Consider the following 72,089-nt stretch of genomic DNA (forward strand, 5'->3'; position numbering starts at 1 on the left):
CACCAATCACATGAAGGAGGAAAGAAAGGTGAGGGTAAGGGATGCTGGGGTGGAATGCACAGGCCTCAGTGTCCCATGAGTGTGTGACGCAGTCTGCTGAATCTAGAGCTACCATTTGTTATATGTGTAGTATGTACCTGCCAAACTCTTATATGAAGCCTTCAGTTAGGTAGGGAGCTTGGGAAGTCAACAACAGAAACCTACTCTGGCCAACAAGCAAAAATGGGTGATACTGGAAGACTCCAGGGGGAGCTCCCAGAACAAGAGGAAGAGGGGATGAAGCAAGCCTCCCAGTGGAAATCAGATCAGCTGCTGGGCTGTTGGCAGACGATCAAATCACAGCCTCTTCAGCTCCAGTGTTTCCTGTCTTCTCATCACAAAAGTTTCAGGCAGGCTACGGCACAACTGGGTTTGGGGTACGCCATCAGCAAGGGGCGGTCAGGGTGCTCTGAGTGGCAACACAAGACTGCACACAGTAGGGACATACCCCAGAGGGAAATCAAGGTGTTGCTTCTAGAACAAGGGATAGCAATTGGTGATAGCTCAGACAAAACAGATGTTCAAACAGCACTTTAAATCCAAACAGATTCTCGCAAGCATGACATGGATGGGCATCACCACTCCCTCTGCCACACAAGGGGAAGCTGAGCACCTTGAGCCTCGGGGATGCCCCAATATCTTCAGCAGGTAAGTGCCAAAGGCCTAACTCTGTAGGACCCTAGGACCTGTGCGTTTACCACTGTGATCTGCTGTCCCACACAGATCTGGTGGCTTTTCTGTTGCCCTTTTACAAGGTCATGAAAATGGGAAGGAATTTGAAATGGCCACACTACTACTGTGTGCAACCATTACATCCATAGAACACTTAATAGTCTACAAAGTGTTTTCACATATACGGTCCTCCTTAAACAGTGTGAGTAGGGCAGACCTCTATCACCCATCCCACTTATTAGATAAAAACATGGGGCTCAGATCAAATGATTGGCTGAAATCTGGTGGGTGATGGAGGGGACAGCCTCTCTAGGTCTTATTTTCCAGTTAGAGATGCTGACCTGGCTGGGGCTTCCCTGGCATGTATGGGACTCATTTTGCCAGCCTGCAGTGTGGGGCTGGCAGGCTGTGATCAGCTCTGGAGCCGGAGGGCAGAATGGTGCTTGGGACTGACTAGGCACATGAGATGCATGGGAACCCTGAGCATCTAAAGAGAGAGCCTGGTATCTCGGCCTCACCTGGGGGGCCTCTCAGGAGGAGTTCTCTGTTGCTGAGTGTGCGCAGGTTTTACTTAAAGGTATTAATGGAACCAAGGACACTTCCTCGGGAAGGTCCTGCAAGGAAGTTCAGCTTTCTGTGTCCCTTTTCAGCTAAACCTGAAAGCAAATCTTCATAGCGTCAGGGATATCTACAGAAATAAGTTAAAAATAAAAGAATTGAGGGATGCCTGGGTGGCTCAGTCCATTAAGGGTCTGACTTCGTCTCAGGTCATGATCTTGGGGTCCTGGGATCGAGCCCCACATAAGGCTCCCTGCTCAGTAGTGTCTGCTTGTCCCTCTGCCCCTCCCCCAGCTCATGCTCACTCGCTGTCTTGCTCTCTCTCTCCCTCAAATAAATAACATGTTTTTTTTAAATAAATAATAAAAAAATAAAAGAATGAAGCAGCTTTGGAATTGGAGCTTCTCTGTCACTTGCCCTCAGCTTCCTGCCTAGATGTGACCAGCCACTGCTGCTTCTCCAAAGATTGATGGGAGTACAATGTGGTTGTTGAGTATGACCATGTGTCTCTGGTGTCCCACTGTCTGGATTCAAACCCCAGTATCACTGCTTGCTGCTCTGTGATTCTGAGTCAATTATTCATTTCTCTAAGCCCACCTCCCTATTAAACGTGCCCGCATTGTGGACAGGAAGATAAAGTGAGCTAGTCCACAGAAAGCACCTAGAACAGCACACAGAAAACATTCAAAGACATTCAATAAATAGTAAGTCAGAGAGAATGAGTGACTTGTCCAAAGGTACATAGCTAGGGGAGTAGAGGGGAGTGGGGGTCAGGATCCAGATCCATATCAGAGTCCGGATTCTGAATGATTCTTCCCACCAAATCATGCCACTTCTCAAAGAAGTAAAAAAGGATAAATTAGTGTTTCACTTTACTTCCCACTAAAGCTCTCCGAGGATCTGTCACATCCACATTCAACAGACTTCTTACCTCGGTGAGGAGAAAGCATAATCCTTAGTCTGGATCTTTTTGTTAAATTCACCTAGCCTTGCGGTTAATTTTAATTACCCCTCCCCTGACTCCTTAAAGGGAGCTTTGTAGGCTTGGAATAATGTGGAGAATAGTGTTTTCATACAGCACATGCTCACATACATAAAGGAGAAAATTCTTCCATGGAGAGTCCTCTAGCTTGACCCTGAGGCAAACTGATTTGAACAGTCAGAAGATATACTATCTCTTGTAATAGGGCATTGAGTGACAATATGGGCTTCAGGTATGGTATGATCAGGGCTCTAGCTGAACTTCTCTATGGGTTTCTGGGCTTGGCCCTCCTCCACATGTTGATCGCACCTCGAGCTGGCTTCCTTCATGGTAGCCTGCAGCAAATTAACTTGTTCACTTGTTATATATCAGGGGAGACAGAGAGGATGCCATACTTCACTCAAGCTTTGGCTATATGCCCATCCTGATCCAGTAACTATTGCTGGGGCAAGGCCACATGATCACTGGCTCAAATCCAAATCCCTGAATCAATCATTGGGAATTAGCCTAGGTCAAATGGGCCCTCGAGATAGGAGTGAGCTCCAATTTTCCTCCAGGGAGAAGTGGAAACCAGAAAACCAGTTCTGTTGCAGTGGAGAAAGGAGGAATAAATGCTGGGTACTCAGCCGACAAGAACTACCATGAGACACAAAGACAGTGAAGGCCAGTGGCAGCACAGAAAGATACCACTTACTTAGGAATCTAGGGGACAATCTCACAAAATGTCCTATCTCTTAAGTCAAAACTGTAAAATGAGATCACATGTAATTCAGGAGGAAAGTACCATAATAGTTCTTATTTACTGAACATGGATGTGGGTACTTTATATTATGTCCTTCACTAACTTAATCCTCACAGCAACCCTTAGGATTTGGAACCATCACTCCTATTTTGCACATGAGGAAACAAGGCTCTGAGCAGTATGGTGACTTCCTCAAAGGCACACAGCTGAGAGGGACACAGTGGGAAAACAAACTTGGATCTCTGTGTGGAAAAAGCCCCAGCACACCAATTTGCTTGGTATACTTCAAGAAACAAAAGTAGGATGTGTGAGTTAATTTCATATGAATCTAATACTATTGTTGGAAAGCAGGAAATAAATGACCTTCAGCCTCTGGATCCATGGGAAAACACACACACAAAAAAAAACATTGTTAAAATTTAAAAATAAAGTGCAAAATGGGATGAGGAGAATTGGGGGAATTCTGAGGAAGCCACCATGCATTATTCTCCCTAAATACATAAAATCCTACTTAGATTTAGGGCAGGAAGATGGAACCCCCCACCCACCCACCCACCCACCTCAGCCAGGGTCAGCTCGTCATGTTTGGACATCACTGTGGGAGTGATTTAAAATGTCATATTTTTTCACTAACAGGATCTTTGGAAAGGAGCTATTTTTTGGTCCAGCTTGTCCATCACCCAGATGGGCATCTACATCATTAAGATGGGCCTATGTACTCAAGTGAGTTTTCCTTGTGAGGAGCACTTGACTACACAGGTTATTTGATGAGGTGAGGGCGGGGATGGGGGTGGGAGCTTGGCTCATGGGATAATGGCCATCTGGGGGTCTCAGTTGAGAAGGTGGTCCTGTGGTTGTCCCCATGGGTGCTAAGAGATGCACCTACTTCTCCGCCCCTGAAGAGGTAGATTAGCTTCCTCTTACTGCTATAACAAAGCGCCACAAACTCAGTGGCTTAACACAATGCAAATTTCTTATCTGGAAATTCTGGAAGTCAGAACTCCAAAATGAGTCTTTATGTGACTAACATCTTGATTTTAGTCAAAATCAAGTCTGTCTTTCTTCTCGAGGCTCTAGAGGAAAATCTGTTTGCTTGTCTTTTCCAGCTTCTAGAGGCTCCCTACAACTCTTGGTTAATAGCCATTTCTTCCACCCTCAAAGCCCATTCCAGCAACATCTGTTTCCACCATCACATCTTCTATCTGCCTTTGACCCTCACCTCCCTCTTATAAGATTCTTGTGTTTATCCTGGACTGGCCAGGATAACCCTCTCATCTCAAGATTCTCAATCATATCTGCAAAGTCATTTTGGCCATGTGATGTAACATAGTCACAGGTTTGGGGGGATCAGGACGTGGACATTTGCATGGGGGCATTACCACATGAAAGATAATAAAAAAAGGCATCACCTTATAAAGCCACCATCACCCACCATGAAGGACTAAGATAGACACTGTCTGTTACGGATCAGCTTAAAATGGGAAACTAGCCAAAGACTATTTTGAACACCATTGCCCTCATTTGAAGTTTCCTATTTTAGTTTGATAACCTTTAACAGAGAATTCTGAGGCTATATACGCATATGTGTGCACAGTGCCCGGGCAAATGAGGAAACTAGCTGGATGACTCAGGATCCTGATATTTGTGAGGACTGATATTTCCAGATAACTTCCCCTCCCACCCTCAGTTTGAACTCCAATGGCCATTTCCCTCTCCACGAGCAGAGCTCAGTTGAATCTCTGTCCTGTTATCTCCTACCTGTAACTTCTAGAGGCTGGTCACAGGTGACTCTGCAAGCAGACAGGGAGTTGGGGGAAGGTGAGAAATATGGGAGGAGGGATGACTGGGGTGAAGACATGGAGAGAATAGCTATCAAATATGATTAAGAATGAAGAGGTATTTAATAATTACCAAGATGAAATATATCCATCTGCCACCTAAAATACTCTGATTTGTTGTCCATGTCAGACTTCTCAAACTTTGTCCATCCAAATTGCCTGGGGGTCCTGTTAAAATTCAGATTCTAATTCAGTCCAGTCTGGGGTGAGGTGTGAAAATGCTGCATTTTTTTTTAATGCTGCATTTTTTTTAATGCTGCATTTTTAAGCAAAAAAAAAAAAAAAACGGTAACTAACAGTTCAGCAGACTGTATCCGACACTCACAGGACCCTGAGGCCTGTGGCCTGTTCATTCCACTTTTGCTTTGCCCACACTCCCCCTTTCCTCCTGCCTCCACAGGATGGGTGCCTTATTTATTCCCCCTCTACATTCTATTCCCCCCTCCATCAAAGACAAGACTGGAACTTACCTACCACGGACATCATGAGTGCTGTTCACCAAATATTTCCAGCTCTCCTCCTCAAACTCATAGTATGAGTGTACTTTCTGGTCCCCCTATGGTTGGGAAGAGTGTGGTTCTGACTCATGAATTGAGTGAAAGTGACACATGCCATTTAATTTCTCTTTTCCCACCTGGGATGGTGACTGACGATAATGGAGATGATAGCTGCTCTAGCAGCCTGGGTACCCTCGCCAGCCCACAGTGGACATGTAGCATGAGAAAGACATAAACCTTTATTGTTAAAAGCTGCTGGGATTTAGGGATTCTTTGTTACTACAGCAGAACTTACCATAACCTGACTGATACATACCTTTACCCTTCACCACTTTGCATGACAGAAGCACTTGGCGTTTTGTCAAACTGCTAATTTTTTAAGATTTTATTTACTTGAGAAAGAGAGAAAGCATAGGAGAAAGAGCACAAATGGGGCGGGGAAGGGGCAAAGGAAGAGGGAGAAGCAGACTCCCCACTGAGCAGGGAGCCTAAGTCAGGGATCCAGTCAGGGATCGGTCTCACAACCCTGGGATCACGACCTGAGCCAAAGGCAGATGCTTCACTGACTGAGCCACCCAGGCACTCCATCAAATTGCTTACTCTCCTCCCAAACCTACAACAACCATTTTTCGCCATGTTTAGTGGCACAGAATCCGGTAAGACAGAAAGAAGAGAAAGCCCCATCATGTTCCCCTGCTTCTTACTGAGCACATGTGAGAGCTGAAGTGGGACCCACACAGCAGTTCTCCTAACCCTCTTCAAAAGCTTAGACTTTTCCCTGCTGGCTCTGGTTCCCAGTCACTTCCTCCTATGCAGTTTCACTCCAAAGGTACTGTACGAACCTGCCGAGTATGGTAGGGAAGCATGATCCACCCTTCCACGGAACAAATGCTTTCTTAGAAAACTGACTGGCTGACATGTGCTGGGTTCCATCAGTAGAGATGGCAATTTCTTCCACATGTGATAACATCACCTTTCATTAGACTACAAATCCAGAAGCTCTGCAGATTGAACATGTGACTCTGGGGAAAGCACCCGGGTGTAGTGGGGATTGCAGTGAACTAGGACCAAGAAGTACACACTTTAGTCTAAATCCTTCCCTCCTATTTGTCCACCAGCCTCTTATGAAGGCCAGTGAAAGAAATCCAAATCACACAACTGATGTGAAAAATAGAAACAAAAACCTCTCCAAGTTCCCAAAAAATGTCAAAAAGAAACCAGCTCCCTCTGTGACAGCATGTTGCTTTTTGTTGGCTCTGTTCTCAGATCTGCTTTCCCCTGGTGACAGCAAAGTGGTCACAGTACATCCAGCCTTATACTCCAGCAGCTCAGGAACCTCAGGAGAAAGGAACATCCTCTTTTCCAAGGGCTCCATCAAAAGCCACTGAGTAGGATTTCGCTGGCCTGCTTTCAATCATGTGTCCATCCCTGAACCATTCAACAGGCCAATGTCAGTGCTCTTCCCTGGGCAGGCCCAGGGCACATCCCCACCCCTGGGGTTGGAGGTGGGGAGCAGCCTCAGTCAAACTGTATGGGCTGAGAGCTGGAAGAGATTAAGTCTCCCCATGAAAATCAGGGTGCTATTTCCAAAAAGGGGGAAATGGTTACCAGAGAGACAAAAGCCAACTGTAAGCCACTCCAGCTGCCAACATTCTCCCATCTTCCCAATCTTATCAATTCTTTGTCAGTGTCCCAAGGGAAACTGCAAAGGCTCTCCAATGCCACATGATTTCATCGCCAACAGTTTGCAAAGTGACAACGACAAAGATGCAAGAAGTCACAAATTCCAGAAGAGTGATGGTGGAGAGCTGCTTAAACCAAAGGCAGGCCTGTTGGCAAAGGAGGATCTGGCCAAAGCTAGCCCGGTTATAACTCAAAAGGAAAAATCTGCAGGGACGATGCTAAAATAAGAATTTTTTAAAAGAATGGTTTAAACATCAGAACTTGATGTCCTCAAATATTTTTGTCAACATCGATCCCTGTTATAAAATGACTCTTAGGAACTAGTGCTATATTACAATTTTTTAATTATACATCTTATGTTCTTAAAAACATAATATCCCAAAAAATCAACATTTTACCCTTACTTTGCTTGTTCTAAGATTTAGTACACAGTTCACTTATAAACTAAATTTGGTTAAGGGTATAGTACATTTTTCTCAGTTAAATGGGCATGATGGGGGAATCTCATTGAGATCTTGATCTGAATTTCCCTGACCCTAACCATACGAGCAAGAATTCATAAACGTGTTAACTTTTTGGGCTCCCTCTTCTGAAAAATATCTGTTCATGTCTTTTGCCCACATTTCTATTTTCTGTTCTTGTTGATTTGAAAGCATTCTTTTTACATTCTTCATACTACTCTTTGGTCATGTATACGGCAAAATATACTTGAAAGGTTGTTTCCCAGTACCAATTATCTTCATATATGAGGAATGTCTGCAGTCCAAAATTAAACTGTTTCCTTCAAGTCAGTGCAAAATGCTGATATATCTTCACTTTTTTTTTTCTTTCAACATTCCTAATCAGAACCAAGAAATAACCCAATATCTGTCCTTGGGATGGTCCAGATTAGATATACTTAGCAGGGCTGGTGTTTCCCTTACATGATATGGTTTGTCTTAAAACTGATAACTTCTGGCAAAGATCTTCACGTTACTTTAAGCTCTTTGTTGGGAAATAGCAAACACTCCAGGAACAGTAGTATCACCCGTAAAAAGCATCCATCAGGTCAGCCATTTTCTAAGAAGGTATCAATGAGAAACCAGTCTTATCATATCAGTTTCCAGTGTAGAAAATAACATACTATCTTTATGAAAATTCTATAAGCACATTGGATTTCACTCATACTATGCACTCAAAAAATGTCATTCTCCATCTAGAAAAAAAAATAAAAAACCCTCACTTCATACCATATAAAGAAATGAATTCCTGTTGGAGTAAGGTTCTAAATGAAAGATAAAACAACATCAGAAGAACCTTTTCATAAAAACTATAGGAGACAAAAAAAAAAAAAAACTATAGGAGACCTTCCTAGTAAACAGACATGAAAGTTAGAAATCCCAAAGAAAGTCGGCAGATCCAACAACATAACATTTCTAATTATTTAGCATGCAGGTTTTTAAATCAACCCAATTAAAAGTAAATAAGCAAAAAAGACATTTAACCACACACACACACACACACACACACACACACACACACACACAGTAGGATAGATCTTGGATTAGTTAATTTGGTTTTCAATATGTCATTGAGAACCCACACTCTATTTTCACCCTGTGATCTTCACCTTTGACTTTTGGTCTTGGCTGGTCCTAAGATGCTACAGCTTTTGCAAGCACCATCCTCCTTCAGCAAAGTCCAGAGGCAAAAGATGGAAAGACAGCACTCCCTGGGCTCCTTTTGAAGACTGTGAAACCATCCCTCAGACCTACCTTCTCAGAAACCTCCAGAAGACTTCCATTGTGGGGAAAGTCTGCATTTCCCCATATCTCCTTGGCCACAATCCCATCACAAGCCTATGTCTAAACCACAGAACTAGTAGTAGGAGGAAATAACCACAATTAGCTTGAACTAAGCAAAGTTCACCCTCTGGAGGCTGGGGAGAAGTCCATCTGCCACCCCTAAAGTCCATGGATGCCCCTGTTAGCAAAGAAGAGGGAATGGCTATTGGGTAAACAACCCCTGTACCTGCCATGGAAAATATAAAATCTCCTCCTCAAAACAAATAAATAATTACTGAGTTTAGAATCTGTGCCAAGTCACCCTCTTCTAGCTCATATTCTAGCACAAGAATTGGCAACCATTTTCTGTAAAAGGAAAGGTGATAAATGTTTGGGGCTTTGAAGGTCATTTGTTCTCTTAATCACTCAACTCTGCCATCATAGCTCAAAAGCAAACATAGATGATATATAAATAAATGGGCATGGCTGCACTCTACTAAAACTTTATTTACAAAAACAAGTGGCAGGCCAGATTTGACTCAAGGGCTGTAGTTTGTGAACCCCTGGTGTACAGGAAAGATAAACATGTAAACCAAGATCTCACACTGGCCTTCAGACATGTCTTGTTTGGCCAACCCCATGTTTAAGCAAGACATTCACTTTCTTATTGACCATGCCCCCCACTATTCCCTATTACCCTAATACCATGCCACTTTCATATTTACTGTTATGATTCCTGTGTAAAGGTAAAGGCTGTTTCACCCACAGTTCGAGGAAACACCTACTTTCTCATTCATGGCATCTTTAGAGACAAAAATTTCTGTACATAAATTTCATTAACAAATACCACATAATGAAACCATTTGTTCCACTGTGATCCTTGGTTTACTTTGGGACCACAGACACACACACAACTTAACTAAATTATTTGGGCACTGATTTTTCTAGGCATACAGTCCAGAGGAGCTCCATGATAATCCTTTCTCGGGAGTGATCAGCAGCCCTGAGTGGTCCCTGTTGACAAGCTCCGTGGTAACCCAATCTCTGCATTCTGCTGACGAGCCACACTCCCGTGGTTTATGAGCTCAGTGGAATCCCTCAATAGAATTATACCCTTTTATTGAGTCCCGAACCATATATTATCATGAATACTAAACTGGTTAAAATGGTCCATCCCCTCTGCCTTCATATTAGACAAAGCCTTCAACAATTACCCTTCTCTTCAAAGAATGTGTTTTCTTCGGCACTGACCCCTACTAAGACGTGATGCACCCAGGCCTTCTGCACTTCACCCCCAGGCTCAGGGCGAGGCTGTTCCTTTCCCACACTGCTGTCTGGGGTTGTTTGGACAAAGACTGCTGGGAAACTGTCTCCCTTTCCATACAGAAAGGATCATCAAGGAAAAGTACAAGTGGGCTCAAGTTCAGAGGGAATGGTTCTACCTCTTGAAGCCCTTAGCTGCAGCCCTTTGTCCCCTGATGTAAACAGGTGATGTCAAGCACTTGAGAAGTACACCTTCCACCTTCTAAGGGTGAGTTCTCCAAGAAGGTGGTGCTTTCAACAATTCTTTTTTGGGCAGCCCGGGTGGCTCAGCGGTTTAGCACCGCCTTTGGCCCAGGGTCTGATCCAGGAGACCTGGAATCGAGTCCTATGTCAGGCTCCCTGCATGGAGCCTGCTTGTTCCTCTGCCTCTCTCTCTCTCTCTCTCTCTCTCTCTCCATCTCTCTCTGTCTCTCTCATGAATAAATAAATAAAATCTTTTATTCATGAGAGACACAGAGGGAGAGGCAGAGACACAGGCAGAGGGAGAAACAGGATCCATGCAGGGAGCCCGATGTGGGACTCGACCCGTGTCCCCAGGATCACACCCTGGGCTGAAGGCAGCACTAAACCGCTGAGCCACCCGGGCTGCCCTCATCAACAATTCTAAACAAGCTGTGGTACTTGTTTTCACTTATTCCATAAACATCTCTTCAGCATCTGCTGTGTGTGTTAAATACTGTGCTGCAACACCTGCAGATATGGCGGGGAACAGAGAGGACCTTGATCTGACAGTGTCGTGCGGCATGGAGGGGGGGTTGCAAGTCGCTAATAAATAAATCACCAAGTCCATGATGTGAAATCAAGTCATCATAAACAACATGAAGGAAAACAACAGACACTGGGAGTATGAGTCTCTCAGGGCTGCTACAACAAAGTACCACAAACTGGGTGGCTTAAAACAACAGAAATTTATTCTCTCACAGTTCTGGAGGCCAGAAGTCTGAAATCAAAGTGCCTGCAGGGCCACACTCCCTCCAAAGGCTCTAGGGAAGAATCATTCCTTACCTCTTTGATCTTGGGGTAGCCACGGGTGTGTTCCTTGGTTTATGACACTTATGTTAAAGGGCTCTATCGTCTCATGAACTCATGGCCTCCTCATCTTCTTCCCCTGTATGTCTCTCTTTTGTTTGTTTCTTATAAAAACACTTTGGATTTAAGGCCCACCCAGATAATCTAGGATAATCTCATTTTGAGATTAACTTCATTACATCTTTAAAGACCTCTTTCAAAATAAGGTTGCATTCACAGTTTCCAGGACCTACGTTTGGGGGGGCCACCTGCTACACTACACTGGAAGGAATAATAATGGGGAACTGATCTTAGATCAGAGGGGGGAGTAGGGGTGCCTTTTTGGTTGTGACATTTAAGCCGAGACCTGAAGAATGAGGAAAAACATGCAGAGTAGAGAACAGAGACAAAAGCACCACTGGCTGGGAGCACAACCTGTGCAAAGGCCCAAGCAAGCAGCTGAGTTGACAGTGCCCAGAAACTGAAGGAAGACCAGTGTGGCCAGAACAGAGTACAATGGCCCAAGGTGTCCTGGGGGGGGGGGGGGGGGGGCGGGGGGAGGTTGGACAGAGGCCTACCCTGAAGGCACAGTATGGAAATGGGATTTCACTTCAAGTGCAAATGAAAGCCTGAGAGTAGCATGATTAGATTTACATTTCATCTTGAGAGTATTTTCCAATAGTGTAGCTGGCCTCAGTTTAAACTGGGAGTTATTATTTCTATTGTATTCCTCCAATGTCTGTCTGATAGCATATGTTGGAAAGTGCGGTCTAGAGACCAAAAATAATTCAAAGTCATTCCAATATTTCCAGAAAAATCATTCCAATCTTCTAGAACCTCAAAAGAGATCTAATTCACAGTCCATACCAACACTTAATCAAACCCTCTTTCCCCAATGATCCCCTCTTCCAATTCTCATCTCTCCTACGCATACCTTCCTCAGCAGCCTCCGTCCTCAGCCCAGCCTTGGCTGATTTCCCATCAGAATCTCTCCTCAAACCCTAGTCTAAGGTTCTTGATGGCTTCACCCCCTACACCCTCTTCTAGAACCCAGCTGACAGACCCACAGCCTCCCTCAGCGGAGAGAAGAGGCAGAGCCTGAGCAGCCAAGGACAGAATCCAAAATATCTCTCTCCCTCTCCCTCTCTCTCTCTCTCCCTCTCTGTCTCTCTCTCTCTCTCTATCTCTCTGGAGAGGCAAACACAGCAGGAGTGTGAATACAATGTTAGGTTTTACCTTATTTCTTTTCACACACACAGTTTTAAGTCTCTAATTATAACCTCCATGAGGGCAGAAACTACATGTTCTACATTTTGCATTCCTTACATTGCAGAGCAGACCTCTCTGCACAAAGGTGAGACAGACCAATAACAGAAACTTGCCTGCAACCCTGGATCTTTGCTCTGTGATCCAGCATTCTTCCGACACCATCTACACAGTCGCTGAGCTGAAACTGTCTGGTCTTAATTAAGCTTTGGCGACATCTGTCATGAGTGATTGGTGACATTTTTCCATCCACTCATCACTCTAAAAATGGACTCATTCCTGCTAACGAGGAATCAAGAGACTAAGGCATAGGTGCAGGAGGGTACAGGAGTCATCCAGGGCAGTGACAGAGGGCTAGAGGGCAAGCGGACGAACAGCTGCCACGTTGGAGACCCTGCTCCCAACGGCTGCTGGTGGGCAGCAGAAATCCCTTCCACCAGAGGTGTGTTCTATCAGTGAAACATGATCCTAAAAGGAATAAAGGAAAGCAGAAAGAGCTGGCCCCGGGGGAAAGCTTGGAAAGGCAAGAGGCCATGCATTTCACCCTGACAGACTCCTCCAGGGCAGGAACTGCACTGAATTCAACTTTGTACTTCCTGCCTCCCCTCTGACCTCTGCCTGCAGAGGCTCCTGGGTTCCTAGTTTAGGACTTAGCACTCAGTAAAGTTAGTGAGTTGGTTGGTTGGTTGGTTGGTTGGTTGGTTGGTTGGTCAGTCGGTTAAATGAACAACTCAAATCTCAAAGGAGAGTCCTGAATCCCTTTCTCAAGTGCTATTCCTCCGAGACTTGGCAAAGGCCACAAGGTCACAGTTGCCTCTGCTACCATGAGCCAATCCCCAACTTCCCAAACTAAGAAAGAAAGTGAATGATTTCTTAGAATTCCACTAAGTTACAATAAAAATATATATTTTTTGTCTTTGTCCTGGATAGCTGGCATGGAGCTCCTAACATACATGGAATTCTGTGATAGGGTCTTTTTTTTATTCCTAACCAGCCCCTCTGACTGTACCTGAGTTTATGCTGATGTCACCTTTGGCAGGCGCCCCCAAAGGCTGTAGGAGAGGGGTTGGATGCCCAGGGAACCCACCCCACCCTGCACAGCCCCACCTCTAGGGAGGGGAGAGTGACCAGGGATAGAGCTCAATCAACAATGGCCAATGATTTAGTCATGTCTATATAATAAAACTGATCAAAATTCTGAAATGTAGGGTTAGGGAGGCTTTCAGGTTGGTGGACACACAGATGTTCTGGGAGGGTAGTACCCCCCCCATAAAGGGCATGGAATCTCTGTCTCGCCCCACAGCTTTGCCCTATGCATCTCTTCCAACTGGGTGTTCCTGACCTCTATCCTTTAAAACTATAACCCCACGTACAGCACTTTCCTGAGTTCCAGAAGTCATTCTAGCCAATTATGAAAGTGAAGGGGCATGAAGGTCATGAAGCCCCACAAATCTGTAGTTGGTCAAGCAGAAGTGCATGTAGCCTGGAGACCCCATCTGTACCTGGCACCTGGAGTGGGGGCAGGGTTGAAGACTGAGATCACCTGTAGGTCTGTGTCACTCTGGGTGGTTGGTATCAGAACTTAAATGAATTGTGGGACACCCAACTGGTATCAGAGAACTGAAGAACTGATGTTTTGGGGGAAAATGAAACACACAGAGACCCAAAGATGCTCCTGAACTGCTAAAAGATACACACTTCAGCCATCCATCAGAGAATCTTATTTGTTAAATAAACCTTTCTCATTTAAAGTTTGTACGACCACTTTAGTCCCAAGGTGCCAAAAGCAGATGGTCTTTATGTATTTAAGCTCATATTACTCCTAAAAGAATTTTCATATACTATGTAGGCCCCTGCACAACTTGGTTAACATCTAAAATTTTTATTGTAAATTTAAATAATGCAAAGCCTGCAACTCCTACCATATTGTAAATATTGACATTTTATAAATCTAAAACTATTACATCACTCTCTTAAATATTTCCAATGGAATTTAAATGCCATAGCAATTTGATACCCACCATTTGTATTATTTTAAAAAATACATAAACAATCTCTTCTTTAGGAGTTGGAAAAGTTTACAGCTTTTCCTTTTTCCTCCTTGAAAGCATATTTACTTTTCCTCACAGAATTTTGCTGTAATATAATTTTTATGGTACCAAGTCTTTTACTATTCACCTTATCATAATTCTACGGAAGAAAAAATAGTATATAAGCTGAAATTTTCATTTACTCTTTCTTTTCTATAACAATAGGGCTCTGAGTGTTAAAAACTCTTCCTCTGGGGACACCTGGGTGGCTTAGTGGTTGAGCATCTGCCTTTGGATCAGGTCGTGATTCTGGGGTCCCAGGATCAAGTTCCACATTAGGCTCCTTGCAAGGAGCCCACTTCTCCCTCTACCTGTGTCTCTGCCTCTCTGTGTATGTATAAAATCTTTATTTTTTTATAAATTTATTTTTTAGTGGTGTTCAATTTGCCAACATATAGAATAACACCCAGTGCTCATCCCGTCAGGTGCCCACCTCAGCGCCCGTCACCCAGTCACCCCCACCCCCCGCCCACCTCCCCTTCCACCACCCCTAGTTCATTTCCCAGAGTTAGGAGAAGGACAAACATTATATGGTCTCATTCATTTGTGGAATATAAAAAATAGTGAAAGGGATTAAAGGGGAAAGGAGAAAAAATGAGTGGGAAATATCAGAAAGGGAGACAGAACATGTAAAAAATCTTTAAAAAAAAATTCTTCCTCTGGATTGAGCTATCATTGTAATTATTATTTGTACACATCTGATCAAGGCAATATAGATATATAACAAAAGTTGCTGTATATGTGTCATACACACACACACACACACACACACACTTTATGGAAAATACGTGTCCAAATTAGGATGACGGGTGGTATGGAGGCTTCTCAGACACCAGTATTTTGAATGCCACTATTTGGCATCTCAGGGTGAGGGAGGACTAAATCTTTCTTTGTGAAAGTAGGAGAAAAGAATCTGGAAAGACTAGGGGAAAAACGAAAACTGGCCTCCATAGTAGGTACATTCTTAAATGGGTCCCTTTAAAACTACCTTTGCCCACATCCCCTTGGAAAGTTCTCCCACACCTACAGGGGTACCAGTAGCCCAGGTCTGCAGATGAGGTTGTAGAGAATCCCAATAAGAACAAGATACAATTCCAACCTTCCAGGAATTCACATCTGGGGAGAGAGATGCACTCTGAGCCCATCATCCCAGATCAATCACTGCAGAAGACACAAAGACTTGTTCAAACCAACAGATGTGGTAGAAAAATGGCCCCCAAAGATGTCCATGTCCTAATCCCCAGAACTTGCGGATATGTTACCCTACATAGCAAAGGGCCCTAAGGTTGCTGATCAGCTGGCTTTTTTTTTTTAAGATTTTATGTATGTAAAACACAGTGAAGCAGAGACACAGCGAAGCAGAGACATAGGCAGAGGGAGAAGCAGGCTCCCTGTGAAGTGGCTGATGTGGGACTCGATCCCAGGACCCCAGGATCACAACTTGAGCCAAAGGCAGACGCTCAACCACTGAGCCACCCAGACACCCCTGATCAGCTGACTTTAAAATAAAGAGATTATCCTGGATTATCCAGGTGGGCCAGATACAATCAGTTCCTAAGAACTGGAAGAAGAAAGCAGACCAGATCAGAGGGGTGCTATCTGAGGCAAGACTCAACTCACCACCGCTAGCTTTAAAGATGTTTTGCATGTGCCTATTAACTTAATCCACATAACTACATTGTGAGATAGCTACAGTGATGATCCCCATTTTGTAGATGAGAAATCTGAGGCACAGAGACATTGGGCAATTTGCCCAATGTCACAAAGCAAACAAGCAACAGTAGTGGGACCTCAACAGAGATGGTCTGGTCCCAGCACCTGTGCTTAACCCCTGCCTGCCTCACTGGAAGGTAAACCCTGTACCCCTCTGCTCCTTATCCAAGTCCCAAAGGGCTCACATTTCCCTCCAATGGCCCTGATGTCCATAAATGACAGTGACAGCAGGCCATCCATCCATTACCTCACACCTGGGCTGAAAGTCATCTCCAACTGCAGAAGAAAAGTCAGGATAGATGTCTTTCCCACCCATGCCCTAGCTGCATCCTCCCTGCCCCTCCCACAGGCATGCACTGTCAGGGTGCTCCTACAGCCACACACCCGCCCATCCAGCCCATCACACTACCTCTCCACTAAGAATGTACACAGGGACCACGTTCTTCGGGGAGAAGCCATGCTTCATCTGATTGGAAATATTGTGTTCTTTTAAGAACTGTTTCAAAACATTATGGGTAGATGGACATTATGAAATGTGGAGGAGCTTTTCACAAAAAGGGCATGTACAACAATTCCCATTTTGACAGAAACACACGTATATATACTTTTAAAACTAGAAAAGTACAAAGATGCTGACAGAAGGGTGACTTTTATTCTTTCTGATCATCTAGGTATCCTAAATATGTTACCACTAATTTTGAAATAAGGAAAGGAATGTCAAAATAATTTTTTTAAAGCAACAGTCTATAATAAATGAAGATCCTTGAAATTCTAACCAAAAGTATTTTTGTACTTAATCCTATATTAGTGAGTGTTGCTAAGGAACCCTGCGAAGCAAATTAGGGATAATCCCAACTATAGCTCCAAAGGGTACAAACAGAGGCAGTCAGGTATACAGAAGCCCATGGATTGGAGAAAGAAATCAGCAAGATCGGTATCTGACTTTGCTGGTTCCTTCTTGTCCAGCTCACATGGAAAAGAAAGACACAAACACTTGCATAGTGGAGTGCAAGAGGCTGAAAGCCCAAGACAGCCAACAGTACCTCCAGAAAATAGTCAGGGCCTGGGGCAAACTAATAACCATTAGTGTTCACTGTACACTTACTATGTGCCGGCACTGGGCTCAGCATTTATTAATTCTCACAATGCCCCCACAGAGGTGAGGCTATTATTTTTCCCATTGTACAGACAATGACACTGAGGCACAAAAAGTTAAGTGACTTTCCCTAAGGCACACAGCCAATAAGTGTCAGAGTTGGCCTATGAGTCCAGACAGCCTGATTCCAGATGCCATAAAATGACACCATGCTCCGAGAAGGCAGAATAAGAGTACTTTCTTTCTCATCAGAGAGCTGAGAATCCTATTCAAGGGCAGCTTTCAAAGCCAAAGTAGGGAGGAGGAAGTGGCCTGCCTTCTCAAAGCAGAATGAGATCTAGAGAAGGGAAAAAATAAAGTCTTAATAGAGAGAAAAAGACAAAATTTTGCATTGGTATTTAATTTCTGCCAGCTTTATTGTTTCTATAAATAGGGTGTTTGATGCCTGTGTTCGCCTGCCTAATAAAGGAGCTGCGTGGTAAGTATGCATCCGTGTGCGTGAGCATGTGCTCATATGTGTGCATGGGTGGTATGTGTGTGGGTGGTATGTACAAGAGTGTGCATGCATGTGCTTATGTGGGCGACACGTGTGCCCATGATGCACATGTGTGAGGGCGTGGTGCACGTATGTGTCTGCACATGCTAGCGTGTGTGTGCACACATACGTGTGTGTGCACACGTATGTGTGCAAGCCCAACAAATGGCCACACCCATAGGATGCCTGACTGCCCACACCATCACCAACACACTTGTGTTTTCCCAGCGGCAACCTGGCCTAATCGCCAGCAAAATTCCTCATCCGAAATAAAGGGCCTCCTGGGAGCCGGCCCTCCGCCCTGCCTGGAAGCAGCAGATGTCTCCTGTTGTCTCCCCAGGCATCCACACACCCCGCACAGAGCTGCCCCGTCTGACTTGTTGACATTCTGACAGCAAGCAGGGTTGTGGCGGGGCAGGCCCATTGGGAGTGCCAGAGGCACAGTTAATGGTGCTCCTTTCTGGTCTGACACTCGCCTTTCACACATTCCTCAGATTTGAAAGAAGGAAAAAGCTTGCTAATTTCAGCCTCCCTGCAGATGCATAGGGTCTAAATGGCCATCGCTGTGAAGCTGAGGCCCAGGCAGCCCCATGTAGCCCAAATGCCTGTGCGCCAAAGGGAGGCTGCATCCCCAGCCTCTCCTTCCGCTGGGGTGTACACTGTAACCCAAATGCTCTTGAGTGGGGCTCTTCCAGCTGTGACACTGGTCACACACTCAACCTGTCCTGCAGATGGTACCGTTCTTGCAATGGGGTCTCACTTTGGGGGCAGACAGCACACAAGCGAAACCTGGTAGAAACTTCTTAGCAAGCAGGGTATCTTCCTTGTCTAATCCTAGTATCATCCATAACCTGAGAGCATATTTCAAGTACTAAAGAAAAAGTTGTTTTGTAGCCTTTTCTTAACAAGACAACAAGCAAAGCCTTCCCCAGGGGCAGCTTAATGTGGAAATGAAATAGAGAGAGAGAGAAACAGGTCAGAAGGGAAGGCATCCTCAAGAGCAGACTCTCTGCAGATTTGGGGGAATCTGAAGTCATGCTCCTCCAGGGAGATCCCTGTCCCAGCTGTAAAGCCAGAGAACTCTGGGATCATTTCCAAAATAATGTGAGCACCTGCAAGAAATGGAGTGCAAATAGTAGGCATGCAGTCTACTGAGCACTCAGGTTCTTTTTTGAGCATCCAGAAGGTTGTCAATTCACCAAGGTAAAGTGCAGAATAAGAACAGGCCCAGGGATGCCTGGGTGGCTCAACAGTTGAGCATCTGCCTTTGGCTCAAGGCGTGATCCTGGAGTCCCGGGATCAAGTCCCATACCATGCTCCCTGCATGGAGCCTGCTTTTCTCTCTGTCTATGTCTCTGTCTCTCTGTGTATGTGTCTCTCATGAATAAATCTTTAAAAGAAGAAGAAGAAGAAGAAGAAGAAGAAGAAGAAGAAGAAGAAGAAGCAGCAGCGGCGGCAGCCCATGGATAGCTAATGCAGAGGGAGAAGGGATTGGAAGTCAATTCTCAGAACCAAAGAAAAGAGTGCTGCTCACCAAAAGTGTCACTGAGGTACTGGATCATCCCTTTACTCCACAGATACCTAATCGGCATCTGCACTGGACCAGACCTTGGGCTGCACATTTTCTGAATGTGAGCAAGGTACCACCTCGCCAAGCAAAGTGGTAAATATGAAGGCCTGTCCTTCTCCCTCTGCCCATGTCTCTCCACCTTTCTGAGGAAGCACCCCTCACCCTCCCAGGCCTCATCCACTCCCACAGAGACCAACAAGGCCCCACCTCCCCACATCAGAGATGAAAGATGGAAAGTCAGGTTCCACCACAAATGAGGGGCAGAGGCAGGACTAGAACCCACATCTCCTTAGACCCAATGCGCTGGCAGCACCATTGCACACACAAGGGCCAACCCCAAGCAGGAGTTTGGAAACAGAGAACAGTGGCTGGATCCTGGCACCCCTCAAATGGTGGGCAATAAGATTCCAAAAAGTACCCAGGCATAAGTGGGGCACCATCCCAGGCTAAAGTTGACACCACTTCTCATCTGTAAAATGGGCATGATACCTGGATCCCTTATTCCTAAGGCAGCACACATTCAGAGGCTCCCAAACACTTCTTGAAGCCTATATACCAAGTACCGGGCCATCAGGAATGATGTTGTAAATGCCAAAAAGGCCATGCTAATGAGGCCAACCTTTAACCCATAGGAATGATACAGGGCGTGGGGGTGTGTGGAAAGATCCTCAAAGGCTAATAGGGATCAAATCTGCATTTTAGAAAGACTGCTCTGGAGTCATATATGCATTAGAGAACAGCAGGAAACCAACCACCAGATCATTATAACAGTTCAGGAGAGAGAATGGACAAGTGCCAAACTAGGGTGTGGACAGTCAGCCATGGATTCTAGAGATTATTTTTGTAATTAAAAAAAAATTCTCTTCTGTAGACGTGATGATGATTGCACAACAATATGAAGATACTTGATAACCCTAAACTATACACTTTAAAAAGTGTGAAAATAGTAACGTTTGTTTTGTATGTTTTACCACAATAATATTAAAAAAAAAAAAAACCTCTCCCTCTCCATGTCACACGACTCATTTGTCAAAAGAACAAAACGCATAAATTCAAGGACCTCCCCTAGGTCACAACACTCTTCAAATACTAGGAAGAATGAAAAGGAGAAACATTTATTGAATACAATTACTGTGTTCGGGTATCAGACTTGTATTAACTCATTTAACCCTCACAAAGACCCTACAAGGTAAATACTGCTATCATGCCCATTTTACAGATGAGAAAACTAAGCACAGAGAACTTAGGGAGCTACCCCATAGCTGGTACCCCAAGGAGAGGATTTAAATCAGGCAGTCTGACTTCAAAGCTGCATACTTACCCACTACACTAAATTGCATCTGTCCAATTAGATGCTAAATGTTTAACAGGAACAAAAAAGTGTCATCTAATGACGAACTAGCCCCACTACTGGATTATTTGACTTCACAGAGAAGAGGAATCCAGACAGCTAACCAATTTTTTTTTTCCATTTGCATCCAGATTTTGGCATCACATAAACAAAATGATAAGCCCACGAGTGGGAGGAACTGTCCCCAGTAGAAACACAGTCTTAATGCAAGGTTGTCATTTCATAAATTACCTACTCAAAAATGTTTGCCTAACCTCTCAGGGTATCATGCTTTTTGAGGATCCATTTCTGACAGCCCTTTGCTTAACTCCAGGCAGGTTCGAGCAGTAGTTAAAAGACATCCTGTCCACTTCTTGTTCTCTATCCAGTATTTGCTGAAGTCACCTCAGATTTTTTTTTTTTGCATCACAAATAACAAAAACCATGCATATTTTAGCTTCATCTCTGGGATTAAAGTAAATACATAATTTTGGCAAATTACTCAGAATTACGGGCTAGCAGCATCTGGTTCAGATATTCTCGAGTAAATTATTGGCACTGTCTCTGCCGCATTTTTAATTTTAACCAAAATGTTCTCAGAAACATGTGTTTTCTGTCCTGTTTGCATGTAATCAGTTTCAGAGGGCCTCAGAGTTTTAAGCTAGGGTTTCAGAAATGAGCCATACTACCTGGGCACTGGCTGCAGGCCCCAAAGAGCCGCCCTCTCGCCCACCACTGGGGGAGGCAGCCGCGTTCCATCCTTGCCTCCAGCTCTTCTGAAAGAGACAGGCCCCCAGGTACTGTGTGTACACGTTCCTCACCCTTCATTCTGCTCCCAAATTACATACCTCGCTTTTATGTCAAGTCCAATATAGCTTCCTTAGCAGTTTTTTTTCCCTCCTTATTCCACATCAAGAGTACCCAATTACTTTTATAAATACTTGTTTTAAAAATATCACAGTGGTTTCCTGCTGCTTCAAATTCTGAAGGGCTATGCAGGATTTCAGACTCTTATAAATCTTTCAAACAGTTCATATTTTATCAACAAAGTGTGCTTTTTTGTAAACCCTAAGTATAACTCCTCATCGAGGGCATTTTTTTTTCAACTATTGACCTTTCCATTAAAAACGACAAAATAAAAGGAATTTTTGCCATTTCAAAACTCATTTGCAATGCCCTCTTTGTGCTCATTAACTCCGCCTCGCCCACCAAGAAGAGTGATGTTTTTGGTTAAAAGAGAAAGTGTTGTCAATTCCAAAAAGGCCCAGTAGAGGTAAAGCAGGGTTATGTACTGGGACCTTAAAAGAAGATTCCAGGAAGGCCTTGGCTTTTGTTAAAACTGAAAAGCTCCCTAGCTCAAGGCAGAAACTTCTTGAGTGAATGTTCACCGTGGTTGCCAGGTCATGTGGTGAAGCACTGCCAGGGACACGAAAAGGGCCAGCCTACATGGTGGAGGCTGACCTCCAGGTCCTGAGGATGCCACTTCTCTGCAGTCTACTCAGCTGTCTGCATTTATCTGGGCACCTGTGTGGTTTTCCACTTGGAACTACTTGAAGATACCCAAGGATGGACACTTAGGAGACAAATCCCAGAATGTTCCACCATAAGCAAGACATAGTTCTACCAAGCACAACAATCAAGCTGTGTCTTCCAACCAAATAACCATCTGAAAGCTCAGGAATTTCATGTTCTAGTCTCCTCTGCCATGTCGGAACTTGTATTTTATGTTCTGGAAACCGTGCTGGGCAGGGAGAGGGAGAACAAGGGGGAAAAATGTAGTTAAGGTGTATTTTAGGGCCTTAGGCCTCAAACACAAAAAGAATAAGCCAATTCTTTGAAGTTGGGCTAGATACTCTTGATTCTCCTCCTACAAATCCAGGGAAGTGTTTATAATCCCCAACTTACCACCGAGTCCCACCACCTGCATTCAGCCAGCAAGTATCTGATAACCAGCTACTACGTGCCCAGTTCCCCTGGGAGCTGAGGAAGCTCCAGAGAAGTATGAATATGAAATGGGTACACAACCTTACAGTTACATAATGCCACCAGACACCATATGAGGCAAGTCAAGGAGGCATCCCAACAATCAGTGCGCTAGATACAGGAAGGAGGGCACAGCTCCTGGAGACTGGATACTCAGGGGATTCCCAAAAGTGAGGCTTGGACCATGCCAGAGGAAATATATCAGTTAGGGATCTCCAGAGAAATAGAGCCAGTAATACATATATATGAATATACAGTAATTCCACATTATCCACAGGAGTTAAATTGCAAGACCCCCTGCAAATGCCTGAAACTACTGGTGGTATTGAATCCTATACATTCTATGCTTTTCCTATGTGTACACACCTATGATAATGTTTGATTTATAAACTGGAGACAGTAAGAGATGAACAACAATAACTACTAATAGAACAATTATTACAATATTCTATGATAAAGTTACACGAATGATGTCTCTCCCTCCCTCCTCTCTCTCTCTCTCTCTCTCCAAATATTGTACTCATTGTATTGTCTCATTTCTTGTGAAGATATAAGATGACAAAACACCTGTAAGAGAAGATGACATGGGTGAATGATGCAGGCACTATGACATCGCATGAGGCTGCTACTGATCTTTTCTTTAATAGATATTTTTTAATTGAAATTCACTTAGCCGACATATGTAGTACATCACAGTTTCATATGTGGTGTTTAATAACTCATCAGTTGCATATAACACCCAGTGCTCATCATATCATGTGCTACTGACCCTGTGATGACACATCAGAAGGAGGGTCATCTGTTTCTGGACCACAGTTGACCACAGGTAATGGAAGCTGTAGAAAGTGAAACTGTCCTGGATAACTAGGGACTGCTTATTCATACATATGGATATATGTGTGTATATAAATACACACACAGAGATTGATTTCTTGAGAGGAACTGGCTCGTGTGATCATGGGGAACTGACACATCTGAACTCTAGGAGGGGCCAGCAGGCTGGGAAACACACAGGACTTGATGCCACAGTCTCGAAGCAGAATTCCTTCTCTACAAGACCTCAGTTTTGTAGGAACAGCCTTCAGGTGACTGAATGTGGCCCACCCACATCAAGGGTAATATTCTTTACTCAATGGCCACTAAGTGCAATGTTAATCACATCTACAAAAGACCATCACAGCAACATGAAGATCAGCGTTTGATTAGACTGGGTACTATGACCTAGCCACGTTCATCCATAAAACTAACCTGAAAAAAGGCATTAGGATAAGGATCAAGGAAGGGCAGGATAAGGGGTGCAGAGGCAGGCTGGCCTTGGAGAGAACAGCATTACAGCACTGATGACAGTGGGCTGAACATCAGAGCCATGAGGTGGGTGTGCCATCTGGGAATTAGCAGGGGCAGGACTTTGGACTCTCTGCTAAGAGGTCTTGGGCCTGTACCCTGACCCCTGAGGTTTGGTTAAAGGTTAAAGGTTTCCCATGATACAGGCAACAGCATAAGCTGTCTGGAGCCTAGGGATGTCTGGGGATACTGAGAAGCATGGCTCAGGAGGGCAGGGCAGGGAGGAGGCAGGCAGGACCAGGGAGTGGTGGGAAGCAGGGGCAAAATCAGGAAGAGCCAGAGCAGAGGGCAGGATGGGGAGTCTAGGTTACCATATTTTGAGGGTATAGCGACTCAGAACACCAACTACATACAGCTACACGCAGAGCAGAAAGCCACCAAAGCTGTGGGAACTGGTGTCATCTCCAAGGGAGAGATTGAAAAGAAAAAGCCAAGAAAGGTAAGCCTCAGAGAGTGGTTCCAACAAGCACCAGAAAGCAAGGGGACAGATCTGGAATGGCAGGCGGGCCAGCCCACCAACACACGCTGGCCAGGCCACACGGGGAAGTGGAGAGGTGAGGGCAGTGCGGAGGACCAGGATGTCCTCAGAGAAGGCCTTAAGCATGGAGAAGCAGCACAGTGCCCAAAGGCCCAGGAGGGACCCTGGACTACAAATGAGCTGACCCCTCCCAGGAAGCGTGAGAGAAAAGTCGGCAGCCCAGGGCAGGAGGAGATGCAGTCAAGGAGGGGCCAAAGCACAGACACAGCCTAGAGGAGTCTCTGGCAGATCTGGCCCTTGTGGGGTCCAGTTAATATCTGGACACCTTGTAGGATGGGGTCAGGTGGTATTACTGAAAGTGGGGGAATAGATAACAGGGAGTAAACTGGGAGAAAGGATGAAGCATGTGATGGTGGGGGAGGGCAAGGGATCTAGAGGGGACACAGTCTTGTGCCCTGAGAGGGTTAAAAAACAAGGAGACAGATGCAAATCAGAGGATACACATGCACCAGGATATCAAAGGCCCAGGCTCAAATCAAGAAAGGAAGGTCAGTGTGGTTATAGTATCAGCAGTCAGGCACCAGCACCCACTTCAGGCACTTCTGTAGAGTGCTTCCTGCCCACCAGACACGACTCTCAGGGCTCTACAGACTAACCTACGTCAAGTCTCTAATCATCACAACCCCAAGAGATAGGTATGATTATTATCATCATTTTATGGACAGAGAAATAATAAAAGAGCAGAGAGGTTAACAACTTGCCCAAAGCCACACAGCAAGCAAGGGGTGAAGCTGTGATTCAAACTAAACAGTCGGGATCCCTGGGTGGCGCAGCGGTTTGGCACCTGCCTTTGGCCCAGGGCGCGATCCTGGAGACCCGGGATCGAATCCCACGTCGGGCTCCCGGTGCATGGAGCCTGCTTCTCCCTCTGCCTGTGTCTCTGCCTCTCTCTCTCTCTCTGTGACTATCACAAATAAATAAAGATTAAAAAGAAAAAAAAAAAACTAAACAGTCAACTGAGGTGTTAGAGGTAAAATGAGTTGTCTGAAACTATAAAACAAAAAGATAAGTTTGGGACTCAAATGCAGACTGCAAATATATATGTATATGGTGGCTGGTTTGCCAATCTGGAAGCAAACCAGCCTGGGTCAATCCTATGAGCAATCTGATCTAGAAGCAGAAGAAGGTGACTCACCAGGAGCTCGCAATACCTCCTCGAGGTCTTCCACCTGGCATACTGATTCCCAACATCCTTACAAAGTCTTATCCCAAACCAGGATGATCTCTACACAGGAGCCCGAAGCCCAGCATTCAGAGGGCAGGAGCTGCAGCTTTATGCATTAGCAGCCTGCACAATGCTAGAGGTGCCCCATGAAGCTAGGGGGTCAACTGCTAGGAAGGCTCCCCAACCAAACTTATGTTCAGATTCTGGGGATGTCAGACACATTGGGAGTGGCTTATTCAAAGGGTTCTGGGAAGATGCTTCCCACCAAGGTCCCTGTTATCTCTGAATCTTTGCATCTACAGTGAGTCAGGACCTAACAGAGTGAATCTGGAGGCTTATGAATGATCTGCTGTGTCATTTGATGCAAACAGGTAATTAAGCCAAGTCCAAACATCTAACAGAGAGAATGAAAGTCATTAGCTGAATAACCATCATACTACTTTAGTACCTGTACCTTGCCTTTTCCTCTTAAAATCTTTTATCCTACAGAGGGTTACACATTGCAGTGTAAGAATCAAAGTGTTGCAGGAATCCTGGGTGGCTCATGGGTTTAGCGCCTGCTTTTGGCACAGGGCATGATCCCAGAGTTCCAGAATCAAGTCCAGCATCAGTCCCACATCCCTGCATGTAGCCTGCTTCTCCCTCTGCCTGTGTCTTTCTCTCTCTCTCTCTCTCTCTCTCTCTCTCTCTCCCTCTCCTCTCTCTCTCTCTCTCTTTCTCTCTCTCTCCTCTCTCTCTCATGAATAAATAAATAAATAAAATCTTTAAAAAAAAAAAAAAAAGAATCAAAGTGTTGCTTTTGTACTTGTCCACCCAGCCAGCACCTTGAGGCTCAATAGACAAATATATACTTCACTGTCTCCTGGTTCTCTGCCAAAACCCTTTCCTGCTGCAAGGCACACCTCTCAGCCCATCCCCTCCACTTTCTGGACCCTCCTCATGCTGCTCTCTCCTCCTTGGAGCTACTGAGTAGCCTTTGCACCAAAGACAGGTTCCCTTCCCATTGCATCCACAACTACCTCTTCCCTCTCCCCGTCTGGTCCCCTCCCATCTCCCTCCTCTCCCTCCTCCTCCACAGCTCTTCTCAGGTCTAGCAACTAATAGAGGAAGAAGACTGAGTCCTAGTCCCAGGAGGAGCCTGAATCGGGGCAGAAGGTCAGGAGCAGGGGGTCTCCAAAGACAGGAGAACACCACCAGAGTACTTCTCACTGGTCACCCAAGCTACCTCCTATGTGCAACCGGTAGCAGTCCCTGGCTGTCATGCCCAGAATGCATGGGATGGGAAGGTGCCCAAGAATCAGAAGTATGTCCAGGGATTGCTATCACTTATTACTCACCTGTTATATAAATCAGAATTCCCCAAAGTGTGATGTGCAGAGTACTGGCCTGACCCCTTGAGATGATTCATGGGTATGAGATACATGCTTTCTATTTCAGAGATTTGGATTTCTTTTTACAATCACCTTTTATTTATGGGAAGGGATAGTGGTTTTTACACACAGTAATGGTATCGAGTTTCCTGCTGAACTTAATTCAGCTCAGTAAGTTCAGTAAGTGAAAAACATGAGCCAATTTAAAGACAAGCAGAAAGCAAGGAGTGTATGTATGGCGAAAACCAAAAGGTGATAAGTTAATGACTGATGACCGGTGATCCTGACACAAATCACCTAGAGACCCACCCACCCACAGACCCACCTTGGTCCTTGGTTAATTGAGGACAGGTTGGAATCACAAGACAATTTGATTCAGCGGATAAATGTTTACCAAGCACCTCTGCTGCATCCAGGAGTGAGGATCACACAGTAGCAGCCCAACTTCAGGAAGCTTATCATTCACTTGCTGGAAAGAACAGGTCTTCATTTGCAGAAACTGTTACAGAATGAGGCAAAACAGTATATATGGGAGGGAAGCAGATGGAGAGCAGTGGGGCCATGGGGACAAGAATAGGGAAAACAGGGAACCCTCCGACTGGCTGGGGTAACTCCAGAGGTGGGGCTCGGGAGGTAGGGAGATCCGCTTCAAAGCAAAAGAGCCCTGAAATGTACCTTCCATCACGACCTCACCATCTGGCTCCCCAGGAAGTCACTTCAGGCCCCTGGTGCCCTCCCAGAGGCAGAGAAAGCCACCACAGGGCTATGATTCTAAAAGCATGAGAAAAGGAGAGACACTCCATTGTCATTTTCCAGGCTGCCCTGGGCCCAAGTGGATGGCTCTTCTGCGGGGTACAGAGAACCTCGGCTCTGTCTGGTCAGGCCTGACTGAAGGCCATTCCTCTAGCCAGCTTCCATGCATTCCCTGCTTTCCTGAGGTGGTGCTCCTCGCTCTCAAACCCCTAAAGCTGCTTGGTGGGTGAGAGACTCGTCTTCCTTCCCAATCTGAAGCTGACTTAGGAATCCGGAGACCAGAGCATTACTGAGCAGGAATAGAGGCGGGTATTCACAACTGCTGCATTTTCCTCTACATCTTGAGGGTTGACACCTTCAGGTGCCTTTTGGTGTCCTGTGATGATACCTGGAGGTGGGACCTTTGCGAGGAACTAAGGATTAGGTGAGGTCATGGAGGTGGGCCCTCAGGATGGGATTGGTGCCCTTATAAGAGACACCAGGGAGCTTGTGCTCATTCTCTCTTCACCACGTGAGGACACAGCAAGAAGATAGCCACCAGTAAGCTGGGAAGCATGCTCTCACCAGAACCCAGCCATGCTGGCACACTGAACTCAGACTTCCAGTTTCCAGAACTGTGAGAAAATACATGTCTGTCATTGAAGCCACCCAATAGATTGTATTCTGCTGCAGCAGCTGAGCTAACTAGAGATCCATATTCCTTATCCTGGCCATTGGCCCTGAGGCACTCATTTCTTGCCACTGTCCGGACATCACTCACTAGTCTCCAGCCACACCAGCTTCTCTTCAGTTCACTGAACTAGCCAAACTGACTGCCAATCTCAAGGCCTTTGTACTTACCTGATTCTGCCTGAAAGCAGCCTCTCCTGATATTTGTATGGCGGTCTTTTTGTGTTATTCAAGTCTTTTGTGTCATTCAAGAAATAATCCCTGTTCAGGGAGCTCACCCCAGACCACCTTCGCTGACACAGGCCCTTAGACACTGTGTCCTCTCATTACTTTCTTTGCGGCCTGAGACCAGTGGCTTTGCCCATCTTATTCACCACTATATCCCACAAAGGCCATCACAGCACCTGCCACATCAAAGGTGCTCATCAGATGGCTACTGAACAAATGGCTGAGACACAAGAGTCTGGCCTCCATTGGTCCAGAGACCCAAGCTGTCGGTGGAAAAGGGGAAGGGGCGACACCAGCTGAGGGCACCACCATTAACTGAGCCTGTGCTCTGAAGTTTCCCAGTTGGAAAGCCAGCTCAAGCAAGCCCTCCTAAGGAAACACGGCCAGTGAAGAACTCAGCAAATGGAGCCCGAGGCTGGCCAAAAGACGGTCACACTCTAAAATATGCATGACCAGATTTTGCGCACCGTGCAAGTTTTATCTTTGACCGTACTTATGGAAACATTATTCAAGAACATCGTGAACACACAAAAATAAATCTTTAAAAATACCATTTGAATGACATACACATACGAATGAAAGATTTTTCTCCTTCTACTATAAGCAGTCCATTAAGGCATTTTTAAAAAGCAAATGTGATAGTTACTGCACACAGTAACCTTCAAATAAAAGCGTACCCAATCACTACCCCCACAGCTGCCCACAGATGAAACCCACCCCAACCTGACCACCTAGACGCAGCCACTTGAACCAAGGTGGGAGGACGGGGCAGCTCACCAACTCTGTTTCCTGCCTTCTGAGGATCTGAGGGTGCCTAAAGCAACAGAAGGTCATAGTTTCTACAGAGACTCAAATGTGGGTCAGAGAGTGGCCATCACTTCCTGCTTTGATCATTGGAGAAAACAATGGTTAATTAGTCCCTCTTCTCTGTCTCTCCTCAGCACCCTCCACATGCCAAGCCTACAGTGAACATCATGTACTTTGATGATGGCATACCCATCATCATGGGTATGGCCCCTCCGCCCAGCCTCTCCTTTCCTCTGCCTTCCCCTGGGCAGCGGTTTTCCCCCTTTTTCCTCACCAATTATCAGCCTTCTTGCTTTAGTTCTGTGTGTCTAATTTATCTTGTTACCCGTTTCTTTTGTTTGTAACCTTGGCAAAAAACAAGAAGAATCTGAAAATATTCTTTGGCTTCCTTTTAGATTATAATCTTACCTTTGTTCCTTTCCATTTCTTTCCTTTGAGATCTTTCTTTTAATTTTCTTTCTTTTACTTATTTCTCTTTTTGGTTCTTCTACCTTTTTCAAGGTTTTAAGATCTTAGGGAGAAATATATAAGTATTTTATACACATACATAGGTACTGAATTCCTTTGCCATCAAGCTAACTAAAATCAGTTTGATCAGCATCAAAATGAAAGTTTTTTGCATTATGATCCATAACCCTTATTGTTCATTGGTAGGGACGAAGAAGTGTGTTGTAAATTCCAGAACAAGCATAAAATACAAAGACCTAGGAATTTGAATACTCATGTCCACATCTGGACTTGGACCCTTCCAGCTGTGAGTGTCTTGGGCAAGAATCTCTGAGTTCAAGGTTTTGATCAGTAAAATGGGAATAATAATTTCATCCTTCCCAAGGTCATAGAGAGGTTTAAAGGAGCAGTATATATGAAAGTACTTTCAACCTATGAATAATTCCAGCACAAAACAGTATGGGATCAGGGCCTGGGCTGAACTATGAAATGCCACAAGAGTTGGAAGAACACCAGCCAACCCTTCAATTCACCCCTCCCCCACTAACCTGGGCTTTCCCTCCCCAAGTCCCAGTTCTGCTAATGGAACTAGGACGCATTTTGTCATCCAATAACCATGCATGCACACACATCAGATATACACTTAATCTGCTTTGAGTCAGGGACTGTAGTAAGTGCTAAGGATTGAACATGGAACATGGCAGACAACATCCCCTCCTTCAGGGCACTTGTAATTCATTTTTGGTGGGAGAAAGAAAAAGATACGACAAACTATTTAAATAAACAAGGCAGTAACTGGGCAAAGAGCCTACATTAAGGCCCTATGGCAGGGAAGAGGCTGGCCTATTAGCAGTATAGAAAGATGGTGCTGGAACGTGAGAGTGGCTCCCATGAGGCCTTAAAACCAGCAGGGCCAGATTTTGCAGTGCCGTCCAGCCCATGGTCAGGAGTGCGAAACTGATTCTGAGGAGGCCTCTAGAGTTAAACAACTGAGTGGTATGATTTGGTTTGGGGTTTATTTTTGTTGGTTGGTTCTGTTTGGTTTTTCTTCAATCTGGCTACAGTGCAGAGAATTTGGCCTGGAGAGAGTACTGGTGAGTAAAAGGAGAAGCAGAAGACCAGGTGGTCAATCCCACAACAGTATACAAGGCACAGATGACCCTGATGGTAGTAATGGAGGGAGGTGAACAGAATCACATGTATTTTGCAGTCAGAAATAAGATTCTGTGGTAAATTCCACATAGAAGCATGAAGCTAGGAGAAAATGACTCATTTTCATATCCAAGATGACTCCTGGGCAGGGAGGGGTTTGCTGGAGCAATCAGACATGTGGTGATGGCACAGACGAGATATCATGGATGAGATGGGGAGGGACATGGGGCAGGTGCAGGAGGGGAATGGTCATTGAGAGGCCTCAACTGCCATTATCTTCCCCAGTTACTCATCCGTGCACAAGCTGGTTAGCTGGCCACTTTGTCCCCCACGAGCTTCTCAAAACCATCTCTTCCTTTTCCTCTCTAATTTGCCACTTCATTTCTCAGTGTGTTCCTTCCTCAGAGGTCTCCACCTCCAATCCATCTGCTGCACCCACACTAGCCCCACACCTCAGGACTTCCTGGAACGGGGGGAATAATGAGCTTGTCTATTGCTTAAGGCTTTGGCGTTGGGTTTTCCATTACTTGCTGATGGAGGCAGACATCCCAGGCCCTCGGGGTCTAGCCCTGGTCAATGCACAAGTGTGAGTCCTCTCCTCCACAAACACCATCACGCCTAGCTTACAACCTGCCTACTCGTCCACACTCTCGTGCTCTCTCTCTCTCTCTCTCTCTCCTGATGTACACCAAGAAAGCCATATGAAGATATAACCAGGAAGCAGTTCTCACCAGGAACCCAACCATGCTGGCATGCTGATCTCAGACTTCAAACCTCCAGAATGGTGAGAAATAAATGCCTGTTTGTAAGTGACGTGGTCAATGGTATTCTGCTACAACAGCCCCAATGGGCTAAGATAATCAGGTTCTAAAGTTTTCAAACAAAGTGAAAATCCTGAGTGGTTAAAACTAAATCCTGTCTACCATACACTAAAACAGAGTATTTCATGCTATGTGTCCAGTACACTAATTCTCACTCCCAGTGAACTTTGAAAAGCACTGAGTTCCACTACAGGGGAGAGTAAACTGAGAGGCTACATGACAATGTCTCTTGTTCAAACCACCTGCTTTAAAACAATCATCAATCCCTACTGGTAAGCATGCTTGGGAAGGTGGGATGGGGAAACGGTTGGGAGTGGAGGGATACTATTACAGTGACTCCTGCTTGCCTAAGGGGGTTTGCTTGATTTTTTTTAATTAATATTTTGCCTCAGTGACCTTAACCCCCAGTACACCAGGAAAAAACTGTCAGCTTCATTTACCATCAGGGTCCAATGGACCCTTTTTATTTTTATGAGTAAGTTATGGACGTAGTAATAAAAGGATGGTATTTAAAACTTTATCATAAATAAATAAATAAATAAATAAATAAATAAATAAATAAAAATTAAAAAAATAAAAAAAAACTTTATCATAAAATTTGGGGTGCCTGGGGTAGCTCAGCTGGTTAAGCATCCAACTCTCAATTTCAGCTCAGGTCATGATCTCGGGGTAATGAGATTAAACCCCATTAAGCTCCGTGCTGGGTGTGGTACCTGCTTGTGATTCTCCCTCTGCTCCTCCCCCACCCTGTGCATAAGTAAGCCCATCACATGTGTCTCACTCTCTCTCTCAAAAAATTAAAGTTTTTTTAAATCCTTATTACAAAAGTTAATGGTTTAAATATAGCAAATTTCCATTCCCTTTTTTCTGACTTTGAAGATATATAAACTCAAAATGCATAATGTCCTCTACATGCAACTAACTGTTCATCAGCTGGTCTGGAACTTGGGACAGATTCATCTTATCAATACTGATTCCAGATCTTAAGAAAATCTCCAATAAGTTCTAGCTTATCGTTAGTTCTGGTTCTTCTTTCACTGACATAACAAAACCTGTTACTTTTCAAACCTCTGATGGCTCATAAGTTTGTTAAAAAGATGAGCATCTTCCTTTCCCCACACTTGCAAAGCATTTTTAAGCTGGGTAGATACCAGCAAGAACTAGTCCAATAATTTTTTCCCACTTCTATATCATCTATTTCCTTTTAACTGCCTTTGTAAACACATCTGAATTCATCATTTGTCCCCTGCAAATTGTGTCAGGGACGCAAGAGGTAAAAAGAATGTTAGCCCCCATTCTTTTAGCAAAACAGGATGGTCCAGGTTCTTGTTGCAAAATATCAAGTGATGAAATCATTCCTGATGAATGACTAAGTGGATGAGAATATAATCATAGTTTCTCTTTGTCCTCAGAAAGATACTGTTTATTCATCGATTCAGAAGTTTGAGAAAAATTCATCCAGATTATTATCTCATAAAACTCATTGTCTGAGATTGTGCTTATAAAAGCAACTTTACTAGCATTAGCAGAGTCAACAGCACTGCTGGCCCTTCTGATGTGTCTACCTACAATAAAACATTTTCCTTTGTTGATTTTCTTCTCTTTACCATTTGTGCAGGAAATGAAAACTTCTGGATTCCCAGTTGGATGCGATGAAAAGAACAAATATGGTGTCTTCCATCTTCTTCTAGACCTTCTTGAAAGATGATGTAATATGCTAAGGAATGTAATAAGATGACAGAAAGGTGATGCAGCAGTGAAGGTTTATTTCACTGTTGTATCGTTCTTCTAGGTGGTGATTCTATCACTCTTCCATTTTCTTATTATTTTAAGTGTTTTTAGCATAGAATAATTAACAATAACTTATGGGTAATGATGACATAATTCCTAGGATAATAAAATGGAAAATGTTTCAAGAAATAAGATCACCAAGATCCCATGAGCTACCTTAGATTTATAAATGGTTCTAATTGGTCCCATGCGGCAAATTCAAGAGAGAATGAGCTTTCTTCTGTTTTTGTTAAAAAGTAAATACTTTCTTTGATCTTTGGAAGATTTCTTTAAAAAGAACAGAAGTCACAAAACATGAACCTTTACAAATATTTAGAACTGCTAAAGAAAAAAAAAAAGCTCAGAAACCAAAACTAGGTCCAATGAACCTTGATTGTACAGACAGTTAAATCACATTTATAGATTTGGTTGTTCCACAAAGACTTTCAAAATCTGGCCCACTGGAAAATTGCCCTACAAAAAGACTCTTTCTTCACCCACTTGAAATCCACTGGTTCTCAGATCAAAGTTGAAACCCAGCCAAGAGAACTCTACAGTTCTCCAACACCAGGGACACTCACCTCTGGGTTCCACCAGCACTCCTCATGGAGACTAAGCAGCCTTTCGCCTGGGACACTTTCTCCTGGAGTTCGTCTTGGCACACAATGAGAAAGCAAAAGCGATGACCCAAGGAAAATAGAGAGGACTTCCGGAATACTATTCAGGCTTCAAAGCAAGGCACCAACAAAACTCAGACCACAATCAGACATCCGACATATACCGCTTCATATTCTTTCCAGTAAATGAATTTATGGTGAGGAAGACAATGTTTCTATTTTCTGGCGATTTTTAAAAACTCTTCTTTATCTTTTGTGTTTCCAGTCAATCCAAACTTTGACTATTAATCTATGACACAGAGGAAATGTCCAATTCACAAAAGCAATGTGTTCCAAATCTTTGGGAGTTGGTTGTCTTGGGAACTCAGAATATATTTTCCTTCAATAAATAACATCATAAATGAATGTGAGGTTTCCAAGCCAGCCCCACAAGAGCCTTAACTCATACCGTTGTTGAAACACTGTACTTTCACGGTAAAAATTAGTAGAAAGCAATTTTATTGAAGTCCTAACAAACAAACCCAAATACTGAAGACATATTCTCCTTTATCCTGAATTCTATTTAATGTAACAACCCCTTCAGTGAAAAAAAGACAAGGGAAAAGATGGAGAATTTCTAGGGAGAGACTTCTTCTTTCAAGAATTTTAAAGGTCGATAGCAGCAGTTTGCTATTTTGTCTGCCCATATTTTCCTTCATAGGGACAGGACGCAAAGAAGCCAGAATGAGGGTAGATTTGGGGCTCGCATAGCAAGATAGCAAAGGATGGGGGAGGAAAAGCAAAAAGTTTAAAAGAGATTTCCTTGAGGAGGCAACTAAAGCTGATGTTACGAGGAGACTGCCTAAATGAGCATGAATTGATTTACCAAGGAAACTGAAAAGAGGGCAGAAGACCCAATATTAGTGCCCCAGGCCCTTGAGTCTGGAAGAGTCCACTATGTGGTCAGACAGTTCCCTCTCTGACCATGAGGTGGTGCCATCAGCCCAGACAGGCAGCTCCAAGGGGGCGGGGTGTGCAGTAGGAGGAGCTCTCCACGTGGAAGCCACGTTTTCCACTCAGGCTCTGGAACTCATGGAAAGCCTGAATGAGACTACCTCATCACCTAATGACCGTTCCCATCCTCCACCGCCCCCACCTGCTCGCACCTGAGCAAGAACACTTCTGTCCTGCAGCGCATGGCAACTCACATCAAGATTCCAACTAATGACTTCCCATTCTTCTCTTCCACCTCCTCCTTCACCACATCAGCACTGGGCCCCTGGCGTTAACTAGTTCCAAAGGGAAGTCTAGTCTAAGAGCATGCTGGAGTCTCATCCTTAAACACCATTGCAATGACGGAACAAGACCTGAGCACAGATGTGTCCCAAAGGCCTTGACAGTGGGGCCCCAGACACCCTCTCCAGTTTTCTCTCCCACTTTCACACCAACCTGAGAAACCCCTATTTCTGAGACAAATCCCCACAGTATCTCATCCATTCATTTACTCCTGCTGGTCCTCCCTCCTGTGAGGCCCTCTCTCTTTTCCTTACCTCTACTTGTCAGTATCCTCTCCTACTGCTCAGAGTCTACCCCAAATATCCTCCCCCAAACTGCTCAGTAAGTGTTTAACTGAATTTAACTGGTGAATCAGAGAGGAAAATGTGGGTCCTGAGCATCAACCACAGACGCCCTGGGATGTCACCAGGCAGGCCTGCCTCATAGTTCCTACCCCTGGTTGGGTCTTAAACTGAGGAGGGTCCATCCAGCCAGACTCCCTGCTGAACCTTGGGACACCACCATCTGGTCTGTCCTTGCTCCTCCCAAGTCCCAGTTCCCATCTAGGGTGGACTCAGGTCTAGAGGGACACCAAAAGCCACAAACTTGGTGTGTGGCACCATGTCTGTTCTCAATTCATGTTAGCTTTGTCATAATAAGATCATGAGTGTCTCCTCCCTACCCCTACTCTCATCAGTCACAATCTGCCAAACAAAGCTGGAGCTCTAGACCCAGAAGAATAAGGGGAATGGTTACAACAAAGTCACCAATCTGCTCTTCCCTCCCAGCTCCCAGCCAAAGCCCCAGGGCCTGGGATAATTGTCCCAGCAAACTGCCTACTAGTTCTGCAGAATTTCCTCAACCTTGATGGGACTGAACGGGGATGCTCATTCTTCTCTGGCCTGGAGATGAAACCTTTAAGAATGAGTACCCTGTACTTGCAATACCTCAAAATCTAGCTACTACTTTTCTCTTCCTTCTAAAGAGGCAGTTGGCTTGGGTGAGAGACAGGAATGTCCCCTGTGAGCAAATAGCCTCAAGATGAGGTTTTGAATAATGCAGGTCCCCTAGGGGCAGCCCCAGGGCTTCATGGCACCAGGCAATGCCTAGCCAAAGACCTTCACCCACCTACCTTGCTGTCCCAGGTGCCCTCCGAGCCTTCTGTCAAGTAGACTCACAATGTCAGCATCCAGCAAAGGTGGGCTTGCTCCTGCCCCCTGAACCTCTCCTATTTCTGTTGTTCAAAGAACCAAGTGACCAGACACCTTTTATAATGCCAATATTGCTCGTGTTCTCACCTACAAAAGAGGTTTCATGGAAAGAAGGCTGACCCCGGAAATTCAGGGGCTTTCGGAGTTCAGTAAGAGGCCAGAATGCCCCTGTTTGTTTTTATGTTTTTATGTCTTTCAAGGGTCTACAGGAGAGTGTTTTTCATAAAGTAATAAAGGAAGCTAAGTTAACTATGCAAACAAAAGCAGGGTGGGAAATTCAAACCACCCATTTTAATGTACTTGTACCCCACCTCCTTCCACAAAAGATCAGAGGCTGCAAGAAGTAGTGGTTATTGTAATCCTGGGCATGGGTGCTCGGTTTCTTGTCAGGGCTGCAGACTCAAACCTTCAAAGTGACCATTTATTGGTCGGGCGGGGACGGGGATGCCCTCCCCGAAGGCGCCCTCCCACCCCCTCCTCTTGGACTCCCGACTCAGGGCCGCTCCAAGCGCGGGACGGCCGTGGCCAGCGGCTGCCACCCCGGCCTCCCGCCTCCGCCTTCCCTGCGCCCCAGTGCTACCAGGACCCTGGGAAGGAGGCTGCGAGGCCCAACGGCGGCGGCCGGGGACGACCTGGCCCCAGCGTCGCCGCGCCCCCTCCCCCAGCTGTCACACGGCGGCCCCACCGAGGCGCGCGGTGCGTCCCGCCGCGGAGACCCAGGCCGCGTCGCCGGGGCACAGGGTGCTGAAAGCTCCGGGCGCCTTACCGCGGAGGGCGCGGGCAGGCGGCGGGGCGGCGGCGGGAGCCGGTACCGAGCTCACCTGCTCTCCGGGAGGAGGGGGGACGGCGGGGGAGGGGCGAGAGGCGAGGGCGGGCCGAGCCGGGGGCGTGCGTGCTGCGGGGCGCTCGGCCGCCGCGCTCCGGTCCCCGCCCCCCGCCGCGCGAGCCCCGGAGCTGCGCCGTCGGACTGGCGGTGCCCAGAGCAGTTCCTGCCCCCGGCCCCGGCGCCGGGAGACGTGAGCGTGCACACGTACACACACAGCGGGGCCGAGGCGCTCCGAGCGGCGCCCAACTTTCTCCCAGCTTCCGCGGGCCGGCGAGTGGGGGGTGGAGGGGAGCAGCCGGGGCGACGGGGTCCCGGCCGGGCTCGGGGAGGAAGCTCCAACAAGAGGGAGGGATGGAGAGAATTTCCCGGGGTTTGGCTTGGGGGTTTGGTTTTGGTTTTGGTTTTTTACCCATGTCCATCGATGACTGGCGTGTAAAGGGAACCCGGAGCGGGGCGGCGAGGAGCGCCCTGGGAAGGTGGAAGAGTGTGTTTGGAGACGCGTAAAGTCGCCCTCCAAGCTCGGACCTCTGGGGCAAGCGATGCTCCGCGGCGGGCCGACTCCGGGCTGCCTGGGCCTCCCTGCCAGCCGCCTGGAAATGATGCAAGTCCAGCCGGTCACCTGGATCCCTGCGGCCCAGCCCGGAATCCGTCTGGATGGGGGGAAGGGCGAGGAACCCGCACACTAGGTGTTGCACGGCCCAGCAGATCGGGAGGGAGATGGGGCAGTTCCTCAGGCCAAGTCCTGTCTAATGCTTCTCTCGTCTCAGTTTGAGAGGGTTTTGGTTTTGTTTTGTTTTGTTTTGTTTTTCCTAAATGCAAAGCGTCACAAAGCCAGGCATTCCCATTTGTGCTCCGCTTGCCCCCAGCGTCACCGCGCCCGGGAAACTCCCGACCTGTCGAGGCTCGGGGCTTAGGAGCCCACTGAATTCCAAGGGACAGAACGAGGAAACTTTCCCAGCACGTTGCGGGTGTGATGCGAGCCAAGGGCCCGGGGGCGGGGGGCTTGGGGGGACGCCGTCCCAGCGCGGACCGTGCCCCCCCGCCCTTCCCGAGCTGCAGTCCGAGCTGGGATTCGCTTTTATCTTCCAAAGTGCGTTCGGCCGTCGCCCTGGAAAACCCGCTCACACACACTCACACACGCGCGCAAACGCGCGGCCGCCGCCAGGTCGGCAACTTTGTGGGGCGCCCCCGCGGAGCTCCGCGTCCCCGCGTAGTAGTTGGGCGCAGGCCCCGCCTCCCAGCCGTGTTGTCAACGGGCCGGGGTCTCGGATTGGTCCAGCCGCTGGGACAACACCTGCTCGACTCCTTCATTCAAGTGACACCAGAGCTTCCAGGGATATTTGAGGCACCATCCCTGCCATTGCCCGGCACTCGCGGCGCTGCTAACGGCCTGGTCACATGCTCTCCAGAGAGCTACGGGAGGGCGCTGGGTAACCTCTATCCGAGCTGCGGCCGCGAGGAGGAGGGAAACGGCGAGCGAGGAGGAAGAGTGGGAGGAGGAGGGGAAGCGGCCAAGGAGGAGGAAGAGGAGGAGGGGAACACAAAGAATCCAGGTCTCCGGACGGGAGGTTTACACCAAGAACCATGTGTGCTGAGCGGCTGGGCCAGTTCGTGACCCTGGCTTTGGTCCTGGCCACCTTCGACCTGGCGCGGGGGACGGACGCCACCAACCCGCCGGAGGGTCCCCAAGACAGGGGCTCCCAGCAGAAAGGCCGCCTGTCCCTGCAGAACACAGGTAAGTGCGAGCGCCCCCGCGGCGGGGAGCAGCTGGGGGACGACACCGTGCACTCTCGCAGCGCGCCCCGGGACCGAGAGCCCGGGACCGAGAGCCCGGGACCGAGAGCCCGGGACCGAGAGCCCACCCAGGGCCGCGCAAACTCTTGGGGTGGCGCGGGACGTGCAGGGAAAGCTCGAGGCCGGGCGAGACGCGGTCGGCCGGGCTCCGCGCGCCGGGGATCCGCACGTGCTGGCAGGGTGATGAAATGGCTGGGGTAGGACTTGTTGCTGCCCTCCCCGGGGTCGCGGGTAAAGAGGCAGCGCCCGGCAGGGCCGGTGCGGGTCCCGGAGCCCCCGGTCTGGTTCAGAGCCCCGCGCTCCATCCTGGCCGGCCCGCGGGAGCCAAGGAGGGTCCCCGGGGCCGGCCTGCGCCCCGTGCCCGGAGAACTTCTCTTCCCAGCCGGCGGGCTGCCACAGGACCGCGTTCCCCCTCCTCAGAAGATGCCCGACATCCAAGAACTTTGTAAGCGAGACCGATTGCGTTGCGAACTTTCCGCCCGGGGGCACTGCTTTCCGGGGAGGGGTCGGGGGGTGGTCTGAGGTGCTGCCGCCTTTTCCCTCTCCAGAGCAGGTCGGCAGGCGCAGAAATGGTGACACGCACGGCCCGAACCGTGCGCGGCTGCTGCTCAGCCGGCTCGCCGCTCGCCGGCAAGCTGCCGAGCAGAGCCAGGCGTGCAGGGCACGGGGCTGGCCCTTTGCCCAGCTCCTGGGAGAGAAAGAAAATCTGCCTAGAGCTCCTACGCTCGGCGCCTCCCCCCCCCCCCCTTATCTGGGGGCCTGAAACCCAGCGTGCGTGCGCTCACCGCACGAGCAGGAATGCACGAGTGCCCATTAGGGACGCCGGGAGCGAGGGAACCGCGGCCCTGCGCGCTCCTGCCCGGCGCGCCGGGGCCGCGCGTGGGATCATCCGGGAGCCTCCCGCCTCCACGCGCCAGCGCTCGCGCCCCCAGGCCGCGCGGGGCTCATCCTAGGTCGGATGTCGGATGTCGCCCACCCTTCCCCCTCTCCAGTGCTGTGCCTGGGAACTGAACCTGATTCTCGGTAGTTGGTGACCTCAACAAATACACGCCCCTCATTCTCTCGGTAGATTTAATCTGAATGCGGATTATCTACTCGGACCCCGCCCTTCTTCCAAAATATACTTTCCTGATGTAATTTTGTGGTTGGCTTAAATCTGTAAAGGGGGGAGGGGGGGGCGTGCAGGAGAGAGGCTATTGCAAGCGGCAGCCTGACAGTTAACTCCCTCAGTCTATCCTTTTGGAGAGATGAATTAGGGCCACCTTCTGCGAAGGAGGGCAGCAAACTCTCAAGTCTTGGGTCTCGGGAATTTCTAGGGGATTAAGTGATATCTCACACTGGATCTCTATTTAAAAGGAGCCTCTAACTTCGACGATTGCGTTTCCGCAGGCTAGCCCCCATCTGACTGGATTCCCGAGCCTGCTCCCAACCGCAGCTTCCCTAGCCTGGTATTTTTAATGCTGATGGTTTGGAGGCGCTGCCTTAATAGGAATTTTGTTTTGATTTTTAGGTGTTGAATCATAAAGCTGAATTGAAACTGCTTTTTGGACGCTTGAATTTGGGGGTCAGGAAGGAAATGCTTGTGATTTAGTAGCAGCAGCGCTGGGTTCCAAGTAGAGAAGGGTATTTAATTGATGAAGTGCGGAAGGGGGAGACCAAACTAATCATTTAAAATATCTTACTTGTGTCTGTGGGTTTAGAAAGCCGAAATAGCTTCTGCTTTCAAACTAAGTATTTCCACAAAGACTTGAAGAAGATGGGAAGAGGAAAAATGGAGTGCTCATACCAAACTTCTGATTGTGATTTTTGTAAACGTAGGTTTGGCTGATTTCTTTACAGATACGGTATTTACCAATACTGACATTTTCATAAATAGATTGAATGATGACATTTTCTTGCCCTGGCTTTTTAGATCCTGGAATAGTCGTTTCTAACTTAATCTTTTTTAATTTACTTTTAGTCATTACTAACTTTTATTTCAGCCGACCTCTCTGCATTCCCCAGCGTGGCTGAGAATTTTGTATATATTTGTATGTAATTCTCATTTTAGCGGAAATCCAACACTGTTTGGTCAACGCTGGCGATGTGGGGTGTGGTGTGTTTGAATGTTTCGAGAACAACTCTTGTGAGATTCGAGGCTTACATGGGATTTGCATGACTTTTCTACACAACGCTGGAAAATTTGATGCCCAGGTAAAAAAACACATAGAGCACAAAATGTTTTAGGTTGGCGTAGCATGATTGAAATGTTCATTGGAAGGACTTGTGTAGCTGAGGTGTCCTTAGCTGATCTTCGTGGCATGTTTTAGCATTTGCAAGAGACATTTTTGGTGGACAGCAGGATACCAGTCTCTCCCCACTCCACTCCCGGGGTTCTGCTCTACAGAACTGTCATATAGGTGAAATCCTTCTCCACTCTTAAGCTGTGTCTACACAGGCAGAGTGGGATGGAGAGCAAGTAGAACAATCATCTAAGGATTCTTAGCAGAGAACACAAAAGTCGTAACAAATAATAAACATCTTGTAAGGGGAGACACACTATGTCTGGCCTCCGAGAACTCAGTCTGCAAAGTCCATCCCATTAGAAACAGTAGGTCTGGAGTGAGGAAAGGATAGGGACTCCAATTATACATTCCAAGACCTGTTTTCACCTACTAGGGAAGAATAAATGAGACACAAACTTCATAGAAACACATCATCTCCAATGGGTATGTAAGCAGGCAACATGGATAATTCAGGGCCTCCAGAATAACAGACTTATTCCTCCTAAGTAGCACACCCTCCTCTCCCAACCTGAAAATCATGAATGAGTCCTGGTCTATAGAGTCCTCTTAATAATGCCTGACCCACTCCAGCTACCCCAGAGTCACAGAGTGAAAAAAGCCTAGCTGTTTCTTGGAGCAGGGCAAGAACCTAACAAGCCATCCTGTGGTTCCAGTGCTGACAATTCAGATATATGGCAGGTGGCATTAGGCTCACCTCTTCATGGTCTCCCAGCCTATATATGTATTACGAAGCCCCCTATTGTTTTATCTCATCAACTTCCTTTCCCATTTCGTTGGGGAGTGGGGATACATTGAATGAGACCAACAGTTATGGTGTGACTTATGAATGCCACCCATCACCATCTACTGACATCCTGTAGAGAGCCTGACAAAGCAATGCCTGGGAACCAGAGAGGGCTGGCAGCCTGCAGGGGATGTGGGGTGGCAGGAGGGGAAACAGAAACCAGAGAAGGAAAGAGGAGAACATTTGAACTCCTCGAAGCTCCCTAATAAAGCATCCCTCTGGATTAACTGGAATTAAGAAACATAATAGGAAATCCGGAGGAAAGATGTGTTTCTCAGGGCGACCCCACAGGATGTCAGGGAAGAATATCAAATTCTTGCTGCAGCCCTCGAATAAATTATCTTCTTTTTTCTCTCAACCAACAGGAGTATGTTCTCAAGTGAGAAGCATCCCTCTCAAGCTGGTTCCCAGCATGTGACTACTTCATAAACTGGCATGCCCTACCTTCCATCCTGGAAAATCTGAGCAAAAGGGGCCATTGGGAGGTGGTTTTTCAGCGACCAGACACTATCTGTAGACATTTCAGTTGCTTCTAAAGGAAGAACTGAATTAAATGTGCTGGCTAGCTTCCCACTTCCAACCTAAGCCCATTTTCTTTCTCCATTCAGTTACTTCCAGGCCTATCTAAAAACAGAGGGGTGACCTCTCCAACAACAGCTTGTTTCTATAGTAATGGGGGATGTAGGGATCCTTGAGTAGGTATCCCACAATGCCTCTGTGTCCTGAGAGGTTGATAAGGGAGCGAAAGCCCCAGCCTGCCTCCACACCACCAACAGCTGTCTCCTTTCTAGGATAAGAACAATCTAATGGGGTTGCCAGGAAAGAGAACTGTGGGCCAGATGTATGCCTGGCTGCCTTAGCCACTCAGAGGCAGGGAGTGTGGGGGAGGGGCTGTCAGTTGGGCAGTTCAGACTCCAGATGCTGCCAGGCAGTGTGCCAGGCGGGCCTTTTAGAGGCAATAATCCTAACAGTTTAAAGGAGTCGAATCGTTTTCAAAAAGGAAAAGAATGCTCCTCCTTGAAGGATAGGAGGAGACATGAGTATGGGTTGGGGGCGGTGGGAGGCAGTGAGGCAGAAGAAGGAAGCACAGATAGCACTCAGTCTTGATGTCACTTGCGGAGTCAGAGGAAAAAGCAATGATGTGAGACTTGGATAAGCAGGCACCTTCTAGTTGGGAAAAACTCTTGCTGGGAGTTCTGGACTTACATCTGGCCAGATTCCCCTCATGTTCCAGAAAAGTTGCCACCAAGCAGCCAACACTGGGCTGCCTAGAGGACAGATGGCCACAGAAGCCCCAGGACAAAGGAAACCAGTACAGCAGCTGGGGAGGAAGGAGGCAGATTTGTTAGTCTCCTAAAGTAACATCCTTTTTGCCCAAATGCCAGAGGCATCATGTCACTCAACGTACCTCCTGATGTAGTATCAGCCTGTCACCTGCATGGACCAACCATCAGTTTGAGGCAGGGCCTTGGGACTCAGTTGTCAAACAAAAATCCTGTGTAAGCCCAAGAGGGATAAATGTCTGAGCCTCTAACCAGGACTTGTCTTTTCTGCCCCTTCTTTCTCTCCTCTGTCCTCTCTGTTCTCAGGGCAAATCATTCATCAAAGATGCCTTGAAATGTAAGGCCCACGCTCTGCGGCATCGATTTGGCTGCATAAGCCGGAAGTGCCCAGCCATTAAGGAAATGGTGTTCCAGTTACAACGGGAATGCTACCTCAAACACGATCTGTGCTCTGCTGCCCAAGAGAACACCCGGGTCATGGTGGAGATGATCCACTTCAAGGACTTACTGCTGCATGAGTGAGTGCTGCCCCACAGGGGCTCGTGGGAAGGAGGGGCCCACTGCACAGGCTGGTGTTGGAGGAGTTTGAGAGGCTTGTTTTCGGAGGCTGGTCTCCCATCTATCTCAGAAAGCTGCACTGACTCCCTTGGGAGTCCCTTTCCTGCTGACCTTCGGGAAAAGCGAGAGAAATTTCCACCATTGGTTTCAAAAGCATAAGCAACAGAAACAGAAAATGTTTTACTAAAGCATGAAATGTGTAGGATTCAGAAATACACTTCACCTTCCCCTTGGCCCAGATCCCAGCAGGTCCGAGTGTTCCAAATGGCTGTATTGGTGCCCCAACAGGCAGCTGAGAGCTAATAACATTGGTTGAGCATTTACTCAGTGCCAGGCATCATGCTCCGTGCTCCACATGAATCTTTTACCAGAGCCTCATAGCAGCCTCTGATACAGGTAGGTACCATCCTCATCTCCATTTTACAGATGACAAAACTGAGATTCACTGAAGTACAGGTCATACAGACAATGAGAGGCAAAGCCAGGCTCGGAGCCAAGCAGTCTGGCTCTAGAGGCTTAAATGCCAAAAGCTGAGAGCAATAGCCTTTTTTTCCTGCCTCCATGGTCCTCCTTTCCCTCAGAAGGTCCAGTTCACCTCCTCTAACACATTAATACCCTCCCAGAGAAAACTCAAGATTAATGTCAAAAATTTTAATCAGCTAAACACCCTTTTGCCAAAGTGGGGAAATACGAACTTACTTATCCAAAGATTTGCAATTTAGTATAAGCCTAGGACATATTATTCCTTAAAAAAAAAAAAATCCCATCTGTAAGATCCTAAACTTTGCAAAGTGATAAAGTGTGTGGTACTCAGTTGCTCCTAACATGAAGCATGGGCGGTAAGTCACGATGGCTCCTTCCTCAGAGACTTGAGAGCAGGAAGCAGGCCACTAGCTAAGCAGACCAATACGAGTCCCTGCCAGCTTGATGGCACCATTGGTCTTCACACAGTGACTCACTGGGCCAAATCAGTACAATCTTAGGAAACCTTGCTCCTTAGTTGGTACCATGGCCTTCCCCCAGCTATGCCACTAAGCAGGCTCCCCCCTACCCCCCCAACCCCCCCACACACATACACACAACGCTTAGATCATGGAGGACTACAGCCATCACCCGCCACTTTCCACTAGGATATGAGAGTCTAGGTATCTTGAAACCCCCCTGTGCAGTGAATTTTAAAATTTGCGGTGAATCTCTGCAGGCAGCTCTCTTGTCTTCTCCTTAGTCACACGAATACCCAATAAAATAGTTATTACTCTTCCAAACAGCTGTTTGGAAACAGAGCAACAGCTTCAACAACAATAATAATGATATTAGCTATCATTTTGTGAGTGGGCCAAGCCCTTGGCCAGGGACTTTACCCAGACAATCTCATTTATCATTCCCAACAGGGCAGTAAGGTAGAGACTACTATCCCCACCCAAGAGATGGGGATAGAACCTAACCCCAGATGGGGAAGCTAAGAGGTTCAAGTTCTGGCTCTGAGGTGTGATCCCTACTTTCCAGCTTGGGAACTGGCAATATATATGACTGTGCTGGTTATCAGGAATAGAAACCTCCTTGCTCCTGACAGGCTCTCTCCCTACTAGACCTGCTAAAGGTTCACTGGCCCCCAGATATAGCAGGAGTTCTTCCCTTTTCTCAAATATACCCCCATTACACAAAGAAAGCAATATAAAATCCCCTTCCTTCGAGCCACCCCTGGAAGAGGCAGATGCCCCATGGCTGAGAGACTCCCCAGTCCACTGTCACCCACTCTAGATAGTTTGTTGGCCTCAAAAATGGATGAAGGGCATGAGTTTATAAGTCAGTACTACATTCGTGGAGTATAAGAAGACTTTGTCTTTTCTAAGATTAGAGAAAAGTCCTCTTTGAGAAAACCAAATGTTTTGGAGGTTCTTATGCGCCTCCCCAGCATTAAAGCCCTGTTGCTTTTCTGGTGCCTCCTCCATGGACCATGGGCCATGTGAGTTTTACTTCCAAAGGCCTTCTCACATCATTTAGAATTAATACATAGCCCTCCACCCCAGCCCACTCTGGGAATGCAGGTGGCTCACCCCGTACATTTGCATGGGTCTCTTTTAAGAGCACTCACTGTCTTCTTTCCTCTCGCTGAGCCAGCACCTCTAGGCAGTGGGTCTCGCCTAACCTCACTCCCCACTGAACTCCACTACCTTCCTTCTGAAGCTGTGAGTATGCAGTGCACCAACTCAAACTTCAAGCCAAATTAATGGAGTTGTTCTTTATCTTCACTGATTTGGCACAAAGGATCCCATCAGTCCCCAAATATCAAGAAGACCATTTAAGAATGTGTGGCATTGGTCACAGATAAGAAAATGAGAACCAATTTGCTTTTCCCTTTAGAGAAGAAGAAATCACAGTCACTCCAGAATCCACATCCCCCCCATTCCTCAACCCAATTCCTATCCACCCCAAAACAGTCATGTTTGGTTAAAGTGGCTCCCTTCAAACTCTCCACTTCCCTCCATTCCTTCCCACCCCACTTTCCCCATATCAACTGCCTTGGCTACCACACACCCTGTCACTGGGTGCTGGCAGCCTCCAGGCACGTCCCCCTCCAAGTATTTTTAAAAATCTTTTAGCCTTGCTGACACCCAGTTGAGAAAGCTGGGCTTTGTCATTAGACACGGGCTGAGCTTGCAGCCTGAGAAGGCACCATGCCAGCTCAAAACACGGCTTAGATTAACACACACCCCTCCCCATGGCTCGCAGCTTTCTCCTCGGGAGACAGCGCCAAAGGCAGGAGAGAGTGTGGGCTAGTCCAGCCTTCTCAGATCCGCCTTGGGGTTCTGAGAGCTCATCTGGCAGGCAGACTGCCCTGGCAAAGGAGGCCAGGAGGCAGTCCATACATTCCCAGGAAAGCCCCCTCACCTTACTCTGGGGAAAGAAACTCAAAGAAGACCATCAGGCTAGTCCTAGAAAGACAGATTCTCAGCCCCTGCAATTTGCTCATCTAGCCTCAGAGGGTGGCAGGTACAAATCAGGCACTAAAATCCTGATGCTGCTGTAGCAGATAGACTCCATGACCTAGAGCTCCCTGAGGCAGGCAGTTGCTAGTTGTCAAACGGTGGAAGGAAACAAATATGCATGCGGCATTTCTTCTGTGTCACCCCATGGCCCCCAGTCTCAGCCCGAGAAGTATTATCACTGTCCTTGTCACTGTTAGGGGCCTGTCTTAGAGGGTTTAAGCACCCTGTCCATCAGCCATGCACAGACTCTCTGACTCCAAAGGCATCAAGTAGGCCTTAAAAGGCAGCTTGATCTCTATCAGCCAGAACATTCCTCTTCTCTGCTCTCAGCCCAGCTCTAGGCCTTCCCAGCCCAGAAGCTTCCAAAAACGACTTTCTCCTCTCCCTGCACCACCCCCCCAGCCATCTCCATTTTTACATCTATATCTATGACACGAGGACAGTTCAACTACAACTTGAGGACTAATTCATAAAAATGGCAGTGAACTACTTCACAAGTCTTAAAACACAATCTGCGCTTCGTGCCTAGCAACTGCCAACTTGCAAAGAGAAGAGTAAGTGGGCTAACATGCAGCCACCCAAGTGGCCCAGGCTGACAGAGTAAAAAAGTCTTGCTCCTTCTTATAAATGATCTCATGTCCCAGAGTGATTTCCCTGCTCAAGGTGATGGCCCAGGGCTGCAACGCTCATGGTCAGATATATCCAGAAACTTCGCTAGCCAAGGACTGCTGGGGAATGCTGGTTAGCCACATGAAACATTCCGTACCCTCCTTGGGGATTTTAGAAGGCCCATGAGACATAAGAAGGGCTCAGTGAGTGGGCCACAAGAGACCATTGCCGGGGAACCTCTTACTAGATGGGCCCATAAAAATCAGGCAAACTGTTCCCGCCTTCTGCACACAACTCCCACCCCTTTGTTGGCATGACATGGTCATTCTTCCTCGAGCACTTTTCCTACAGAACAACCCAGGGCAGCTGGATGGCCTGAGCAATGCTCTCCCCTCCAGAACTGAGTGTTTATTTCACAGATTGCTGGCACTCATTCCAACACATAGGCCCCTCCCTGCCAGTCCTCACCTCCAGTCCTAGGCAAGCCCAGACTGAAAGAACAGAGATGCTGAGATAGCCACTCCCCCTCTTCAACCTTGAATACCCGGAAGAGGAAGAACTCTCCACTGCAAGTGACATCCCAGGGTGGCAGTGGTCAGCCTCTCACCTTCTCCACCTATTCCAGACTCCTCCAGGTACACAGGAAGTGCATCCAGTACCTTCCAAAAACACTCTTCTCCATCATGAGCCTAAACCAGGGGCAAACACAGACATGGGGCAATGGTTCCTCCGGAGCCTCACTTAGAGAAGACTTAACCCGGGAGAGCAGTCCCAAGGGCAAAGCCAGCTAACCTCGCTGACGCCACACCGCAAGAGGGCGATGTGGAGCTCCGTAGCCCCGAATCTTTGATGGCCCAGGGCTGCAAGACTCATGGTCAGATATATCCAGAAACTTCGCTAGCCAAGGACTGCTGGGGAATGCTGGTTAGCCACGTGAAACATTGGCAAAGACTCCTCCCCCAAAAAGACTCCTCCGTTTGGTATTTCAGACCCTTGCCATTTGCCTATTATTCCACTGGCCCCCAAGACACCTCACTACTCCTCCCACTAAAACCCTCCTAGATGGCACATCCTAGGCATGCCCAGTGCTCTCCCGCAGTCCTTTTGAACATTCGCACAGCTGCCCAACCTGGCATCCTCACCCACTTTCCCCAGAGGTTCTTCCTTTTATCTCTGCACCTGTAAATAATCACTGGCCCTTTTCCCGGTGGTAGGCTCTAGGACCAGCCTCTCTCCAATGCCTGGCACCAAGCCTGGTAGGTAATGGCCATGTAGTAAGTAGTGGTTAAGGCCAGCACTCCATAGGCTATGGATAAAGGCTGGAAGTAATTCCAGAAAGCTCTTTCACCCAACTGAAAACTGAAGCCAGGCATCAACCGTATATCTCTTGCCTGGTATCATCACTGCCCTCTCTGGCCCAGTCAAGATTGGTTCCATTCTCCATCTCTCTCTCCCTCTGTCTCTGCTCCCAATCTCTAGACCCTACGTGGACCTGGTGAACCTGCTGTTGACCTGTGGGGAGGAGGTGAAGGAGGCCATCACCCACAGCGTTCAGGCTCAGTGTGAGCAGAACTGGGGAAGCCTGTGCTCCATCTTGAGCTTCTGCACCTCAGCCATCCAGAGGCCCCCCACGGTACCCCCTGAGCGCCAACTCCAAGTGGACAGAGCCAAGCTCTCCAAGACCCACCACGGGGAGGCGGGTCACCACGTCTCAGAGCCCAGTAGTTGGGAGACAGGCCGAGGCACCAAGGGCGAGGGAGGTAGCAAAAGCCACCTGAACGCACATGCCCGGGGCAGAGCGGTCAGCCAAGGGGGCCAGGGAACTTCTGGAAGCAGCGAGTGGGAGGAGGAACCCTCCGAGTATTCCGATATCCGGAGGTGAAACAAAAAGGCCTGGCCGGGAAATCTTTCCTCCACGCCGTCCATTTTCTTCTCTATGGACATTCCAAAACATTTGCCATTAAAGAGGGGGGATGTCACACGCAGGATTTGGTGGGGATTGCGGACTGGATGAAGGTGTGTGCTAGCAGAATGAACAGGTGAGGCAGAGACGGCCTAGGCAGCGGCAGGTCTCAGCTGTTCCCGGCTGTTCCCCAGGGGGGTTCCACTCTTGCACATCCTCAAGTGCGATCGCCACGCGGCCGCCTTGCAAGTCTGTCTTCTTTCCATCCGCAGAGCCACCGCGGCCTGCAGCGTGCTCGGCTGCGGGGGGAGGTGGGCCGGCGGCGAAGGGCAGGGGTCGGCAGGCGGGACCACGCCCGTGGTGCTGGGCCCCGTGGTGCTGGGCCCCAGGGTGGCTTCTGGTGCTGCCCTGGCGGAGGGAGGGTGGCGGGACTCGGGTGCAGGAGTGAACGTGAACACCGCGCTGGGAGACAGAAGGGTGGAGCGGAGACGGGGGCTGTGTGGGTGCTTGGTGCCAAACGGAAGTTCGGTTTCTTGCCTGGGACCTGGAGGTTTGGAGCTGCTTGATGGGGAGGGCAAGGGTTCTAAGTGTAATTTCTGAGCCGTTGTTCCATCGGGGGAGGGGGTGGGACCGGTCCAAGGGAGTGGCCCCTGTGTGTCTGTATATTAACCACTGCTTTGAATCTCTACTTCACTTTTTTATTTATCCAGTTACATCTACATATATACCTGTCGTCTAAATAAATGGCTTTCAAACAAAGCAACTGGGTCATTAAAACCAGCTCAAAGGAAAAAGAAATAACAGCCCATCTTTTGGGGCTGATTTTTTTTTCTTTTGAGTGCTATTTTAAAAGGAATCAAAGAGCAATGGAGCCATACATCTGCCTGCCTGCCTGGCATGGGCTCATAGCCACTCAGGGCAAACCACACCCCTGCAGGAAAAGGCACACATGAGGAGTATATTTGACAGATTTTCTTTGGCATTTTGTTACCTCACTTTGACGCTCAGCCAAGATCGATAAAGTGAGGCACCTGATGTGGCAAGGCCAAGTTGGAAATGTGGCTTCTCAGTGTGCCTGAGAAGGAAGCAAAGATGGCTGTGATTTCCAGCAGGGAAAGCTGACCTCTTACATAAATGGAGGGGACTGCCAGGAAGCACTGAGGAACAGGATTTTTTCCAGATCCAGATTGGAAATGTAGCAACGAAGAAAGGAGTCAGAGTGGACAAAGGAAAGGCAGGAGAGACAAGACTAAAAATCCAAGGCACAGAGCAACAGGATAGTCACAAAGGGTCAGCGGTAGGGTTTTGTGGTTGTTCAGAATATTCCACAGTGAGGCCTTTTCTTTCTTTCTTTCCTTCCTACTAGGTTATCACATTAAAGCTTATCCTTTCTTGCAGCCAGTACTCAAATAGAAGGCCAGTATTATAAGGAGTAGACAGGTGTGTTCTGGGCCAGTTCCTCCTAGAGCAGAGGTCAGCAAACTTTTTCTGTAAAGGTCCAGATGTAAACTATACTGTCTTCCGTTTGGTGGATCATGTGGTTTCAGACACAAGTGGTCAACTCTGCCGCTGCAGCATGAAAGCAGGCATACATAGACAATGTGTGACAAACAGGCTTGGCTTCGCTCCAGTAAAACTGTATTTAATAGGTGCCCACCTGGATCTAGCTCTTGGGCCTGAGTTTTCTGACCCCCATTCTAGTGAGTTGGCAAAAAAAAGTAAGCATCCTCCATTTATATCAGCTTATAGCTCTCCCTCAAAGCAACCTGAGGCGAGAGATAAAGAAGCTGAATTTATCTACTCTAAAATACTTTGTTCCAGGGAATGCCCTTACCCAAAACCCAGCTAGTATTTATATACCCCCACATCCAATCTCATCAGCGCCAGGACATGGTGCTGAAAGCTCATCTCCCCAATCTTTCGTGATCCACATTAGAAAGAAACCATTTGGGTGTAGGGGAAAAGGAGACAAATGCTGGAAGAAGCACCTAGAAAGAGCTGGAGCTGCAGAAAGCAGAAAAGATGGTGCACTTAATCCAGCTCTGCCCTCGGGGGGAGGAGGACCGGTGTGTCAGGCTCTGCCATGGGAACCGAACGTAAACCATGGCTGTCTCATGCCATGGGCCACTGCAGCACGTTGACTGTTTTACTTACATCACTCAAAAGCTGAAGCAATAACATTCTCCCGCGTTGCTGGGTCAGCTGTTCATTTGTTCACCGGCTCCTGGGCTGGATGTGTGAAAGGCATCACTTTTATATTTTCCTCAGTGTAAATGTTTTACGTGTTCGCCTACTGATGTGCCATTTGTTGCTTCTATTGTAAATATTTGTCATTTGTATTTATTATCTCAGTGTTTTCCCCTGAGGCATCAAATTGCTTACAATGTTCATTTGAACCCCTTCGCTGATCTCTGTTGTATATTTTTCATACCACTAGTGTGTTGCTTAACAAAAGTCAGGTAGATCTCATTTCATTCTGGTTCTTCATGTTTTGAAGTATACAATAGTATTTATTGCTAAGGTTCTTTGGCTCAAAACAGAGTACAGTCCAAATTCCTGTAAGAGTCGACAGAGGCATTTGTACAATCTAAAATGTAAGCAAAGTAGTAATTAAAAATAGACATTCAACTTGGGCTTCATACTTCATACAAATTTACTCATGAGCCTTCCTTTAAGGAAGGATGTGGATTTCCAAATAAAGATACGGTGTTTATTTTGAGCTTTGCATCTTAACAAGATGACTGAACACCTCTCCTTTGTATCAATAAATAGCCCTGTTATTCTGAAAGGAGAGGACTGACCTAGTACAGCAAAATGCTGACACCTGAAACCAAATAAATGGAAAACACCAGCCCAGAGCCGTAGTCATACTTAGACACACATACACACACAGAAATTTAAACTTGAACCAAATAAAAGGCTTTGCTAGAACAACATGGAAAAACAATGCTACCAGAGCCCATTTCCTAAGGAAGAACAACCTCATCTGATCTCAGAATTGGCACCACGTGAGCTTGCTCAGTCATAATGTCTGTTTCTGTTATGGATTTAGGCAGCAGGACCTGAACATTGTCACATGGCATTATTTTTCTCCCATCATTAATAAAGATTTTAAATAAACAGCTTTCCCTGGAGTAGCATTATTGTCTGGGAGCGCTTTGGACAGTCAATGCATAGAGGGAATGAATGGCTGTGAGCAAGTGAGTGTTTGAGTCCATATAAAATGCTGGATGCGGGATCCCTGGGTGGCGCAGCGGTTTAGCGCCTGCCTTTGGCCCAGGACCCGATCCTGGAGACTCGGGATCGAATCCCACGTCGGGCTCCCAGTGCATGGAGCCTGCTTCTCTCTCTGCCTATGTCTCTGCCTCTCTCTCTCTCTGTGACTATCATAAATAAAAATTTAAAAAATAGAATAAAATGCTGGATGCTGGGATGCCTGGGTGGCTCAGTGGTTGAGCATCTGCCTCTGGCTCAGGCTCAGGTCGTGATCCCAGGGATTGAGTCCTGCATCAGGCTCCCTGAGGAAACCTGTTTCTGTCTATGTCTCTGCCTCTCTCTGTGTGTCTCTCATGAATAAATAAATAAAATATTTTTAAAAAAATACTGGATGCTCAGTTTACAGGGAGGGAAACCAGGCGAAGAAGAACCTCCTGGGTTTCTCCTCCATTGGAGGGACTCTGTCCAAAACACTGCCTGAGTCACCAAGACAAAGAAGAAAATGAACTCCATGCAACCTGCCTAGGGGTGCCAGCCCTCCAGCCATTAGGGACATCCCTCTGGTCTCACCCATGAGTCTCCCCTGTGGCTCTCTGTGGCCTCCCCTTTCTTTCAGACTGAGCTTGTGGCAGATGCCACCAGCATGACAGCTCAGTGGCTTGACACTGGCAGGGAAGCTCACTGCCTCCTCCCCAATTCATCCTCACAGCAGCAAAACAGCACTGGAGTCCCTCATTTACCACAGTGTGCACACCATTGGTGTACCCGCTATGCGCTGGGCACCATGCTATGCATTTCATATACATCATCTCACCTTGACTACATCCTACAAGTAGTGGATATCATCCCCATTTTACAGGTGAAGAAACTGAGCTAGGGAAAGGTAAAGCAGCTGTCCCAAAGCAAACAATGTGGCTAATGAGCAGGGGGTCTGCACCCAAACCCAGATCAGTGACTAAGCCCACCTGCTTTCCCCCACTTTGGGCTTAGAATCTCCACATTTGATTTATTCTTAATTTAAACCAATCAGTATTATTCCTATTTTACACAGGCTAAGAGAAAGAATAATTATACTCTTATATTTATAGCACCTCCGAGGAGCTCTGCTTTAGAACAGAAAGGAAAATTGTTGCCCTCACCTTTCCTCTCTGCAAAGGCTCAAATTTTGATTCAGATAAGGGAGAGCAGGAGAATCATGGAGTCTCACCACTTTTCTGGGCATGCAGGTAATCATTTTAAAGGTTCTCAGGTGTAGCTGAGAGAAGCCTTTGGGAACAGCTGGCTTTGGGAAATAAGTGGCCAAAGCTCTCTCTGCTAAATCCACCCCATCACCAGCTCTATCTGAAAAGCCAAGCTCCCCTGAAGTCAATACCACCGTCCTCACCCTCCTCGCAACACCTGCAGTTTCTTGTGGATCTATCATGTGCTTCCCGTGCACTTTACAGGCATTATTTCTGAACCCCATTTTGCACATGGAGAAACTGAGGCTCAAAGGCATTTTTAATGTGCCTGGAGCTTGTCACAAAGCCACCGAGCTCCAGAGGTGGCATGCCAACCCACCCCAGGGCTCACAGTTTCTCCCCCGCTCCTGGTGTGAAAAGGTGGGTGAAACACTACGTTCAAACATAGCAGCTGGCTCCCCCCACCCCTTGAGATTGCTCCAATCCGCCAGTGCAAGAATTATTAGACTGTGGGAGGAAGAAGGCAGAAGGGCTTCCAAGTATGCTGGTATTTAAGCAAAGTTTCCAAAGGAAGTTAGAGCTGTGCGCGCCCCAAAATCTGGAGACAGAAATCTGAATTTGTTCTAAAGTCAACAAAAAAGAAAGCCCCCTGCTGAGGAGGGGACAAGCCTTGGTCAGAAAACAGGTTTCATGTGAAATTATTTTTTGTGGGCGGAGAAGAGAAGAAAAGAGCAACAGAAGCCTTGGGCTAGGAGTCATGCGTTGCTGCTTGCATAAGCAGCTCAGCTTTTATCACTCCCCAAAAAGAACACACACACAAAAAGTCACTCCCCAAAGAGAATGGAAAAAAAAAAAGAAACCCACAAAGCCAACCTAAGCTTATGCATGAAATGGGCCCCACCAGGATGAACCCTGATGCTTGCTCAACAACTGGCTCCTGAGGGGGTGCATCCACCTAGCCATTGGGTCTGCCCAGGCGAGCTAACATGTAACATCAGGTCTGCCCAGGCGATCTAAGACTGGGAGGGACAAGGAAAGCTCCCCCAAGGAAGACTCAGAGGCAAGGCAATTATTCACAAGGTGCAGAGGAGAAGCAGCTGGTTCCATTTTTCATCAGATAGGTACCAGGATTTTTTATGGCTCTTCCACGTACATGAAGAAAAGTGGCCTGCTAAGGAGGATGGGAACTGCCCGCCTGCTGGCCTGCCTGAGTCAGGAATAATACTCAGCAGAGGACTAAGGGTGCCAAAGACAGCTTTGCACAGGATAGATGATCAGGTCCTAGAATTCTGCCCCAATTGTTTACTGTTATGTTGACCAACGACCTCTAAAACTAAATTAAAACCCTCACTTTATTTTGCTCACTGTTTTGTGGGTCAGAAATTTAGAAAGGGCTCAGTTAGGGGGTTGGTTTCACATCCACATGGCATCAGCTGTGGCAACCAGAGCTAGAACATCCCCTTCCCTGATGGCCCCTTCAGAATGGTGACTCAGTGGCTCTTGGCCTCTCTCTTGTCTTTCCATGTGCCACCTCATCCCCCAAGGTTTCTCAAAGCATGGCTCTCCCAGGGTAGCAGACAGTGACTGGCTGCCCTAAGAGAACTTAGAGAATTGTACAGCACATGCTTCAAATCCAAACTAGGATTTTGATTTCATTCTTGATACTGTCACAACCTCGGGATCTGAATGCCATGAGGAAGAGACCATGTCACATGCACACAGTTTCATGTCTCCCTAGCAGTCAGCCATTGCACAGAGTGAATGAATGAATGTCTAAAAGGGTGCCAAGTTGTCAAATCAGATAAATTTAAACCCACTTCTAAAGTAAATATAAGGACGCCTGGGTGGCTCAGTGGTTGAGCATCTGCCTTTGGCTCAGGTCGTGATCCCAGGGTCCTGGAATCTTGTCCCACATCAGGCTCCCAGCAGGGAGCCTGCTTCTCCCTCTGCTGTGTCTCTGCCTCTCTGTGTCTCTCATGAATAAATAAAATCTTCAAAAATAAATAAATAAAAATAAAGTAGATATAACCTTCTGTCCTTGTAAAGGACATCCACATGTCATGGAATTGGGGAGTGGGTATCAAAATTGAAAATCACTGGGAAGCCTGTAATTCTGGAATCAGGAGACCTAGGCAGGAATCATGATCTTACTTGTCTTGTACTAGGTACAAGAAAGAGTGATTACTCTCTCTCCCTTTTTTTTTTTTAATAACTGAAAAAATGAATCAAGACTGGCCCTAAGATTTTGGTAAATCAGTTTAACTTTCCTCAACTACAAAATAAGGAAGTGAGGATAATAAAATAACCAGAGCTGTACAAGAGTCACAATACGTAGAAAATGCTTTGAAGAGCATGAAATGTCCTGTAAACATTTCATGGGTATTATTTCTCCTGGCCATTTTGAAAGCCCCATCCCCCCACTACAACCAAGAGTACAGATGAGATGAGCTACCCATCCTTTCCACTGTCCTGGTGGTTCTATGAGGCAGGTATGAAGCCTTTTGTGGCCAGAATTGGGGAGGGGGGCCAGGGCAACCATGCATGGTGGGAACCAGCCTGAACAGGCAGGAGGGTTGGACACCTACCAAGTGGGGACCCTGAGCAAGGCCCAGCCCCTCTCTGGATCTGAGAGTGGCTGCTGAGCAGCTCCCGGGTGCCACAGCTCTCACCAGAGTGTGTGTGTTCCGAGGCGAGCTCCGAGTGGCCGGCTCAGCCAAACAGCAGCCGGACCATGCTGGGGAGCAGAGGGCCTGCCTGCCAAGCTCTGTCTGCAAACCTCAAGGCAAGGTACCCACAGAAAAGCCAGTTCACAAACCTCCTTAATGAAAAAGGAAAGCAGAGGCTGACAGAGATGAGGGAGAGTAGAGATTCAGGGCCAGAGCCCACTCCACTCTGCTCCGTGCCAAGGCTCCTGAGAGTTTGACATTTGGAAAAGATCTGGCCTGGTGGAGCCAAGGATTTGGGACAGGGCTCCTTCCGGCTCCCAAGAGTGTCAAGAAGAGAAGGAGGAGGAGGAAAATGACTCAGCTGAAATGAAGAGAAATGTATTTTTAAAAAGCAAAACGATGAAAGGCACAAAGGAACAAAATGGAGGCCCAGGATGGGGTCCAAATGCCTTCTCCGAGTAAGTGGGACGAATCTGCAAAAAGCTCAGGAGCTCACTAGGGTTTCTAAACCAAGAATAATACCACGAAAATGAAGAGAGTCTCTGGCGCCTGCCAGGTCTGTGGTCCCCAGGGGCTGGTGCCCACCTCTGCAGGGGAAATGCTGAAAGCCACCCAGCCGTGCAGAAGCTTCTCCACACTTTTGATTCTGACAATGTAGTGAGTTCTGTGACAGAGGACAGTAGAAAGGTGACCTCGGGCTCAGGCAGCTCACAGGGGGCCCAAGTGCCCTGTGACTCCTCTCTTGTTCTGTTATGTCCACTAAAACCATCAGGGGCACAACGAGGGAGGGAGGCAGAAGGAGCCACTCTCCTCGGAGGCTGACACAACTCTATCTCTTCCAACAGCCAAGGTCAGATGACCCTGATTGCAAAAGCTTCATCTTGAAATATTCAGTGGAGAACAAGCGTGATAATGAGAAGAGATGGGGAACAAAGAGAAGCCACAGCTCTGTGTCTCCCTTCCCCTGGGTCATCCAGGAAGTGCTGGGTTCACAATATGGTTCCACCTCCTCCCAGGCATGGAACTCCCTGGAAACTCACACTTCCAGAAAACGGGAGGTTGGGAGGAAGAGTTCAGCTCAGTATGGCCTAAGAACTGCAACCCCTCACAGAGGCATGTCAACCTGGCCAGCTTTTTTAAGGCTCTCCAGCCTCCTCTTACCCATGGGGAAACCATGCATGTGTGATACAGAGCAGGGAAGCCAGTCTGGCAGGGGGCACGGTGATGGATACAGAGGAAGTCCCCAGGTGGAGGTCAGCTGATCAAACCCCACTGCCCCAACTCTCCTGATGCAAGGCTGCTTCAGGGAGTGGGGGGTAGAGAAGCCTCCTCTGTCCCTTGAGAGGAAAATCCCCCTGATTATATCCCCTACATTCTGACAGAAAAGAGAAAACCAGAAGAGAACCCCTGCCCCCCGCGCCCCCCCCCCCCCCCAGACCCTACATCATGCCAGCATCTTCAAGAAGAGAAGCCATTCCTCTGACCCATTCATACAACTGCCAGCACCAGGCAGGGGGGTTGGGGGTTGGGGATGGAGAGGCCTGTGGCCTCCTAGTGGCTGAGCGCTGCAGCAGAATGGAGCCATCTGCTGCCCTTCAAGGCCCTTCCCCGCTGGGCATGAATGTCCTGGGAGTCCTTTAGCAACCTCTGGGTTTCTACACAGACATCTACAGGCAGAAATGGAAGTAATGTCCATACATGTTTCCAGGGCCTGGGGCCTCTGAAGCTGTGTCATTAAGGGAAGCAGAGGTGGAATTAGAAGTACAAGAGGTGTGTTAGGGAAAGGCTAGGAAGCATCAGGTAGAGCCTCAGACCGAAGTGCAGGCCTGACACCCCCAAAGGGGGAGGAGGAGGAAGGAGAGCTGCTGGGACTGCAGTGAAGCTCTGCTCTGAGAAAGTATCAGCCGGGGTATGGGGACGGCAGAGCAAGGTGTGCCATTAGAGGAAAGTTGTGTTGAGCAGGAATGGCCCCTGGGTCCCCTACCCCTGTGTGGTGAGTCACTGCTGAGAACAGCCTGGGGGGAGTGAGGCTCAGCCTGGACACTGATGGACCCCAAAGGAGAGGCAGGTGGAGGCTGAGCTACCTATACTCTGCACAGCAGAAGACCTGAGCAACATACTCCCGCTGCTGCTTCATGGCCAACACTTTTAATACATGTTTGAGCAGAACACTACACTCAGTTCTTGAGAATGGTTCTACCCAAGACTAGCCTTTGGGCAAGAGGCTTCTCAGGGTTGTTGTGATAAATGAATAAGAGGATGAACATAAGACTAATTTTCAACTAAGAAGACCCACACTAGAGGTTCACAAAATCATGGCTCACAGGTCAAACATTGCCTGGCCACAAATCTGGTTTGACACACAAGTTGATTTTTTTTTTAAAGCCAAATTAGTTGCCAGCCATAAAAATCCAGATTTCCAGGTTCTCTTCAAGAATAATAACATCCACTGATCTCAAGTCCACTTTCCAGTTCACCACAGTTCCTACCACTCCCTATTGTCTTACACTCTACGTGTTACACTGACATACTTGACAAGCCTGGCCCCTGTAGACCACCCACCTACATTCATGGATGCATCCAAGTCATTCATGGTCATTCCATTTCTTATGTGGATATAAAGAGACATATTCAGAAAACCTAAAACAGAAAACAAGGAAATTAAAAATATAAGCAAGAAAAATGAAAAAAATCAATAAAACAACTGGGAGATCAATTTGGGAAAATCCCTCAGAAAGAATTATGGAAGAGAAAAGATAAGAAAGAAGATAAGTCTCAGAGATTTAACATCCAAACAGCAGGAATTTCAGAATAAGGGAATGGAGGACATAGTAAGGAGAAAATTACCTAAGAAGTGGTATAGAACTGAAGGACATGACCTGTTAGACTGAAAAGACCTAAGGAGGACCCGAGACAGTGAATGGGAAACTGCCCAACAAGGTGCATTTCTGTGAAATTTCTAAACCCCTAGGAATAAAGGAGAAAATCCCAAAAGCTTCTAAGCAGCAGGAGGAAGAGTTACATAAAAAGAATCAAGAATCAGCATGGCCTCTGACTTCTCAAAACTCCTTGCAGTTTTGGAAGCCAGAAAAATGGAGCAAGGCTTCAGCATACTGAGGGAAGTCATTCTACACCCAATCTGATCATCAATTAAGTGGTAGTAAAATCCAGATTTTTTTTAAAATATGCAAAGTCTCAGAAAACTTCCTTCTCAAATATCCTTCTACAGGAAGCTCCCAGAGGCTGTGCTCCACCAAAATGAGATAGTAAAGTGAAAACAAAGACATAATCAGATCCAAGAAGCTGAGATCTAGCACAGGAGAAAGGGAAGAGCCTTCCCAGGATGATGGTAAGAAGAGTCCAGGGGGAGCAGAGCAGAGGAGGGAGAGGACTGCAGATAATCGCTTCATGGTACTGTCAGAGGGCTTAGGAGAAAGTTAGTGATGGTTAAATCAGTTACAAGAAACTAAGCAAACCAAAAATGAGCAAAAGACTAGAACAGGCATTGACAAAAGATGGCCAAATAGCTAATAAGTATATGAAAAAGATCCCAACAACATTACTCATTTGGAAAATGCAAATTTAAAAAATTATTTAAATTCAATTTGCCAACATATAGTATAACACCCAGTGCTCATCCCATCCTCAGTGCCCTCCTGAGTGCCCATCACCTAGTTACCCCATCTCCCACCCCCCACCCACCTCCCCTTCCACAACCCTTTGTTTGTTTCCCAGAGTTAGGAGTCTCTCATGGTTATCTCATGAGAGAGTCTCTCATGGTTATCTCCTGTTTCCCGCTCTAATTTTTCCTCACTCAGTTCTCCTCCTTTTCCTCATAATCCCTTTCACTATTTCTTACATTCCACGTATGAGAAAAATGCAAATTAAGGCCTCAATGGTAATCCCACTTCACTCAGAAGAATTGATTGAATTAAGAATGACAGAATACCCCAAGTGCTGAAAAGGCAGTGAAGCAACTGGCCCTTTCATATGTTGCACATGGGGGTACAAATGGCGCCTACAACTACACTGGAAAACTCTTCAGCATTTTCTTATAAAGGTAAACATATATGCATCCTATGGCAGCAACCCCACTCCTATATGAATATGTCCACAGAAATGAATACATAGATCCAGAAAGATACTAGTACAAGAATATTCAGAGTAGCTTTATGCATAATAGCCAAAAACCGGAACCAGCCCAAATGTCCATGGATAAGCAAAGTGTGATATTTACATCCAAGAAATACAACTCAGCATTCAGAAGGATTGAATGACACATGATCATATGGATGAATCTTTAAAACATGATGAGGGTAAGAAACCAGACAAAAAAGAACGCATGCAGTAGGAGCCTATTTATAGAAGGTTAAAAACAGGAAACACTAGTCTATGGACTTGGAATTCAAAACAGTGGTTATCTCTTGCAGGGAGGAGGCAGGGTCAGGCAGGTACTAACTGACAGGGGCACAAGGGATGGCATGTCTGGTGTCACAGGTGTATCCTATGTAAAAGGATAAGCTGGACACTTAAGATATTTATGTTTTACTACATGTAATTTATTCCTCAATAAAGTCTTGAAACTGAACAAATCAAAAAAAAGATGTATTATTATTCCATGAAAAGTAAAAAGTTATATTTAAAAAGAAAATGTATTCATGGCACACTCCCTGTAGTATAGACCTCGCTCAGCTGTAAACAGTAATTATACTATCTATGGATTCAACCAGAACCCATATTGGCCAGATGGGCAGGAGGGCAGTATGGGAGTGGAGGGTAGCAGAGGGTTGGGGGATGAGCAAAGGGAGCTAAATTCAAATATTTTGTAGTAGGAAGTCATAGACAATGTCTAAAATCAAATAAACAAAGAAATAGCTGTGAGGTGTATTGTTCAGACATCTGGAGGAACATACTGGAAGAAAGAGCTAAAAGGATGGCAAGTGGTTGTTGGTGGGGAGGGGTGGGGCAGGTAATTTGGATCTGCTAGAACTGGGTTTGGCAGAAAGAAACAGAAACCCAAGACGAAATCCCTTCATTAAACCAGAAATGCATTTCTGTGCCAGGTAAGAGTCTGAAGATAAGTAACTCAGGGCTTCTCCACAAAGTTCTCAAAGACTCTGGCTCCTTTTTCCTGTTGCTATACAATACATATGACCTCCAGTTTCAAGATCACCCTATAGTTCAGTATGACTGCTCCAGCTCCAGCATCAAATCCATCTTCCTGCCAGTAGGATGGAAAAAGGCTTCATACCCATTGTCTTTTCAGGATGTTTCCATGATGTGACCACACAGCCCTTCTGTGTAAATCTCACTGGCCAGAATGGAGTCCCATGGTCACTCCTTGTTGCAAGGGAGGGTGGAAAAAAAACTATCTCTATTCTGGAAAGCCATGCGCCAGCAATGGAAAAAGGAGTTTCTGCCAATAGAATTTGTGTTTAAAATTTTTAACTATATATAGGTGCTACTTAGCTAAAAGTTAAAATTAAAAAGAAAAAAAAAGAAAGAAATAGCACGAGCAGCCATCAGCCAAGTGAAGACAGTTTTGGTTGGTGGACCAGCACTGTGGGCTCATTGGGCCTGAGGATACACCTGGACAGGTGGTTGCAAACACCTACCAAAGCAGTAACACAACCTCAGGCTTCCCACCAGAGCCAGGGAACCAGAAACAGGCCCACAGAAGGATCACTGAGAGGCTGACGTTACGAAATTAGGGTATTGGTTGGCGTGCACAGGGCAATAACCTACCACTGGACCAAGAAAGTAGCCCAAGCTCTGAAATCTTTCCCCAACTTCCACATTTAGACCGGTGTTTGAAAAGAGAGTCGCACAATGCCCCTGAATGATGGAAACTGTTATTCCTCCATTACAGATCAAGAATCAGATGCCCAGAAGTTAAGCAACTTCCCCAGGTCACAATAGCAGTTGCTGAGACTTGACCTCAGGAATCCCCAAGACCAAGTCCCAGTTTCTCTCCTCCATGAGACAGGCGCTCCTCCAAGGGGCCTGGCGGCCACCCGCAGCTTTTGGATTCTCTGCAGGGCCACATCAGGCCTGTCACTAAGTCACAAGAAGCAGTGACTCATCTGAAGACAAGATAAACAACAGGGAGGCCCGGTGGGATGAGAGGCCCTGTTTCCTAGGAAGTTGCCTTCTGCAGGGCTGCGAGAGTACACAGTTAGCAGGCAGGAACCCCTTCTGCAAATACCAGCACAGCAGTTTGCAGACAAAGAGAAAGTGCTGCTGGTACCAGAAATGGGCGGCCAAGCTGGGAGCTGCAGAGTTATTTCAATCCTGAAAGGGCTTTTGTCAAGCCTGGGCTATGAGCCTGAGCATATAGAATTCCAAGCCTTTCCCTTCCAATTTCTCCAAAGCCAGAAGGGAAAGTCATTCTCTGCTGCTTTAATGATAGTTATCTGCTGCCTCCCATCCGAGGATCTCAAAATGTTTTGCCAACATTTCTAGGTAAAACTGTAGACCCGGCCAGTGACTTTGGGACAGTCACTTCCGCTCCCTGAAGCCCAGGTCTCAGGAGAGAAGCAGATGGTTCTCGGGGAGACGGAGGCAATTTGGCAAAGGGCAGAGGAAGCTTAATGCCCCCAGAACCCATCTTAGCCAGATCCATCTGCATGCTATGGGTCCCTGGGGACCAACCAAAGCCCAGAGCCCAGACGGCCCAACAGGAAAGTGGCAGGTGGGTCAGGGAGAACCCAGTAGGAGAACCCAGTAGACAGGCAGAGTATGTCAGCACCTGCAGAGACCCGGATCAAGACAGATCCCCACTCCCAGAAACAAACTTTTCTCAGGCCAGGGATCCAGGTAGAAGTCAGCAGGACTCGGTCATCAGCAAATAGGTCTGCTGAGCTCTAGGTCACAGCGAGGTGAGAGAATGCTGACTCAGCCAGAGAGACCCTAGAGAATTTTCATACTCCCTGGCAGGTCATGGGACCAGTGCCTGCCTCTGCAGATGAGACAGCTTCAAAAGTTCACGGGCTACAAGACAGGGAGCCTGGGAGGCAATGCAGGAAGCAACACCTGCTCGGGTCCCTCCTCCTATCCCTCTGCTTACAGATCCTTCTTCTCCAAGTCATCAGAGGCTGAGTAAGGGGCCTCCTAACCAGTCCTGAGACTGTGACCACAGCCAGGACAAAGTCCCAATTGATTGGTCGATGGCTCGGGCATCACCCCTTCCTGGAATCCCCCAGCTTGAATGGGGCTTCCTAATGTGTGAGTTTTATCTCTGACCCAATTCAAATGTTCTGTTGTTATTTTCAGATGACTTACCCTCACTCCACCCCACCACCCAGCACAATGCCATCTACTCAGAAGAGCCCACTAAGTATTTTTGTTCTTGACTTGACTTGGCAATAATCTAATCAAGGACATTTAAAAAGAACTGTATGAGGAAACGACTATACACATAAGCACAAAGTGACGCCATGGAAATAAAAGTCGTAAATTCTGAAGAAGCATTGAAAATATAAGTGAATCAAAATGAGGAGAGATCCCTGAGTGGCTCAGTGGTTTGGCACCTGTCTTCGGCCCAGGGTGTGATCCTGGAGACCCAGGATCGAGTCCCATGTCCCACGTCGGGCTCCCTATGTGTCGGACCTGCTTCTCCCTCTGCCTATGTCTCTGCCCCTCTCTCTCTCTCTCTCTCTCTGTCTCTCATGAATAAATGAATAAAATCTTTAAAAAAAAAAAAAAAAAGAATGAGGAACCACTAATCCTGGAGAAGGTGAGTTTTGAACCAGCCTGTAGGAGAAAAAGCGTTGGACTTTATTTGGGTTCAAGCCACAGCAATCTAATTCAAAGTAGCTTAAGCTACTTAAGGAAAGAAAAAGGAAGGAAAGAAGCAAAGGAGGAAGGAAGGAAGGAAGGAAGGAAGGAAGGAAGGAAGGAAGGAAGGAAGGAAGGACAAAAGAGTAGGGCCACTGTATTGCTCAGGCAATGGGATATAGGCATGGCTAGATCCAGGTGCTCAATGATAGATTATCAGGAATTTGCTTCTCTCCATCTGCTCTCCTCTGTGTTGGTTTCATTCCAAGGCAGGCTCCCTCAAAAGTGTCTTCCTAGACTTAGATTGTACAGTTTTGCCACCCCCGTAGGAAGACGACAGGTATTTGAGAGGAGATTTTTTTAAAAACCACTGTGGCTGCAAAGAAATTATGAGGGTTGATTTGCTGCTACTGCTGCAGCTCAACCTGGCCTATCCTCACTAATACATGTGTCCTTCATCTACCTTGGGACATAGATTCACCCCTGCAGCCAGCGAGGTGTGGTGCTCAGATTGGCCAGGTTGAGTCACCAGATCAACCCTGGAATCATGGAGCTAAGGCCAGCCTCACTCTAATCAGGTGGTGGGAGACTTCCCTAGAGGAAGTCAAGATGCTGCTGCCAAAGAGACAGGGGAATGGATACTAGACAGCAAAAGTCAGCAGAACTCTACAGGCACACGTAAAGGAGTGGGGGAAGGCTGGGCCGACTTTACCCCAATGGTTCCTGCATCTGGGGCCCAACACTCTGTCTAATGACTCTCCTTCCTCCAAGGCAGTCACACAAGGTACCAAGCTCCCTGCCTCCCCTAAGGGGATTCCCAAGTGAAAGCTGAGGTCCCTGAAGAGAGCTTGGGGCTCCCAGACCCGAGATAGGTCTATCCCACTCGCCTCCCACGCCTGGCGGCCCACCACCTGTTCTGGCCAGGACTCCCAGCTGTGGAGTCTCCCAGCCTCGCAGCAAGGCCTGCAGGTGTCCACCAGCGACCCCGAGGCCTGGAGCCCACAGCTGCAGCCTCTGCGGGCCACCAGACCCCACCAGGACCCTCCCAGCAGCAGGCGCACAGATGCTCACATGTCCCTCCAGCAGAAGCAAGTGCTCCAGGAGCCGAGAGAGGTGCATCAGCAGATTTAGCTCTGCCGTTCCCTTATACATTTTTAACCTCCTGGACGAAAGAATTCAATCTGGCTTGTCTGCCTCTCCCCACAGACCTCAGAATCCAGCCGGAGCCAGTATGTCACACTTCCTGCAGCAGCCCGAGGGTCAGGAGTTCACCCGCTGAACTGCCTGGGGAGCGGGGGTCTTAATAAGCATTACATCCTCCCCCAAAGCTCCAACAGCTGTGTTTCCCCCTCTGAAGGGAAGCGACCAAATAAAGCAGCAGGGGGAATTACATGTGCAGAAAAGCTCAGCATGGGATTCTGAGTCCAAAGGTCAGACTCTCAGTTAGGACGTGGAGCAGGTCACTTTTTGGTTTCTGCCTCAGTTTTCCCATTGGTAAAATGGGGCTGAAAAAATATCATTTCCAGGAAGTGGGCTAGGCTCCATTACACTTCTCCATCCAGGTTCTGCTGGGTCTAACAGGAGCCCAAAACCAAGCCAGCCATTTCTGTTGAGAACCTTCTAGACTCTCAACCCCACCTTAGGACAGAGAACCACAGTCTAGCACAGCTTGCATCTTCAGTTCTCAGTCTACCCAGGGCACTGGGTAAAGCAGAAATCTGGAGGACGCAGCCACAGGCTGTAGGCTTGTGGCTCTCTAAGCATTTCTCAGAGGAGACCAGAGGCTAGCAGAGAGGCAGAAGCAGGACAAGCCAGCGTCCCAAGACTCTAGAGTCTAGGCTGCTACAATGTGTCTGGGAATAGGAAGTACAGGGGCCTCCGAGGACCCAGGACTTACCATTCAGAGCATTACACGTATTTATAAAGACAGCAAGAACAGGGAGATGGAAAGGCTACAAAGTTTAAGGAGAAGGTTGAAAAGAACTAAATATATGGCTAGGTCAAAACAGGCAAGAGGGAGGTGGTTCATGGCTCCTAGTCTAGAACTCAAAAGTTATTTATTAAAAAAATAATAGGAAAGAGAGAAAATTAAAAGAAAAAAAGAGTCTATAGAAAGCACCTTCTATGCACAAGGCTTGGGAGCATACAACTAATTATAAAGGACAGACTCCACTTGGGAGCAAGACTGACTATAAGGCCTTTGTCTACAAGGTGCTTCAAAAGGACAGACCTAAGAAAATCACTTAAATGAGAATTAGGGCAAGTTCTGGCAATTGTATTAGATGGTTTTGGTTGCCAGTGGCAGCAGCCCAATTCAAACCGGTTTAAGCCAACAAAGGGAATTTATTGGCTAAAAAGCTCAGGGTTCCAGCTTCAGGCATAGTTGGATCCAGGCTCAGGCGGTGCCATGAGGACTCAGCCATCTCCTCTCCATCTCTTAAGCCTGATTCTCTCCATGCCAGCTCCATTGTAGGATGCCATATGGCATCCCTTAGATGCTACAGGCTTACAGCCTCCTTCTTACTGGCAATCACAGAGGAAAAAAGAGTTTCTCCTTCCCAAGGGTTCTCACTGGCCTGTTTTTTTTTGTTTTTTGTTTTTTTTTTTCCACAGGCACTGTGGCCAGGGAGAAGAAATACACTGATTGCTCAGAGCAGAACCATGTAGGGAGTGTCTGGTATAAGGGTCCGGAACTCTAAGAGAAAGGCCTAGACTGGAGATTTAAAAGGGATTCATTGGGATAAATGTAGAGCCAGGGTTGCCAGCTTTACCTACAGGGTGCACTCAACAACAGTGCTACAATTCTTTTTTCTATGTTACATTTGTCTCTCTTTTTCCTGTTTCTACATTAAGGCTGCCAGAGGCTTGCTGCCCTTCAGCACTACACAGTGTCCTAGGAAGTGCTAGGCTAGAGAGATGGGAAGGGGCTAGCGCTGGGGCACCTGGGTGGCTCAGTGCTTGAGCATCTGCCTTCAGCTCAGGTGGTGATCGCAGGGTCCTGGGATCGCGTCTGCATCAGGCTCCCCGCAAGAAGCCTGCTTCTCCCTCTGCCTGTGTCTCTGCCTCTCTCTGTGTCTCTCATGAATAAATAAATAACATCTTTAAAAATAAAAAAAAAATTGAAAAGGAAGGGGCCAGGGCTGTCAGGCCTCATCACGCTCATCCCTCCATTCACTTCAATGTGTTTCATCTTGCAGCTGTAGGCTGGGAGGCAGGGATGGGGCATGCCAGGTACCCACAAGGGGCCGAGGCTACGGTGGGGCTCCTACAGGAGTTTCCATCCAAGCCATCGTGAGCTATCAAGAAATACAGAGCCAGGAAAAGGACTGCTGGGGGAGCCAAATGCAGAGCCTCCAAGCATGCATCTCTGGTTTGGAAGCATCAAGACAGGAATGGGTTGGGACTGCCAGGTGAAGAGGGTGGGAACAGGAAAGGGAAGCAGAGGGAAGAGACAGAGAAGCAACCTTCGGAATCTGAGCCTTACTAAAGGCCAAGGAAACACAGCCCAGGTTGCTCACGGGCCAAGTCAAGGCCGTCCCTGAGTTCTAGGAGATTGGAGAAATTCTTTGAATTCAGAAAAACATCAGGATAACTCCACCCACTGTTCCTGGAAAGGGCCACACGATGACAGCAATCACGGCCCAGATGTGGGTGGGAATCCAGCGAGGAGCAGTCACAAGGAAGAAAGAGCAGGCCACCAATTTCGGGAGGCCATCCCAAAAACCTCACGGGTCCTTCCTTCCCTTTTCTTGCCTCTTCAAGAGATTCTTTGCCCTGGGAACCCCCCTCCAGGCCTTCCCATGGACAGTCAGAGCAGCAGGGCAGGGAAGGTGTGCTCCACCAGAGGGTCTGCAGGAAAGCTGGTGTGACAGATAACTTGGGCTCCTGTTCTTTCTGGCTTGCAGGACTTTGGGCGAGTCTCATCTCCCAGTCTGGAAAGTTGGAATAACCACCTGTCCCCCTCAGAGCAGTGCCGGATCCCAGACTGGGGGTGGGGGGCGGGGGGCGGGGGGCGGGGGCAGGATCTGGCAGGGAAGGCAGTGAGAGCCCTGAGCCTAGGGAAGCTTCGGGGCTCCACCACTGCTCCACCCACCAACCACCACCGGGCCCACCCAGAGCAAGATCACCTCACCTGGGGGCAACTCTTAAAAGACTTCCACTCTTCCTCATCAAGTCCGCCCCTGGCAGCAGACCTAGTGCATCTCTGGCCTTCGTGAGTTGGAATTCCTCAGTACAGCTGTGCTGGCAGGAGGCCATGCAGCCGAGTTCAGGACCTGCCTTTTAGAGCCACTTTGGCTGGGTTCAAATACTGCGTCCAAGTCTCATTAGCTGTGTGACTCTGGGTGGGTCATCTCCCCTTTCTGGGCCTCAGTTTTGCCATCTGTAAAATGGTGATCATAATGCTGCTATGTTCAATTACATGAGCTCAGCACAGAACAATCACTCGGTGATGGGTGCTGCTGTTACTTATATTGTTGTTGTGATCAAGCTCATGGGCGAAAAGACGTCTCCAGCAAAATATTTCAAAATCCAGATTCAAGAGAGGTAGCTCACAACTTAAAAGTTAGTCTTATCGTTGCTTTAGCATCCGTTTATCATTCCTGTCTTTTTTTTTTTTTTTTAATTATAGTCACAGAGAGAGAGAGAGAGAGAGGCAGAGACACAGGCGGAGGGAGAAGCAGGCTCCATGCACCGGGAGCCTGATGTGGGATTCGATCCCGGGTCTCCAGGATCGCGCCCTGGGCCAAAGGCAGGCGCCAAACCGCTGCGCCACCCAGGGATCCCCATTCCTGTCTTTCTACTCCCTTGTCTCCTGGGCACGTTCTTTGCAAGATTGCCCAAGTATTGGCTGCCCATCGACCAGCAATACAAAAGTGCATGTTAAAAGTCAGACAAATAAATGGAAAAAGCTAATATCAGACAGCAGCTCAAACCCAGACTGACACACAAGCACAGCCATCAGATGAAAGGAGCGCACGCCCAGGGAGCTCCCGCCACGCTCCATGCTCCACTCGGGTCTGCGGTGCCGGCACTGGTGGCGCTGCTGCCGGTGGTGTTACCTGACACACGTCACTCACCACATTTTCTGAGGGGGCTTCTAGACAAAAAAGGGGCCAAGGTGGTAGTTTCCAGGGTCCACGTGGCAACAGGGTGTCATTCCTCTTATATAAAGATGGCATTCCTGGTCTGCGGTGGCAAGCACAGAAGCCCTAGAGAGGAATTTGCACAGATCCTTCTCCAAGCTCCTCTACCTGTATCCCCCCATTTGCCCAAGAACAGTGGGGCCTGTTTGCAGCTCAGCTGGAGAAATCGAGAGGACAGCCCTCGACCTGAGATGGACAGTAGTAGCCAGCAAGAGGAAGGACTCAGCCCGCTGCCTACCACTCATCCACTAACTTGTGAGCTTCTGCCCCCGCACTGAGCTGATGTTAGATCGGAGCTGGGGCCCCACCACGGATGCTAAGAGGGAGGATGGACAGAGACATTAGAGCACAGACAGGTGGAGAAAATGTGGGGAGGACTGCAAATGGTCCCTGTCTTCACACCAATAGGCTTGGACTCCTGTTGCAGCAGCAGAGCCATCCCTGTGGGCGAAGGTAACCAGAACAGGTGGCTCCAGGGCATGCAAGACAACATCAGGAAGAAAACTGCTGAGAGGCGCAAAGAAAGGTGACTGAGAGGCAGGGAGAGGGAAGAGGATGGAAGGAACACAGAGGAGAGATGGGGAATACAATCCACCTAGTGTCCCCAACCATCCCAAATCCATGCCCCGTGTCCACAAGCTGCAGATAGCATGCATGGCTTTATCAGGTCCTACAGATTGTGCCCATTAGGCTCTAGGGGACCCCTAAATGCCATGATCTATGCAAGTAGCAGTCCCTTAGATTGTGCAGTGAACAGCCTAGGCAGCCTTACACCATGCCCCTGGGATGCATCCATCCCTGCTGGGTGCTCTCCTCCAACCTCTTTCACCCTGGCAGCCTCCACCCAATCTTTGCCCCTGACAATGAGACAAAGATATAGAGTGATCAGAAGAGCAAGTGGCAAAGCCCAAGGAAGGGTGAGCAGAGTCTGAAACACCAAGTTCCAAACCTGCTCTCTCCCCAATGAAAGGGGCTGTGGCCCCATATCCAAAAAAGAAACATAGCTTTATTGAATCCACTGCAAGACAAAGGCCAATACACTGGCCCTCCCATCTGTGCTATCCTGCTGGCAGCCGAGTTAGGAGCTAGCCAGGCCTTCACTCATGAGTGGGCCCACCGTATTGAGATCCCTGCCAGGCAGCCCCCTCCCCTGCCCAACCAGAACCCCCAAGTCCCACACAATCAAGGGAGACACTGTGGCCTCCTACCCAGCAAACATTCCTCTATATCACCCCCCAAACTGCCTGCCCCTTCCTCCTGGATAACAAAAATAGACATTGTTCAGACATCTTGCTAAGTAAAGCCACTCTCTCTCCCAAACCCTGCAGATAAATTCTGCTTTGTGTAAGCCAATGTTGGCCATCCTGCTCCTCTTTGCTAGTGAGAGTCCAGGAATGGTCATGTGACCCAGCTCTAGTCAGTGAGACTTAAAAAGTCTGCCAAGATTTTCTGAGATTGCTGACCAAAAAAATGAGCACTGGGGGCAGTGCCCTCTTTGGCATCCTATTCTGTGTGAGGATGTGTGGCCTGGAGTAGCAGCAACCATCTAGTGACCTAGAGGACATGTGGAAGGCCCACATGCCAAAGATGATGGAGTGAAAAGAAAGAGAGGGCCTTGATCTTCAAGGCCATGGTAGGGCTACTGAGCCAACTTGCAACTGCCTTCTCCAGACTCTTTATCCATGAGATAATTAAATTTTCTGTAACTCAAGCCACTGTTGGTGGGGTTTCCTGTCACCGCCAAAGGCAGCCTTAATGATACAACAGTAGGCAAGTTCCTTTCCCTTCACCGCAGGCCAGAATCCTGCCCTCAGTGCCTTCCAAGGCCCAGGCTTGTGGTGCTCTTGCCTACCAGCCAGAGCATGCACACACCCTTCCTGAGAACTGCAGACCATGCCAGGCTTCCAGCGGGAGCAGGAACTGTGGCCTGCCCCTGCCTGTCATCATAGGATGGCCACTAACCAACCTGGGGTCCGCGGACTTGGGCTCATTCTCTTCCCTCTCACAAGCCAGCTGCCTCCTAGGCCAGCCACAACTTCCCTGTGCCTCTATTTCCTTATCTGTAAAACAGGGGTGATGATTTTTTTAAGTGCCTTATTTGCTCACAGCATATCATAGGATTAAAATGATTAATTTTAATCATTCCAGAGAGAGAATGAGCAAAAGCATTTGGTGCATTTTAAAGTGCTAGGTAAGTGTCAGTTAGAGCCGTTACTAAAATAACATCTAGATGGGGAAGC

At 47.5% G+C, this 72,089-nt stretch overlaps 1 protein-coding gene across 1 annotated transcript; it reads left to right on the forward strand.

Annotated features, from left to right (window-relative positions):
* Positions 1-38,905: 38,905 nt before the first annotated feature.
* On the forward strand, positions 38,906-52,990 carry STC2 (stanniocalcin 2). Its single transcript, XM_026006954.2, has 4 exons — positions 38,906-39,395; positions 41,505-41,647; positions 44,113-44,324; positions 49,443-52,990. The coding sequence occupies exons 1-4, from the start codon at positions 39,245-39,247 to the stop codon at positions 49,843-49,845; spliced, it is 909 nt and encodes a 302-aa protein (XP_025862739.1). The 5' UTR covers positions 38,906-39,244; the 3' UTR covers positions 49,846-52,990.
* Positions 52,991-72,089: the final 19,099 nt, after the last annotated feature.

The sequence above is a fragment of the Vulpes vulpes genome, chromosome 4, assembly GCF_048418805.1.
Source record: "Vulpes vulpes isolate BD-2025 chromosome 4, VulVul3, whole genome shotgun sequence".
NCBI lineage: Eukaryota > Metazoa > Chordata > Mammalia > Carnivora > Canidae > Vulpes > Vulpes vulpes.

Excerpts from the sequence above, each read along its gene's own strand:
- STC2 (XM_026006954.2), top strand. The coding sequence starts at position 39,245 with ATGTGTGCTGAGCGGCTGGGCCAGTTCGTGACCCTGGCTTTGGTCCTG. Across the intron at positions 41,648-44,112 it reads CTGGAAAATTTGATGCCCAG|GGCAAATCATTCATCAAAGA; the intron begins GTAAAAAAACAC and ends CTCTGTTCTCAG. Across the intron at positions 44,325-49,442 it reads AAGGACTTACTGCTGCATGA|ACCCTACGTGGACCTGGTGA; the intron begins GTGAGTGCTGCC and ends CCCAATCTCTAG.